Source organism: Tiliqua scincoides, chromosome 3 (assembly GCF_035046505.1).
Source record: "Tiliqua scincoides isolate rTilSci1 chromosome 3, rTilSci1.hap2, whole genome shotgun sequence".
NCBI classification, from domain to species: Eukaryota; Metazoa; Chordata; class Lepidosauria; order Squamata; family Scincidae; genus Tiliqua; species Tiliqua scincoides.
The window spans coordinates 140,441,459-140,502,406 of NC_089823.1; the positions used below are offsets into that span (position 1 = coordinate 140,441,459).

General features: G+C 43.4%; 2 protein-coding genes and 1 pseudogene across 2 annotated transcripts in view; 2 read left to right on the forward strand and 1 right to left on the reverse strand.

Moving 5' to 3' along the window:
- Positions 1-7,360, forward strand: part of EXOSC3 (exosome component 3) — an 8,913-nt gene extending 1,553 nt beyond the window's left edge. The window contains exons 2-4 of the mRNA XM_066622359.1: positions 1,396-1,545; positions 4,547-4,698; positions 5,716-7,360. Of these exons, the coding sequence (XP_066478456.1) occupies positions 1,396-1,545; positions 4,547-4,698; positions 5,716-5,917 (504 nt within the window). The 3' untranslated portion in view covers positions 5,918-7,360. The remainder of the gene's footprint in view (positions 1-1,395; positions 1,546-4,546; positions 4,699-5,715) is intronic.
- A 12,523-nt stretch (positions 7,361-19,883) lies between these two features.
- On the forward strand, positions 19,884-57,740 carry PRXL2A (peroxiredoxin like 2A). Its single transcript, XM_066621618.1, has 6 exons — positions 19,884-20,033; positions 45,869-46,045; positions 47,720-47,814; positions 50,317-50,457; positions 54,389-54,553; positions 57,300-57,740. Exons 2-6 carry the CDS (start codon positions 45,871-45,873, stop codon positions 57,393-57,395), a joined length of 672 nt encoding a protein of 223 aa, XP_066477715.1. The 5' UTR covers positions 19,884-20,033; positions 45,869-45,870; the 3' UTR covers positions 57,396-57,740.
- On the reverse strand, positions 27,591-27,707 carry LOC136647279 (5S ribosomal RNA; annotated as a pseudogene).
- Positions 57,741-60,948: the final 3,208 nt, after the last annotated feature.

Below are 60,948 nucleotides of genomic sequence, written 5' to 3' on the forward strand. Positions count from 1 at the left end.
CAATCACAGGTCTGCATGGTTTCTCACCTTTTTGAGAGTTTATTGAGTTTTTCATTTTTATCTTGGTTTTCTACACTGAAATGCACTAAAAAAAATTTTGTGCCTTACCTTGGAGAAACCTAGAACCTGATATCTTTGAAACACATCTTCATCTGGTATCTCAAAAGGCAGGGGTATGTAAAATTTAAGCCATCAGTTGTGGCAAGAACTGGGATAAAAGGTAGGTCCTTTGAGCATCAACTTCAGTGATGCCTAGGCTACCAGGTGCCTATTATTTTCCCAACCCTGAAAAAAAGGATTATGCCCTATATGTTGTGACTCTCCATTGTGATAATAGCAGGTGGTGATGTCACAGTGGGTATGATCCAACCATAAGTCCAATGGTTTCATTGGAAGAGATTTAAGCACAACCTTGAAGTGTTTAACAGTACTGTGAGGAAGTACTGGTGAGAACATGCCTATTTCTTTATGATAGCTTTTATGATGTGGAAAGAATCTTTCATACAGGTTGTGCCTCATTATCCACTGATTTGGCATCCACTGACTCACCAGTGATAGGGTCCACCTTTAAATGCCTTGTAATAAGGGAAAAAAATACCAAAATCCAATTTCCTACCTTCACGCTGTTAAACTGCACTGGTTGCAAGCTTCTTGGGGTTAAAGATAGCTTTAAAGACCCACTTTCAGAATTCTTGCTCATTCATCCACTGATTTTTTTAAATACATGGAGGGTTCCAGAGTGGAACCCTAGTGGGTAATGAGGCACAACCTGTACTTTCTTCATTTGGACCATTCATGTTGTGATAAACTTTTTGCTTTCATGTTTTGGATAGGACTGTTTTTCTCACAATTGGAATGTGAGAGAGATAAGAAAACCTTATCCGGTTTGTCCTGTTGGGTTTCTGGCACCTTCTTTTAAATAATAGTTCACAATCTTTTTTGTTTCTTGCATAATATCAGGATATCTGTATATCTTGTGTTCACCTCTTCAGCTTAAAATTTCCTTAAACCATTTTTAATTTAACTTAAAATGTCCAATAAAAACTACTTTAAAACTATTTACACATATCCCTATTACATTAATGTTCTCATTAATGTTTCACAAGATTTAATAATCTGCATTAGTTCATCCCTGACAGAGATTTACAGGTTGCTGTTGCTACAGGGCAAGTATTTTAGCCAAGAATTTTGGGTGTGTAGCTGTATAGACTGTAAAATTGAATTGTATGGTCTTCAGTTGTTAGGTTTAATGATGATGGGTGGATTGTAATTGAGAAAAGTGCTACATTATGCCAGTAGGGTGTGTTTTTTATTTTATTTTTTGAGTAGAAAGTAGTATGAATATGGTTTTTTTTAAAGTGTGTGTGTTTTTATTCTAATTCTCTTCATTACTAGTATGTCCCAGTCAAGGGAGATCATGTGATAGGGATAGTGACTGCCAAAGCTGGAGACATATTCAAAGTGGATGTTGGAGGAAGTGAGCAAGCTTCTCTGTCCTACTTGGCTTTTGAAGGTGCAACCAAAAGAAACAGACCAAATGTGCAGGTGAGGAGTCTAAAATATGACAGGCAGCAGTAATTCTTCCAAACTAAAGTTGATCAAATATTGTTGAGTAAACACTTATTCTTCTTATGTTGCAGCCCTAAACTCACTTACTACAGAGTAAGCCCTATTGAATACAATAGATCTTACTTCTGAGTAGACATGCCTAGGATTGTATGGTAAGTTACAATAGGCATGTATCCACTCACATACCCATTAGGCAAACAATTATAAATTCCCTTGTATCTTTCCAATCCCTGCTTTGTAAATCCTTGGCAGGAGATGTCATATTTTGTCAGACACATGAAAAGAAATGTTGTCATGCTTTAAGACAGAAGTAATAGGAATAAAATTCAGTTCTTCTGCCTTATTTTATGTATTTCCCTCATTTGTATGCTGGAGCTGATGCTCAAGGCAGCTGTTCTGCCAGATTCCCAGTCCAAGCTCTGCCTGGAGAATTATGCCCACTTTTAGCTAATTAGCTCCCCTTCTTTCCTCAAAAGTGACCCTGGTTCTGCCTTGCAGTACTGCTGGACCCCACCACCAGGATGGCTCACCTGTTGAACCTACAGAGGTCCTCCTTCCTGCCAGCAACCTCCCACCACTACAGCAGCCAAACACCAGTCTTAAGTCTCTCCAGTAGTTTCTGCTCCAGCAGCATCCAAAGTTCATTCACACATCAGTCCATTAATCAGGTCTGTCCTTCCTCAAGTTTTCCTCCTTCTGCTACCCACACCAAACTCTCCCTTCAGCAGGTACTTTTATGCCTGATGGCCTTATTGCCTTCAAGTGGCTGCAGCTGTGTAGCAACTCTGCTGGATGCCCAGGCCTTACCCTTAAAGGGGCTACTGCTGATACCACAGCTACCTCCTTGCCAGATCTTCCGTGATTCCAATACAGCAGCTTACAATTCAAGAACTAAAAATATATAATATATAAAACAATAAATAAAATCATGAGGGCAACAACAAATTGGAGGGCAACTAATTATCATTAAAGCACTGCTATGAAGACATTGATGTCTGATGTCTATTCTGGAGGGCCATTGCCTGCCAGCTGTGTCTCGGCAACAGTGATTCCCCAAAGCACCATCCCCAGGCTAAGCTTGGACTGGAGCAGATAGCCATGTCTGGGTCAGGACTGCTTCTCCATACAATCCCTCCCTCAAGCAATTGGCTAGCATGTCAAAGAAAAGCTTTGAGATTGGGTGGAATCTGAAAAATAGGCTCTTTGTAGTTTTATAAAATTCTGTGGCTTTACATTTCCCAGACTTCTGCACTTTAAATGACTGCCTCAATAATATATGCATCTAGACATTGTTGTACTTTGCTAAAATAAGAGCTAGAAAAGCTGCAGTGCAATCCTATACATGGTCTGTTTCAAAAGTAAGATCCAATGAGTTCAGTGAAACTTACTCCCAAGAAACAGTATATAGCAGAGCTATTCAAACTGAGGCGTTGTTTGAACAACGCCCAGCCTGAGGACCCTGGCCACTTTCCCCTTAAGGGGCGGGGGCAGTGGGAGGCAGCTATGCAATCCCCAGGATTGTGTCAATAGGGGGGCTGCAGGGACTGGTATGTACTCACCAGTCCCTGCAGTAGCCTCTCTGAAGTGTGGGGAGCCCTGTGCAAGTGTCTGTAGGGCTCCCTGCAGCCTAAAAAGTGAAAGCGCAGTGACTGTGCTCCACTTCCAGTTTTGCAGTCCTGGGGATCGAGTTACTGCCTTCCCCCCCCCCCCCCACGCTGCCTCTCCCCTGCAAGAACTTACTGCGGTCCTCAAACTCCCTTAGAGTTTGAGAACAACAGGTGTATAGGATTGCAGTCTAAGAGTAGTACGACTCATTTGTCCAGTGGAATGACATAGCCAACTACATAATTTGCAAAAACAATTTCCAGCTAAAATTATTCAGTTGTGATGTAACACACACTCCAAGATGTTAAATGAGACTTGTGTGCTCTTTTCATATGAAGTATCCTTGGCCTAAGAGCTGAGCTTTTCCTTCCCCATCCCATTTGTGCTATCTAACATTCCTGAAAGCACTGCAGTGGAATATCCTGCACTAGAACATAAAATGTTAGTATACTGCCCATGCAGTTTGTTGAAAAAAATATTTTCATTGGAAACTTAATCTTGCAATTGATCTGGTTTTGCTTATTGCAGAATAGCTCTTGCTCATCACTTCCAGCAGTCTCTGGATTTGTAGTTGTTGCAAGAAGAGTGAGCAGGAGGAAAGCTTGTACGCACACTAACAGAATTTGTTTTGGCATCAGTGAAGTATCCCCTCAAAGGAAAAATATAGACAGGCACTAGAAAATAGAGACCAGTGGAGTTTATGACATGGTTTTCTGAGCAGATAAAAATATTCCACCTTAACAGTAACATCCAAAATAAAATATGTGATGTAAAACTTCATAATGTGTTCTTCTGACTTACTGATTCTAAACAGCTAAACTCTTTGTAGTTTCCTAACACAAGAATGTGAACCTGAGTGTGTAACATTTGAACAGAGATAGGCAAATAGATGGCCAATGGCTCCGCAGCATATCTCAGCATTCTAAGAGCCCTAATATGCACATTTGTCAAGCTCTCCTGTGCAAGTCAAGATAGGGAAAAATGCTCTTTATCTCGCTCTTTCCCAGTGTAAACAGCTACAGAAGTTCTGGGGTGATTTTAGAAAATCTTGTGTCCCAGCTTTGTGTGTGTGTGTGCGTGCGTGGGTGGATGGGTGGGTGAGAGAGAGAGAATTGTTCTGAAAAGTGAATGTTGATGGTCCTGCAGTTCAAAATAGAACCCTTCATACACTAATTTCTGACAAGGGACTTAAAATGTCAACCAAGAATTAGTTGAATAGATCAGTCACCACTGAGACAAAGCTCATTAAAATATTCAAAGTGTTTTAAGAAAAGGTAATGAAATATTTAAGGCGCACCATTGGACAATTGTCATGGAAACATTCCAAAGTCAGTGGAAAAGTTTTGAATGCTCTTTCCCCCCCTCTCTTTAGGTGGGAGACCTTGTTTATGGCCAGTTCATTGTTGCCAACAAAGATATGGAGCCTGAGATGGTCTGTATAGACAGCAGTGGCCGAGCAAATGGAATGGGAGTCATTGGTCAAGATGGTTTTTTGTTTAAGGTGTCATTAGGGCTAATCAGGAAGTAAGTGTATAGAATTCTTACTGCTTAAGTTTGGAAATAATTGTGCATTTATTTGCTTCATATCCTTTTTTAACCTAGATGACGCAGAGTGCTTCCCTTCCCATACACTCTACACCGAGAAAGAAGTACAGTTATCTGTTCAAGCAGAATGAGGCATCCCTAGGCAGATGTTTTGACATACACTATATAAAGCTGTGGTTGTATGCCAGAATAGCAGTATGAAACATTTGGAACTGTAATATGCCCCAGATCCTCCTGAGGGTGTCGATCTACTAATGTTCTATTCTTTATGGACCATGTCCTTTACACTTTCAATCTCCTTGTGTCTCTTGCAGTCTCAATCCACAAAGAGACTGGACTGAGAGCCGTTTTCTCTAAGGAAGCTAATCATTAACTCATACTCTCTTAAGCATGACTAATTCTGGATTGTACCATGTTAGGTTTGAAGGCAGAGGGGAAGTTGCACATGAATGTTACTTCATGAGACAGTGGGATGACAACTCGCTGTATTGTACATTCATTTATTCTAGAAAGGTTATGTACTGTTTTTCTCCTGTAGGACTGAGAACTGTTTACAACAAAGAAATACAGAGAACACAATAATAACCTATAAAATCATTTAATTGTATCAAAGAGGGGGCTAAGCAAGAATTCCTCTCCCTTTTTTTCTGGTAGCCATGTGATATGCATTATATTGATTTATATCAAGAAATTTCCTCTCTTCCCCCTCTCCTCTTGCAGTCTAATGTCTAAATTGTTCAGAAACAAATTTTGCCACCTTCTCTGCCATTTGCATGAACTAACTTTGTGGTGCATGGGTAGGTTGTAAGCTTCTGAATTTTTGATTTCAGAATCAAAAGTAAGTAGTAGACTTGAAAGGTGGTAATAAAAAGGATTTCAGCTACCACATGAATTTAGCCAAGTCTCAAAGGATATAATCTAGATTTATAGGAATTATGAGAAGTTTATTGGAGCTATGGATTGACTTTTCTTCATTCTAACCATTTTTCATTTCAGACTCTTAGCTCCAGGCTGTGCAATTATCCAGGATTTGGGTCAACTGTACCCATTTGAGCTGGTGTTGGGAATGAATGGGAGAATATGGGTGAAAGCCAAAACAATCCAACAGACTTTAATTGTGGCAAATGTTTTAGAAGCCTGTGAACACTTGACTCCAGAACAACGGAAAGAAACTGTTGCCAAGCTGCTAGAGAGCTGATGGGAAAGGGAACATTTTTAAATGTTATGTTCTAGGTAGAAATAATAAAATGTTGTATTTACATTAATTCAACTTTTTAATAAAAAAAATTATTATTTAATAATAAATGTTTCAGTGTTAGTACATTTTTTCCTCTAGGCCTTGCCCTGTGACAGGTTGTGTGAACTAGCATTTTGAGCATCAAACTCCATGGCTTGTGTTAAGTACCTCCATTAATTAACCTCTGCAAATACCATTGATTTTACTATAAACAAAGGGGAGCTTTGTTTCCCTCATCATGTTTTGGTCTGCTGTTGGTCATTTTAATAATTTACAGCCTAATCCTACACATGAAGCAAGTTCATGAGTAAGATTTACACCCAACTACATACAGCGGACGTAGTTTGTGTTAAGAAATAAAGGTTTCTGTCAAAGAAAGAGATTGCTTGTATCCAAATATGTCCTCATGATAATTTTGTTCTACATCACAATAAAAATTAACCTTCAGTGAGACTATTGTTAACCATACTTGCTCTTATATAGACTGTAGGTGAAACCTCTGTTAGATTACCTGAAGTCACTTCCTCCCTATCCTGTTCTCAAATCCTAAAGCTTCTCTCTCTCATTCTCCTGTGTGTGTATTCTTTGTGTATTTATATATGGAAAAATGATAGCACACAATGCTAAATGGGGAGTGCTTTACAGAACTGCTTTGAGAACTACTTTAGCAACAATGCTACACTTGGATTAATGTGGAGAACCAAGTCATAAGGGAAAAAAATTCCTAAAGCCTGCCTTTATTATTTACGCAGACACAAAAACATACCTTTTCAATGCAATAGGTATTCTAATAATAAAGAAAATCCAACTAATTCAGTTCATCAGGAACTCATAACCTGTTTGTTTTAAGATCTGTAGAAGGAGGTAAAGGCAACATCCAACCCTTGTTGTTTGTCCTCAAGGCTCTTTAGCCTTGCTTCAGTCTTTGCTAGTATAAATAACTTTCGGGAAGCCCAGTCCTAATGTGTATTGGCACAGGCTGGAGGTTTCCAGGGGATATCTTTCCCCTCAGGCCAAATAATGCCCCAGCCTGCCCAAAGGGGCTCCTTGGATCTGTGGTAGTTTTTTAGTTGGCACAAGTCCAAGCAGCCCCCCCCCCCCCGTAAAATGTTCAGGCCCAGGAGGGAGGATAGGATATGGCAGAGGCCTCCTCTACTAATCCCACCCTCCTGGGTCTGATCCTTCCCCTTCCTGCCGCCATTCTACCATCTCACCACCCAGTGCTGCTTTCAGCTCTGCCGGCAACTGAGCTTCTGGATGTAGCGTTGGCAGGCCCAGCCCCTGTGACAGGGCTGCTTACAGGTGTCGCAACATGCTTTACAACATATTACTGACAACCTAGGCGGGTGTAGGGATTGCTGCACAGGTGTACCATCAGATTTGGATTACATTGTGAATCTTGAAACTGGTCTTTAATAAAATTTAATATATTGAATATTATTTTGCTTATTGTAATTTTTTTGTATTCAGTGCAAAATATTCCCAGCCAGAAGTTATAATATATTAGAACAGTGGTGGGTCACAATTCACCATTGGGGGACCAAAACCGAACCATTCAGCCTTAAGGGGAGTGGCCTAGTAATAGGTGTCCAACAGTGTCAAGGTGATCGTGGTGTTGTAGGAACCCAGGGACTTTCCCCTATACCTGGAGGTTCTCACTGGCCTTGGGAAGGGTCTGGGAGCCTTCAGGCTTCTCCACTGGCCTCCCTGATGCTGAAGGTTGCTGTGCCTGGGGATCAGAGCGCACTTCTAGTTTTTGCTGCAGCACTGTCAGGACCCCCCACCCTAGGCCCTGCCCTTGCAAACACTCACCTGTGGTCCCAAAGGCCAAGTAGGACTTTAAGAACCACTGCATTAGAACTAACAGCATAAAAGCCAGCAAAAATAAAAACTGTGACAGCAGTACAAATCATTGTTTTTACTCAGCCTTCTGGTAGCAAACTTGGCTGATATTTTAAAAGATTTTTGGCAAATTGAGGTGCTGAAAAACATGACAGTAGGTACATGAGCTGGGGGGCACTTTTTACAAGTGGAATGCCATGGCCAAAAATGGCCCTCTTTCTGGTTGCCACCCTCCTGTGTTTGGAAGATGGGGGTTCTGAGGAAGATGTTCATCATACAGTCAGATACACGATGGAAAATAAATACTTAATAAATACTATTAATAATCTTACTCACATTTTCCCAAAATATTTGAGTCTGAGTGCATCTTCACCAAACACAATGTCTGCATTATCAGAGTGGCAGTTCTAGAATGTAAAGCTACAAATTTATGCATGCTTAGCAATGAGTAATTCCCTCTGATTGTAGTGGCACTTATGAGTAAACATGCAGGGGCTTGTACTGTTTGTCTATTCTGTAGTGTTTCAAAACAGGGTGTATTTGAAGTTTCAAAAGTCTATATTGTTCAGCATAAATAGAATTTCATGCTCTGACTTGCTGAGGGTTAATTTTCCCCCTTGATAGCACCCTTTTAAAAAAAGAAGGAAAGCCTTAGGGGCTATATTTCAACAACAAAAGAAAACTCTGAATAAGGATGGGCAACTTTGCTGTTAGCAAAAGTACAATTTTTTCTCAAATTCAGAAGAAATTCTGTAGTGGCTATGAGTTACAATTATGTTATTTTGCAGACTGCATGGAACAGTAGACTGCTGAGAGGAAAAATAATTCCTTTCCTTTCCTCTTTCTATTTGGTACCATAGGATGGTACCACTGGTCAACCACTGCGCCCAGCCCATCTCCAACCGTCTCAACTTTTGTCCTGCCATTGGAGTAAGATGGAATCTGGGAAGAGAGAGTGAGGCTGACTATGTGCGCATCTCCCTCACTGTAATCCAATTCACACGCAAGTCTTGACATCCCCCCAACTTTTATAATCTGTTGTCAAGGTCTTCTTCAAAAAATCGATGGACGAACATCACTATAGGATGGTGACAGGGTCACCATACACAACACTGTGAAGAGATTCCTGCTGAGAGTGGAAATGTAATTAGGGAGGTTGTATTACTCCAAGATAGGATTATAGATGTTCAAAAGGCAGAAAAGTGCCCAATTGTGAAGTCTTGCAGTTAAAAGATCCTCTTGGCCAGTTTCCCAAGGCAAAGAACACCCAGCCCCAAAAGTACCGTATTTGCCGGCTTATAAGACGACTGGGTGTATAAGACGACCCCCCCACTTGGAGGCATGTTTTTCAGGGCAAAAAAGTCATCTTATACGCCGGCAAATACGGTAAATAAATCTTGTTGAACTGTTCTGAACCTCTAAGGTTAGAGGTAGTGTACTTCTGTTAACAGTTATGAATCCAACACATCCTCCTTTTAGGCTTCTGGAAGCAACATGAGGGCAGCTCTTCCACTCACTCTTAGTGCAGTATGCATGTGCCTTGGTACCATCTCATGCAGGCCATGTGAAGACTGCAGTATATGTTGAGTGCAAATGCATGAATGCTACTTGCGGCATGGACCTCTGTCTCTTAAGAGGTCCATGCTTGCCAAAATGACTGGTGCTATTTTGCAGGGTGTGTTCGGTGGTATCAATTGACCAGGAAAAAACAACAACACACAAATCCTTCCATGGATTTCCTCTGATGCCTTTAGGAGCTCAGTATGCAAATACCAGCAGGTTGCACTTTTTACAATGTGGAGAAAAACATTTCTTTCAGTCTGGGTCAGACTGGCTGTAGGGGCCAACAGAAAAGTTTGCACCTTCCCTGCATACCAGTATGTTGTGCAGATGAACCAGCCAACTAAATGGAGCCTAAGACTTCTCAGTTGAAGGATTGCATGAGAAATTGCCCGGTTAGGCTGATGGAGCAGGAGGCAACAGAAGTACAAACTGGATTCTGCAGAGAGGTGAAGAAACATGGCCTTCACAAAAGAGAAATATTCTGCATGTACTTAGGAGTGCTTTGTCCTTAATTAGTGCAGGATCAGAGGCACTTGCCTGGAGTGTTTGTAAGGATAAAGTAGCTGTTCTGGATTTACCCTAGATGGGACCTGGAAATCCCTGTTAATTTTATGTTCCCAAATGTGTTGACCAAATGAAAAGGATGATAGGATTCATGTAGAAGAGGAATGATTTTGCTGGTGCTGTTTTTTTCAAATGTATCATCAGAAAAGCTGCACCTTTTGAATTTACCACTTTCGTGAATCTATAGATGCAGGAGTCCTGTGCTTTTGGTCACTGCTCATCATTTTCTGCATGATTCCTTGTAAGTTTTAGGGTGCAATCCTAAGCAACTTTCCAGCACTAGCATACCTGTGCTAGTGGGGCATGTGCTGCATCCTGCAGTTGGGGCAGTCACAGAGACCTCCTCATGGTAAGACAATATTTGTTCCTTTACCTGGGAGTTGCATTGCACTTACCTCAGTGCTGGAAAGTTGCTTAGGATTGCTCCCTTAATGAAATGAGTGCAAATTATGAGTGTACATCATGTGCTTACTGACTGCAGTCTCAGATACTGCATTATGAAGACACAACCTTGCCAATTGTGTATAGAAGGATGACCAGATAAGACTTTTATTAGTCTAAAACAGGGGTGGGCAAACTTTCAACTTTAGGGATCCTGAATCTTTAACAATTGGGTAGGAGAGAGAATTTTAGCAGGTGCAGCTCTCATCTGTGAGATAACAAGCTGCACCTGCTGAAATTCTCTTTTCTAAACAATTATTAAAGGTCCAGGATCACTAAAGTTGAAAGTTTGCCAATACCTGGTATAAAAATCAAGTGGCAAGCCTTGCTTGGGAATGCATGACTTTGAGCTGCAGGTGGGAGCATGGGGAATTACATACATGAATGCTCACTCATACTTAAAATCTCTTTGTATGTAGAAAACTAGCATGTCAGGGAAAATATTAATGTTCTTCACATAGTTATCAACTCAATAGAAAGTTTGATGGTGAATGTTTATCTCCCTCCTACAACTTGTAGTCTAGACCTGGAAAGACAATGGACAGTTTTGGAAGAATATTTATTGAGTTTGCAAGGAAACTATCCCTAATTGGGGGATATTTTAATGCTAGAATTGGTGCAAGTAACAATCAATTATTATTGTCTAATTTCTGGAAAAAAGATTTTTTCTATTATAATGCCACAGAAGGATCATGCATTTCTAAGGATAAAATTATTAACAAGGCAGGAGCTAGATTGGTAAATATGACTTCTAAACTTTTACTAACCATTATAAATGGGAATACTTTAGTTGATCCATGTGGTGAATATACCTTCATCTCACCACAAGGAGCTAGCGTCATTGATTATATGTTGATCAATGATGTAAATTATCCTGAAGTACTGAACTTCACAGTGAATGACCAGGCAATAAGTGATCATCATCCTATTTCCATTAAGTTGAAGATGTGTTACACTCCAATATTGGTCAAACAGAAACTCAGATGCTGCTTTTAAGGCAGAAATGGACAACCAAAACAGCTGAAGCTGCCAAAGAAATTCCAGGGGAGGTTAGAAAACAACAAGACAAAGGCAGAGTAGGAGAAGAAATTGGGAATGGTAGCGTGATGGGATGTGATAGATAGTTTGGCACAGTGAGAGGATGCAGGGACAAAGGAGCTAATAAGCGGCCCATCCTGGGGGATTCCATGTACAAATGCTTTTATGCAAATGCCCGGAGTCTCGGAGCAAAGATGGGAGAACTGGAATGTCTGGTGACAAGGGAAAACATTGACATAGTGGGCATAACGGAAACCTGGTGGAATGTGGAGAATCAGTGGGATACCGCAATCCTGGGCTATAAACTCTACAGGAGGGACAGGCAGGGGTGTGTTGGAGGTGGGGTGGCCGTTTATGTTAAGGAAGGGATAGAATCCAGCAAAGCTGAGACTGAAGGTGGGTCCAACTCCATGGTAGAATCTCTGTGGGTTAAATTACCAGGCCTGTGGAGCAATGTAATACTGGGGGTGTACTATCGTCCTCCAGACCAGAAATTGGAAAGGACCTTGAAATGAGGAAACAGGTCAGGGAGGTGACAAGGAGGGACAGGGTTGTAATCATGGGGGACTTCAATTATCCTCATATTGACTGGGTCAATTTGTGTTCTGGTCATGAAAAGGAGACCGGATTCCTTTACAAGCTAAATGACTGTGCCTTAGAGCAGCTAGTCATGGAGCCCACCAGAGGACAGGTAACTCTGGATTTCATATTGTGCGGTACACAGGACCTGGTTAGAGATGTGAATGTTACGGAGCCATTGGGGAACAGTGATCATGCTGTGATCCGTTTCGACGTGCACGTCGGGGGAAGAATACCAGGAAAACCTCTCACAAAAACCCTTGACTTCCAACGGGCGGACTTCCCTCAAATGAGGAGGCTGGTTAGAAGGAGGTTGAAAGGGAAGGTAAAAAGAGTCCAATCTCTCCAGAGTGTATGGAGGCTGCTTAAAACAACAGTAATAGAGGCCCAGCAGAGGTATATACCACAAAGAAAGAAGGGTTCCACTAAATCCAGGAGGGTGCCCACATGGCTAACGAGCCAAGTTAGAGAGGCTGTAAAGGGCAAGGAAGCTTCCTTCCATAAATGGAAGTCTTGCCCTAATGAGGAGAATAAAAAGGAACATAAACTGTGGCAAAAGTGATGTAAGAAGGTGATACAGGAGGCCAAGCGAGACTATGAGGAACGCATGGCCAGCAACATTAAGGGGAATAATAAAAGCTTCTTCAAATACCTTAGAAGCAGGAAACCTGCCAGAGAAGTGGTTGGCCCTCTGGATGGTGAGGGAGGGAAAGGGGAGATAAAAGGAGACTTAGAGATGGCAGAGAAATTAAATGAGTTCTTTGCATTTGTCTTCACAGAAGACCTTGGGCAGATACCGCTGCCCGAACAGCCCCTCCTGACCAAGGAATTAAGTCAGATAGAGGTTAAAAGAGAAGATGTTTCAGACCTCATTGATAAATTAAAGATCAATAAGTCACCGGGCCCTAATAGCATCCACCCAAGAATTATTGAAGAATGAAGTTGCAGATCTCTTGACTAAGATATGCAACTTGTCCCTCAAAACGGAAACGGTGCCAGAAGATTGGAGGATAGCAAATGTCACGCCTATCTTTAAAAAGGGAAAGAGGGGGGACCCGGGAAACTATAGGCCAGTCAGCCTAACATCCATACCGGGTAAGATTGTGGAATGCCTCATCAAAGATAGAATCTCAAAACACATAGACGAACAGGCCTTGCTGAGGGCAAATCAGCATAGCGTCTGTAAGGGTAAGTCTTGCCTCACGAACCTTATAGAATTCTTTGAAAAGGTCAACTGGCACGTGGATGCAGGAGAACCCATAGACATTATATATCTGGACTTTCAGAAGGCGTTCGACACAGTCCCTCACCAAAGGCTACTAAAAAGCTCCACAGTCAGGGAATTAGAGGACAGGTCCTCTCATGGATTGAGAACTGGTTGAAGACCAGGAAACAGAGAGTGGGTGTCAATGGGCAATTTTCACAATGGAGAGAGGTGAAAAGCGGTGTGCCCCAAGGATCTGTCCTGGGATCAGTGCTTTTCAACCTCTTCATAAATGACCTGGAGACAGGGGTAAGCAGTGAGGTGGCAAAGTTTGCAGATGACACCAAACTTTTCCGAGTGGTGAAGACCAGAAGTGATTGTGAGGCACTCCAGAAGGATCTCTCCAGACTGGCAGAATAGGCAGCAAAATGGCAGATGCGCTTCAATGTCAGTAAGTGTAAGGTCATGCACATTGGGGCAAAAAATCAAAACTTTAGATATAGGCTGATGGGTTCTGAGCTGTCTGTGACAGATCAGGAGAGAGATCTTGGGATGGTGGTAGACAGGTCGATGAAAGTGTCAACCCAGTGTGCGGCAGCAGTAAAGAAGGCCAATTCTATGCTTGGGATCTTTAGAAAAGGTATTGAGAACAAAACGGCTAATATTATAATTGTATTGGCAACCTTCAGTCTCGAAAGACTATGGTATCGCGCTCTGAAAGGTGGTTCTGGCACAGCGTCTAGTGTGGCTGAAAAGGCCAATTCGGGAGTGACAATCTCTTCCACACCGGGAGCAAGTGCAGTCTGTCCCTGGTCTGTCTCTCTGGCTATGGGCCTTCCTTCTTTGCCTCTTAGCCTCAGACTGTTGGCAAAGTGTCTCTTCAAACTGGGAAAGGCCATGCTGCACAGGCTGCCTCCAAGCAGGCCGCTCAGAGGCCAGGGTTTCCCACTTGTTGAGGTCCATCCCTAAGGCCTTCAGATCCCTCTTGCAGATGTCCTTGTATCGCAGCTGTGGTCTACCTGTAGGGCGCTTTCCTTGCACGAGTTCTCCATAGAGGAGATCCTTTGGGATCCGGCCATCATCCATTCTCACGACATGACCAAGCCAACGCAGGCGTCTCTGTTTCAGCAGTGAATACATGCTAGGGATTCCAGCACGTTCCAGGACTGTGTTGTTTGGAACTTTGTCCTGCCAGGTGATGCCGAGGATGCGTCGGAGGCAGCGCATGTGGAAAGCACTCAGTTTCCTCTCCTGTTGTGAGCGAAGAGTCCATGACTCGCTGCACTACAGAAGTGTACTCAGGACGCAAGCTCTTAGACCTGGATCTTGGTATGTTCCGTCAGCTTCTTGTTGGACCAGACTCTCTTTGTGAGTCTGGAAAACGTGGTAGCTGCTTTACCGATGCGCTTGTTTAGCTCGGTATCGAGAGAATGAGTGTCGGAGATCGTTGAGCCAAGGTACACAAAGTCATGGACAACCTCCAGTTCATGCTCAGAGATTGTAATGCAGGGAGGTGAGTCCACATCCTGAACCATGACCTGTGTTTTCTTCAGGCTGATTGTCAGTCCAAAATCTTGGCAGGCCTTGCTAAAATGATCCATGAGCTGCTGGAGATCTTTGGCAGAGTGGGTAGTGACAGCTGCATCGTCGGCAAAGAGGAAGTCACGCAGACATTTCAGCTGGACTTTGGATTTTGCTCTCAGTCTGGAGAGGTTGAAGAGCTTTCCGTCTGATCTGGTCCGGAGATAGATGCCTTCTGTTGCAGTTCCAAAGGCCTGCTTCAGCAGGACAGCGAAGAAAATCCCAAACAAGGTTGGTGCAAGAACACAGCCCTGCTTCACTCCGCTTCGGATGTCAGAGGGGTCTGATGTGGAGCCATCGAAGACAACAGTGCCCTTCATGTCCTTGTGGAAAGATCTGATGATGCTGAGGAGCCTGGGTGGACATCCAATCTTGGGGAGAATCTTGAAGAGGCCGTCTCTGCTGACCAGGTCGAAAGCCTTTGTGAGATCTATGAAGGCTATAAAGAGTGGCTGTCGTTGTTCCCTGCATTTCTCCTGCAGTTGTCTAAGGGAGAATACCATATCAGTGGTGGACCTGTTGGCTCGGAATCCACACTACGATTCTGGATAGACGCTCTCTGCAAGTACCTGGAGCCTCTTTAGTACAACTCGGGCAAACAGCTTTCCTACAACGCTAAGGAGAGAGATGCCGCGGTAGTTGTTGCAGTCACCCCTGTCACCTTTGTTCTTGTACAGCGTGATGATGTTTGCATCCCTCATGTCTTGAGGTACTCCACCTTCTCTCCAGCAGAGACAGAGGATTTCATGCAGCTCAGTGACGATGATCTCTTTGCAGCATTTTAGGACTTCAGCAGGGATGCTGTCTTTTCCAGGTGCCTTGCCAAAGGCAAGGGAGTCCAGGGCCACGTGAAGTTCTTCTAGGGTTGGTTCACTGTCAAGCTCTTCCAGCACAGGCAGGCACTCAATGTTGTTCAGTGCTTCTTCGGTGACTACATTTTCTCTGGAATATAGCTCAGAGTAGTGCTGCACCCAGCGTTCCATCTGCTGCACCCGATCCTGGATGACCTCGCCTGTGGCAGACTTCAGAGGGGCAATTTTCCTCTGTGTTGGACCTAGGGCCTGCTTGATACCATCATACATCCCCTTGATGTTGCCCGTGTCAGCTGCTATCTGTATCTCGGAACAGAGCTGGAGCCAGTAGTCGTTAGCACATCTCCTGGCAGTCTGTTGGACTTTGCTGCGAGCAGTTCGGAGGACCTGCAGGTTGCGCTCACTGGGACAGGCCTTGTATGCTGCTTGAGCTCTCCTCTTTTCCTCAATGACTGGTGTCAACTCCTCAGAGTGGGCTTCAAACCAGTCTGCCGCCTTGTTGGTCTTTTTGCCGAATATGGACAAGGCGGTGTTGTAAACAGTATTCTTGAAATGTTCCCATCTGTTGGATGCGTTTGCGTCGGCCAGGCCTGGAAGAGATTCCTCAAGCGCTTGTGCAAATTCCTCCACTTTTCTCTGATCCCGGGTCTTGCCATTGTACAAATCAATGGTAAGGCCACACCTGGAGTATTGCATCCAGTTCTGGTCGCCGCATCTCAAAAAAGACATAGTGGAAATGGAAAAGGTGCAAAAGAGAGCGACTACGATGATTACTGGGCTGGGGCACCTTCGTTATGAGGAAAGGCTATAGCGTTTGGGCCTCTTCAGCCTATAAAAGAGATGCCTGAGGGGGAACATGATTGAGACATACAAAATTATGCAGGGGATGGACAGAGTGGATAGAAAGATGCTCTTTAGACTCTCACATAACACCAGAACCAGGGGACATCCACTAAAATTGAGTGTTGGGAGAGTTAGAACAGATAAAAGAAAATATTTCTTTACTCAGCGTGTGGTTGGTCTGTGGAATTCCTTGCCACAGGATGTGGTGATGGCGTCTGGCCTGGACGCCTTTAAAAGGGGATTGGACAAGTTTCTGGAGGAAAAATCCATTACAAGCCATGATAAGAACATAAGAACATAAGAACAGCCCCACTGGATCAGGCCATAGGCCCATCTAGTCCAGCTTCCTGTATCTCACAGCGGCCCACCAAATGCCCCAGGGAGCACACCAGATAACAAGAGACCTCGTCCTGGTGCTCTCCCCTACATCTGGCATTCTGACTTAACCCATTCCTAAAATCAGGAGGTTGCGCATACACATCATGGCTTGTACCCCATAATGGATTTTTCCTCCAGAAACTCGTCCAATCCCCTTTTAAAGGCGTCTAGGCTAGACGCCAGCACCACATCCTGTGGCAAGGAGTTCCACAGACTGACCACACGCTGAGTAAAGAAATATTTTCTTTTGTCTGTCCTAACCCGCCCAACACTCAATTTTAGTGGATGTCCCCTGGTTCTGGTATTATGTGAGAGTGTAAAGAGCATCTCCCTATCTACTCTGTCCATCCCCTGCATAATTTTGTATGTCTCAATCATGTCCCCCCTCAAGCGTCTCTTTTCTAGGCTGAAGAGGCCCAAACGCCGTAGCCTTTCCTCATAAGGAAGGTGCCCCAGCCCCGTAATCAGCTTAGTCGCTCTCTTTTGCACCTTTTCCATTTCCACTATGTCTTTTTTGAGATGCGGCGACCAGAACTGGACACAATACTCTAGGTGTGGCCTTACCATCGATTTGTACAACGGCATTATAATATTAGCCGTTTTGTTCTCAATACCCTTCCTAATGATCCCAAGCATAGAATTGGCCTTCTTCACTGCCGCCGCACATTGGGTCGACACTTTCATCGACCTGTCCACCACCACCCCAAGATCTCTCTCCTGATCTGTCACAGACAGCTCAGAACCCATCAGCCTATATCTAAAGTTTTGATTTTTTGCCCCAATGTGCATGACTTTACACTTACTGACATTGAAGCGCATCTGCCATTTTGCTGCCCATTCTGCCAGTCTGGAGAGATCCTTCTGGAGCTCCTCACAATCACTTCTGGTCTTTACCACTCGGAAAAGTTTGGTGTCGTCTGCAAACTTAGCCACTTCACTGCTCAACCCTGTCTCCAGGTCATTTATGAAGAGGTTGAAAAGCACCGGTCCCAGGACAGATCCTTGGGGCACACCGCTTTTCACCTCTCTCCATTGTGAAAATTGCCCATTGACACCCACTCTCTGCTTCCTGGCCTCCAACCAGTTCTCAATCCACGAGAGGACCTGTCCTCTAATTCCCTGACTGTGGAGTTTTTTCAGTAGCCTTTGGTGAGGGACCGTGTCAAATGCCTTCTGAAAGTCCAGATATATAATGTCCACGGGTTCTCCCGCATCCACATGCCTGTTGACCTTTTCAAAGAATTCTATAAGGTTTGTGAGGCAAGACTTACCCTTACAGAAGCCATGCTGACTCTCCCTCAGCAAGGCCTGTTCATCTATGTGTTTTGAGATCCTATCTTTGATGAGGCATTCCACCATCTTACCCGGTATGGATGTTAGGCTGACCGGCCTATAGTTTCCCGGGTCCCCCCTCTTTCCCTTTTTAAAAATAGGCGTGACATTTGCTATCCTCCAATCTTCTGGTACCGTGGCCGTTTTGAGGGACAAGTTGCATACCTTAGTCAAGAGATCTGCAACTTCATTCTTCAATTCCTTAATAACCCTTGGGTGTATGCCATCAGGGCCCGGTGACTTATTGATCTTTAATTTATCAATGAGGTCTGAAACATCTTCTCTTTTAACCTCTATCTGACTTAACTCCTCGGTTAGGAGGGGCCGTTCGGGCAGCGGTATCTGCCCGAGGTCTTCTGCCGTGAAGACAGATGCAAAGAACTCATTTAATTTCTCTGCCATCTCTAAGTCTCCTTTTATCTCCCCTTTCCCTCCCTCACCATCCAGAGGGCCAACCGCTTCTCTGGCGGGTTTCCTGCTTCTAACATATTTGAAGAAGCTTTTATTATTCCCCTTAATGTTGCTGGCCATGCGTTCCTCATAGTCTCGCTTGGCCTCCCCTATCACCTTCTTACATTTCTTTTGCCACAGTTTATGTTCCTTTTTATTCTCTTCATCAGGGCAAGACTTCCATTTACGGAAGGAAGCTTCCTTGCCCTTCACAGCCTCTCTAACTTGGCTGGTTAGCCATGCGGGCACTCTCCTGGATTTAGTGGAACCCTTCTTTCTTTGCGGTATACACCTCTGCTGGGCCTCTATTACTGTTGTTTTAAGCAGCCTCCATGCACCATGATATGTGTGTGCAACCTCCTGATTTTAGAAATGGGCTATGTCAGAATGCCAGATGCAAGGAAGGGCACCAGAATGAGGTCTCTTGTTATCTGGTGTGCTCTCTGGGGCATTTGGTAGGCCACTGTGAGATACAGGAAGTTGGACTAGATGGGCCTATGGCCTGATCCAATGGGGCTGTTCTTATGTTCTTATGAAAATTGGACAGGATTGAACCCTTATGCTGCATGCCTATATACAGTTGGGAGCAAGTCCCATTGAACACAACAAGACTTACTTTTGAGTAGACATGCTGTAGGACCCATAAAAACCACAGGCAGCTGGGACAGGATTTTTTTATTTGAAGAAAAATAAATCCAAAGGCCACAGCAGAACAATACTTTTAATAGAAGCAACTCAAACGTAACTAAGGGTACAACTTGATACAAACTTACCTTGGAGCAGTCCCACAATGGGACTTCTCAGTAGATGCGCATCAGATGGCTCTGAAAGTCATGATGACTTCAGCTTTGGAATTCTTCAGCACTGGCAATCAAAACAACACACAAGTCAAAGCAGGGGAGAGAGAAAACACGGGGCCTGATGGAAGGACTGACTAAACTGCACTTTTAAAGATGGAGAGCAGGAGGTTCTGCAGACTTAATTAGATCTGTCCTTAGGCATAAACAAATTCATACAGCCAACAACTTCAGATCAGGTTGACTAAGGCTGCAATCCTATCTACACTTTCCTGGCAGTAAGCCCCACTGACTCTAATGGGACTTACTTCTGAGTAGACATGCATAGGTTTGGGTTGCAATGGATCCATTTATACACTGATTCAGAGGGGAGAGGAAAACTTGTCCCTGGCGCTTGGACTGTGTTCCAGGCAGTGCCCGGAAGGGGAGCCACTCAGCATCGAGTGGATCGATTAGTCGACCTGAGGGGGTCGAGTTTTTTTTAAATTCCGCTTTCTGGGGGAGAGGCTGATTCAGGCGTGCGGTCTGCGGAGGGTGCAGGCGGGGCTGGGGGGAGAGGAGAAGTCCTGCCGCTGCAGGTAGGAGCAGAGCAGGCTCGCGCCGGGTCTGATGCAGTCGCTGCGGGAGGACGAGCCACCAGCAGCTCCTCCAGTGTGAGTATCGCATCGCTCGCCCTCCCTCCCTCCCTCCCTCCCTCTGCAGTGGTGCAGGCACAGTGCTGGGTGGGGGCAGAAACCCAGCTGCACTTGCACGCCTTGCAGGCGACGATGCCTGCCTGCTCAGAAGTAAGTCCCATTAAAGTCTATGGGGCTTACTCCCCGGGAACTGTGGATGGGATTGCAGCCCGAGTCAGGTGCAGCTCCCTCTTCCTTGGGGCAGCTGTGCTGTGGGGGTGTCCCAAGATGACTCTGTGTTAGGGGTACCAATCAGTCTGGTCTAGGAGAAAAGTGCGCACCTTGCGCATAGGTGATGATGCCCAAGACAAGGGGCCCTCCTGGCAAGACCTGGCTCTCCCCTTACTATGCTCTCTTGAAGGGAAAGCACTTTTCACATGCTCAAAGTGTGTTTCTTTATTATCAGAAATGTAATAAACTTTAATAATAAACTTTATTTATATCCCGCCCTTCTCCCTAAAAGGGAGCGTGTGTGTATATATATATAGTGTGTATCTATGTGTGTATATATACACGTGTGTGTGTGTGTGTGTGTGTGTATATATATATATATATATATATATATATATATATATATAATAAGGGTTAATATTGTATATGAACATTTCCCATAGACTCATTTCTAATTATGTTTAGAATAGAAGTGTCAACTACAAAACATGCTATTCATGCGAATCCAAAGTGTAGTCAAGGCTTGCTCCCGTAAAATGTACTTTGCCCCTTTGGTTTTCCTTGTTTTTTATCCTGGCACCACCACTGATCTGTTGATAGTGTGCATTTTCAGGCACAGCTCTTCTTCCTCTCCCCAGCATGCTCTCTGCAAACAATTTAAATCCATGCTGTTTAATGAGATCATTTTTTTTAGTTCTTGTTGAGAGTTCAGTGATGATCCTAAGTGTGCTGACTTGAAAGCAAGCCCCATTGAAATCAGTGGGGCAGGCTGTCAACAAACTAGAAAACTTTACCTTCAAGAACAGATGTAGATTCCCCCCTCACTCTCTATAAAGAAAGAAGAGAGGCTGTAAAACATGTGTACTTGCTGTCTTGGAATGCATAAATCATTGCCTGTCTTTATTGTTATGAATGCAATTTTGTTTGCAGCCATGGTTATTTAAAAAAATAGAAAAGCAGTTCATATGTGGAATAAATAGGTTTACTATTAACCCATTTCTGCCCAGCCCACAGGTGTACAGATTCAGTCCCAATCATTGGGCAGAAATGGCTTAAGTAGCAAGCAGAATTCAATTGAAATATTCCATTTTTAACTGACTTGTGGATAAAGATGTAAACATAATAGGGGTCACCATTTCAGGAGTTGGTTTTGTGTTGCAAGATTCGGCAAAATCCAAAGGACCATTCTTGCAGCATAATATGCTACATGCTTACTCAGTTCAGTAGAATTTACTCCAAGGTAAGTATAGAACATGCCAAGGATTTAGCCCATTTCTGCCCAGCCCACACGTGTACCCATTTGATCTCTGTGGCGTATATGCAATGTTGGGCAGAAATGGCTCAAAAACTGTATATACATTTCACATTCTCAAGAAGCAGTGTGTTTTAAGAGGTGTGCTGCCAATAGACCTGGAAAGGCTCTGTCTAATCTGCTGTTGTGTCTTTAATAGCAGCTTGATGTTCAGGTGTGTATTATGTTTCATTGCATGGATATAAATAATGTATTATCTAATATCTGAACTGATGAGCACTGCTTTAGGGCCCAATCCTAAAGAGGCCCAGAGCCAGCACTGAGTCTTACTGCTGGCACTGGGTGCTGTAAACGTGCCATAAAGCATGTTTATGGTACCTGGTGAATAAGGAGCACCGGCAGGAAGATGACAAGATGCTGCCAGGGGGTAAGTTGAATTGCTGGGCAGCGGTGCAGCTTCTAGAGGGTGAAATGAGGGCAGCATGGGGGAGGAATTGGGGCAGGATTGGTGGAGCTCTTCTCTGCCATATCCTGTACTCTGTGTCAGGCTTTCTGGCCCTACAATGGAGTCTCTCAACTCTGCTCTGGCAAAATAGCCAGCGCAGACGTGAGAAGCCCTATTTCTGGGGTTTGGGGCTTTCCCCAGGGGAAAGGGATGAAAGTCCCCTTCCTCTAAGGAGACTTCCGACGGCTTCCTGACGCCTGCTGGATATAGCGGTAGCCACTTTGGTGCCGCTGCTGCAGTGGACTCTGGGAAGCTTAAGATTGGGCTGCCTGTAACAGGTTGAAAAGTTGATGACCCCATTTAAAAGTTGTTGTGATTTTCTCATTTTATAACATGAATAATTATAATCATTGTGAGGTATCAACACAGGTCAAATTGTCTTTATTCTGAAGCACAGTATGTTTGCCTGCCTAACACAAAGGCCCATTTCATAGCATAAAAAATGGTGCTGGCCAAAGATATGGCTGCTGTTGTGAAATAAGTGGTCTGAAATGCACACCTGCCTAGTTAAATTTTACTTCTGACTTGCCTTATGGCATCAAGATCACTATAAATCCCAACTGGGTTTAATGATGCAAAGAAGACTTACTTCAGGTATCTCATTTCTGTTGAGCTGTGTGGATTATTGGTTTTTTCTCACAGAACCTGAGTACAAACAACTCCAGACCATTCCAGGATGGTATTGTGGTTTGTGCAGGTGGATGTCAGTTGGTGGGATTTAAACCTGCATGCATGTGCAGGTGCACATCCCCCTGTAATTGGCCAGTTCAAAATCTATACCTTTTGTACAAGAGGAGTAATTAGATTTTTGATTTCTTTTTCCCCCCCCTTTGCTTGATTTTATCTTGTTTGGAAACAAGAAGAGCAGAACTTGAGCTTAATTTGCTTGGAAGCAAGAGGAGCAGAGCTTAGAATTAAGCAAATCTTTTGTGACCTGAATATTGTTGACAGGGAGTGTAAATCCATATGTGTGAGGGGCAGCCTGTTAAAAATAATCCGTCCTGCTCCCTTTACAGTGAATCTAATGTTTTGTAACTAGCACAGCAAGAATAAGACCTTGAGCTCCTGTTTCCTGTTACTTGGGAGAAAGATCTGCAAGGCAAACTGAAGCTTTAGTGTTTGTGAAAAGGTGGTGCTTTTTAGAAAATAACTGCAGATGTTTTGGATTTTAGTTCTGGTTTTTTAAAAAGTGCACAGTTATCTCATTACCTCAAAATTTTAGTGTGTAAAAAAAAATTGATATGAGCATGTGTGAGGAAAAAGGTTGTGGTCCACAACTAATATTTCTGGAGGATGTAATCTAAGAAGAGATTAATAGTTCAGGATCCTATCCCACCAGAGTAGCCTGCTAGAACAGTGATGTTCAACCACTTTGCCACAGCGCATTGGTGTGCCACCCATGGTCCACAGGGGTGCCGCAGGAGTTTAGGGAAGATCATTTATTAGCAGGGCCATTGGTGGATGTGAGCTGCTGTCAGCTGCCTGTGCCTTGTAAATTGTCAAAAAAAAACCAACAACTGATGGCATGCCTTGACAATTTCAGTGTCTTATAAGTGTGCTGTGAGAGTAAAAAAAAAAAAAAAGCTGAAGCTACCTGTGTTAGAAAATCTTATTATAGCAACTGCCACTCCTGCACTCATCTTTCAACCCTGGATGGCAATTGAGGATGGGTAAATCACCTTTAATTTTTCCAGCACTGTCTGGGTCTCCCTTGGTCCTCTTTGTCACAAAATGTATATTCTGACCTTCCCAGTAGTTCCAAATTTACATGCAAGTCAGATGGGGCTGTTTTCTATATAAAAATATAATACTTAAATTTCAGTGCATTTGAAGGCTTTTGGAAACTGATAGTTTTGCTGCCAGAAGTGTACTGTGTATGAAACTGTTTAATTTGGCCTTGGATCATTGGTGTTGCAAATCCATGGCAGCTGCAGGGTTTAGGCATGGGGGGGGGGGATAAACAGGAAGGAATTGCAAGAGCAGTTGAATTAATAGTGATTGTGATCCTCTGAATCATCCTAGGGAGCTGAGCTGTTGATGGCTAATAGAATTGCTTCAGTTGTTCTCAGCAAGGATTAAGTGACTGAACAAAGGAAAGAACAGTGAAGGAGGTGATCTTTGCATTCTCTCTTAGTGAGTAATCTATCAGGTACAGAGAATGGGCTGGCATGCAGATAAAATAGGTGCAGTAGATTTGAAGTGCTTCTACACATTCTGTTTCTAAAGGAAGAGAGGCATATAGATGAAGGAATGGATGCTGGTTTGCAATTGAATTCTGCCATGTTTCCCAGGAGCAAAGTTCAGTGACTTCCAAACCACAATAAATATACTTGACAAGGGGTATGTTAAGAAATAGTTTTTTTATTTAAAACATTTGTAGCTTAACTTCCTATCATTGAAATCAATGCAGCTAAAGCAATGGTTTAAAAATCTCATAAGGTCTAGTGTGAATTAGGAAGTATATGCAGTCTAAGAAACTGCTCTTTTTTGACTTGGTCAACAACACAATTGCATTACTCAGCACATTTGGGCACTGTGCAGAGAAGCCTTCAGCCATGTGATACAGTGGAGTGATCCTGCAGCCTTTGTCATACAAGCCATTATGTCTGGAGGACACTAAAGCTGAAGCTTCATTTCACCAAAATATAGTTGGGGGTTGGGGGAGCATCTGTATCCTGCACTCCATCATTGGCATCCTTCAATCTCGGAAGACTATGGTATCGTGCTCTGAATGGTGGTTCTGGAACAGAATGTCCTCTCCAGAGCGCGAAGCCTGGGTAAAGTAGGTATGGAGGATAGACTGTTACCCATGCAGCAAATCCCCCCTCTCCATGTCGCTGAAATGGTCCAATGGAAAGGCAGAAGCCAATACGGTTGGTTCCAGCAGCGTCGCAGGAGTTGCCAGAACGTGACTGTGTTCAGCCATGAACTGCCTCAGGGACTCCGGCTCTGGATTTTGCCTCAAGGTTGACTCCTGAAGCCTTTTCCATAACTGGATGTAGCCACAAGGCAGTGGAGGTTTGGGATCAGAGTTTTCCTTCTCTCAGATGAGCTGCCTTCCCAGGCTATCGAGTTCCATCTACCCGGTGTTTAGTCGCCTCTTACGACAAGTACAGCCAAACTGAGGGCCTATTCTTATCCCCCAGCCCCCAGGGGTGACATCTGGGATGTCAAGACTTGCGCGTGAATTGGATTAAAGTGAAGGAGAGGTGCGCATAGTCAGCCTCATTCTCTCCTCCCAGATTCCATCTTGCTGCAATGGCAGGACAAAAGTCGAGACGGTTGGAGATGGGCTGGGTGCAGTGGTTGACCAGGGCATCTTTTGTGTCTTGCCATGCTCCTAGCGTACCACGTCGCTTGCAGAAACTGCCTTCATGACCGTTGGTCCTATTCTAGTAGGTCTCACCCACTCAATCCGCCAGAGCCTGTCTTCACATGCTCGGGATAGACCTCGCCAAAGGTCAATGACCCGACGGCTACCCTCAACCTGGTTCGGCCAGCCTGTCGAAGCTGTTGCCCGGGGTGTGGCGCTGCGCATGCTATAGCCACTGGGAGCCACAGGTGAGAGCTGAGTGACAGGTGGGGACCAAAGGTGGATGAGCTGCCGTAAAAGGACACGACATGCCCCTACACCAGAGGTACTACCCCTCCCCATACACCCCTGCACTATATATCCTGCACTATTATATGCCATACTACAGGCTGGATAGATTATGACATGTTTAATGCAGGATAAAACTGGTCTAGAATGTACATTCAATCTGTATTTTTACACTTGGAAGGCAGTAAATGACCTTTAATTGTCCTTCAGGAAAAGGCATTCGAGCTCATCCAAATGCTTCCTATTTCAGAGATCTCAAGTGCTGTCTTCTCTACTCTGACCAACCTAGACTGAGTAGGTGCTATTCAACCAACTTGGTCTGCATAACTGTCACAGGCTGCTGTGGGGCCCACTTGGGGAGCAAGTACAATGGAAGGGACTAGGCAGAACTCTCCTTCTCCAGTGCCTATTATATGATTCATTGAGTCTGATGCTGTTGCGCCATACTTCAGAACAAGATCAGGACATTCATCTTTGGCCTATGCTGAAATGGAAGGGACATGAATTGTTATTGGGGGACCCCATATTTCTGAAGCCTTTGCTGAACTCTTATCAGGTGCCTGTGTTCAAATAAGCTTACAGAAATCTAGACCTTTCACCTGCCTTGAACAGTTTAAGACTGGTTCTCATACATTTAGCCCTGGGACCCACTTTTGAGAATGAGAATCTGTCAGGACCCACTGGAAGAGATGTCATGACCGGAAGTGACATCAACAAGCAGGAAAATTTTTAGCAATCCTAGGCTGCAATCCTACCCATACTTACCCAGGAGTAAGTCCCATTGACTGTCATTGTTAAAAGAATATACATAGTAGCTTGAATGAATGGGGACCCACCAGAAATTGGCTTGCGATCCACCTATTGGAACCTGACCCACAGTTTGAGAAACACTGATCAAAGATAAATGCACACTTACTGGTAGTAGCATGAGTGCTCTTCCCTTTGGCTACTACCCACAGCGTCTTGGTAAATTGTGCACGTTATGAGGAAGCTATCTGGATGGGGCCAATGATGTTCCACACACACCTCAGCTGGGTGAGGTTCATGTGGGAAGGAACTATGTAATTGACCCTTTCCATAAAGACTTCTTCATGCATGTATTCCTAACGTGGAATGAGAAATGGCAATAAGAGAGCAGGACTTGTCACAGGGTGGGGCAAGTGCCTTTCCCCTTAAGATGGATTAAGTTGGGTGTTGGTTACCCAGGTGTAGTGCATTAGTAATTTAAAGAATAAAACCTGGGCATGGTTGCCTGAAAAGACACAGCAGGAGAAAGGGAGCTGGGGGTTAACAGCTTTTATACTGAAAGAAATGCTTAGAGACCTGTAAGATGGTAATTTTAGCCTCTTTTAGTTACTGTAATTCATGTAAATATGTTTTTTTGGAGCAATTGAAGCTCCCTTAAAGTTATAATAAAAATCTTATACATGAAAATTGAGTGCAGTAATTGACCAAGGAAATGCATGTTAATAGGACCTGGGGCTTGAAGTAAGCAAAATAGAAAACATTGTCCTGTTGCTGTGTGTGTGTGTGTGTGTGTGTGTGTGTGTGTGTGTGTGTAGAATGGTGTAGGGGAGGAGGATTAAATTCTGCTTGACTTGGGAATCTCGCCTGGTCCTTCCCTACCCCAAGGGTGATGTTTGTGACAGGACTTGTATCACTACTGATGTATGAATAGGCTTGCACGTTATTAGAATAATTCTCCACTGGCTAGCAGCATTCTTGAAGTCTTGTAAACTAGGCTATGGCTATTCTATAATGGGCAGATAGCATTTACATTGAAACATTAAGGCTGCAATCCTAAACACACTTCCCTGGGAGTAAGTTCCATTGAACCTAATGAGGCTTAATGCTGAGTGGACTTGCATAGGATTGTGCTGTTAATGAACCTGGGACAGAGTGAAGAGCATAGAGCCACGCTCAGTTCATACAAGAACAAACAAAAAACTGGGTGGCAAGTGTGTCTGCTGTGGTTGGCAACCTTCAGTCTCGAAAGACTATGCTATAAGCCTACAGCACCCGGTATTCCCAGGTGGTCTCCCATCCAAGTACTAACCAGGCCTGACCCTGCTTAGCTTCTGAGATCAGATGAGATCAAGCATGCACAGGGTAACAGTTGCATTTGTTACACCATAAAGAAAGTTTGTAGCTCTGGCACTATGCCTAGCTTGCAACTTGATCCATGCCTACTGTGCAACAGCCAACCAACTCTTGGCAACTTTGCACTGACCTTGAAAATATGAATATGGAGGGACTTGCAGAGGTGGAAGTCCATCATCGTAGGAAAGATGGTGTTCCACTGGTTCCTTTCTGCCCACTCACCATTATAAATTGGAAGTTTGGTGTCGACAGCTGCCGTATAGGTTGAACAATCACAGGGGCTCTGTTGCAATTTTTGGGGTACATGCATCATATGTGCATTCCAATGTGCCAGTGTTAAGACAGACAAGCAAAAGACAGTCCCCCAATACTGTACTCTTAATAGCTGTCTCAAAGAGAGAACTTTGGTAGGTAAGTTTGTTGTTTATGGGCAAGAGAGGTTGTCCTTACTTAATTCCCTGCTCTGTTTAGCTTTTAAATGTTGAGAAACCTGCTCAGGTCATCCTAACAGATAACGCTTTTGTAAAATATTTGGGTTACTCAGTTAATAAGAAATCCAGCCTTGTGTCTGACTGTCATGAGTTCCTGTCATTGTGATGTTATCCGATGTGGATGGCCACCTCATGATGCTGACTTGACACTGGATTGTTTCACTCTTTCACCGGTTTTGAATAACTGGCTGTATTTTCTGTGCACTTCTTAGGCTTGGCCATGAAGCTAGATTAAAATTATTTCAATTTTTCTTCAATGTCATTTTTTTTAACTGTATATGGGCACAATGGTTTTGCTCTTGCAGAGATGGTAACTATTTTTTTAATATGGAGAAGCATTCCATAGTGTGAACCTCACCTTCGCTTGGAGTGCATTTCTTCAGATTGCAGGTTTACCTTTTCAGAGTGGACCTAACATGATATCCCCTTGCTGCCCTTGGGCAATGACTAAACATTAAGGGCCCAATCCTATCCAACTTTCCAGCACTGATGCAGCTGCAGTGCAGCCTCAAAGTAAGGGAACAAATGTTCTCTTCTTTGAGGAGTACTCTGGACCTCAGGATGTAGTGCATGACCTGTTGGCATGCTGTATTGGCGCTGGAAATTTGGGCCCTAAGGCCCCATACCAGTGTTTCTCAAGGTTTGTCCTTCGCCATCCCACTTCCCATGGTCCACCTATTTGAAGTACCACTGGAAGTAACTGGTGATGACATCATCACCAGCATTTTTTGGGTTTGGAGGCCAGATGCAACTCAATAAACTCCAGTAAGAGGCTCAGGGCAGAAGGGAGGGCTTTTTCAAGCATGGAAAAGCATGCTTTGGAGCTCTGCCTGCTGAGCTGAACCTTCTACTGCTATTTATTGTGTCATGCTCCTGATCTCACTGCCAGGTGGCAGGTTACAGGGGTCCTGCAAGTACCACCAGACACCACCTCAAGTATCACTGGTGGTACCTGTACCACTGATTGAGAAACACTGCCCTACACGCATACTGGTTAGGTTTCAGAGACCTATACATAAGTTGTATGTAGCTTGAAACATCCGTCTTCTGCCAGCCCAATGCTATCATGCCTGTATGAAAGCAGTTCAAAGGACGTACTATGCAAAAGCGCAGACAGAGCCATCTATAACTTGGACATCTGTAAATTGGGATGCATTCTTCATGGTAGTAGTTAGTGTATAAAACTGAAACAAATGTAACCGGAACCTAGCATTCAAAGCTAGGTTCATATTTCAAATTTAATGAACATGCTCAGACAGGTTAAACTTGATCTAGTTTCTGGTGATCATGTCTTCACAAAAACAATTTCTTTCATGAACTTTGACCTTCAGTTTTACACGGGGGGGGGTAAATTCCAAACTGAGTGAGTTTTTATATACCATATGATATACCATAAACCTTTATTGGCATTAAAACAATAAATAACGATAACAGTAACCAACTGAGAAAATCGCAACAGGGGACTGGAGAGGGAGGCAGAGGGGGGACTGAGTGAGTTAAAAGCAGAAAACCTCTGAGGAATGAAGCACATTTGTCTCTGACCTTTATCTCAGTTAAAAAAAATTACCATAATCTATTGCAGCAATTTTCAACCTTTTTCATCTCAATGCACACTGATAAGGTGCTAAAATTGTCAAGACACACCATCAGTTTGTTGACAATTGACAAGGCACAACACACTGCTGGCCAGGGGTTCACATCCCCCAATGGACCTACTAATATATGACCCACCCCTAAACTCCTACAGCACACCTTCGAACCATTCACGGCACACCAGTGTCCCACAGCACAATGGTTGAAAATTGCTGATGTACTGTATGGTCAGTTTGAGGGCTTGACAAAATTTTCAGATACTGTTATCTCTCCTGGTTCTGTGCAAGCTGGACTATACCATTTCAGAGAGGGGAATTGCATGTTTGAATGTTTCATGCCTGATGTGCTATGTATTTATTACAGAGTTTTATTAGTCATGCTTTCAGTCCCAAGGGACCCCCCAAGGTGGCTTATAAAGATTATCACTGCATAAAGTAATCATAATAATAATAAAATACAGTGACAGTCTATCACATCTAGCCTCTTTGGTCAAAAAGAAATGGCACACCCAGACCTAAAATTACTTTTCCCTTCCTGCCGTAGACCCATAATCACCCACCTCTGACTTTGCACAGGTTAGGTGCCTTGGAGGAGATTTTTTATCATGCATTACCTTACATGCAGACTTGAAGTAGCATGTTTAACAAACTAATTGAATGTAGGGAGAAGGTTAAGACTCCCCTCCCCCTTCTTGTCATGTCTTTTCCAGAGTGCAGTGTCTTTGAAAAAAGAGAGAGTTGGATGGGGGAGGGAAAGAAGAGACGGGAATTCCATGTCACATCTCGTTTAGCTTTTAAGAAGGCATTATTTTGTAACATTTCCAAACCAATTCTTGAGAGAACGTGATGTTCCTATGCTTTAAATATCTTAGTTCAAGATGGTGATGTTATGGATGAAATACTGTATTCCAACAGTGTTAATGATCCAAGGTGGGAATGCTAATGCAGAATGCAATTAATTTAAATAGCTCTGTATTTATAATTGAGTAAGTAAAATCTAAATATTTCAGTATTGCTGTTCTCTTTTGGCGGATCACTTTTGGCAGATCTGTACTTGTAGATCTTTTGTGATTTGTTGATATGTGTGATCATTGATTTATCTCCAGTAGCAAACATCTGAACATACAAATGTCTGTTGTAAAGTTTCCTGGGTACACAGCTCAAAATTTATAGTATGATACAAGGGGTCAGAACAATATCAACGATTACGAGCACGATCAGTTATATCAGATAATTATTTTTGCCATGTACTCTGTGAGAAATGTAAATAGTCTCCCAGTAGCCCTTTTCAAGCGTTTCTGATGCTAAGGCATAAATAGCCTTCATCTACCAAAAGTCTTCTGTCACTATTAGTCTGCTGCATTTTATACCACAGTCTTTTCCTAGGTGTTCTGCAGCTAAATCTACAAACCTAAATAATCAATAACTGGAATACCATCTAAATACTGTCTAAAAAGCAATAACTGGAATACCATTTAAATACTGTCTAAAAAGCAAGTAAAGTTTATAAATACTTTACTTGCTTTTGCCCAGTCCTCCACTTGACCAGTAAAACTTTTCCATACAGTTTTGCTCTGGTATATAATGAACGGATGACCCAGTAATTAACTAGTCATTGCTTAACTCCTTGAAAATTGATATCATAGGCTTCCAGCCTTGTGATTTTACTCCCTGCAGTGCTGATTTCAGAGTTGGGGTTTTTAGAAGGTTCTGGGTACTTCATAGTAGAAGCATGGGTTGGCACCGGTTCAAGGAGAAGGGAGCAAGGAGGGACCAGTCAGTCAGAGTAAGTCAGGCTGCAGGTCTTCGTCTGCAACCTTGGGGTCTCAGAACAGGCTCTCCTAACATTAATGTGTCAGACTATCCCAAAAGTCAGGGGTGTGGCAAGGGTGTTGCCCTGACCCCCCATGTCTTTTTCTGTCCAAAATACAATTTAGCCTCCTCCCTCCTTAGGTTAAGCATCTCTTTTGTTGTCAGGACCTTCAAGCTGTCTCCCTAAAGAGCCTTTTCTACGGCTCTTTGAGTGCAAGCGCCTGTTGCAGGCGCTGTAAACACCCCAGAAGCCCCTACCATCTGAGGTGCCAGAAGTCCCAAAGCAAGTTCCCCAAAAAGTTTTTAAAGTTACACAAGCACCAAAAATGAAGCATCAACACATTCCTTGTTGAAGCCCTCATCCCCCCCCCAAACGTTTTAAAAAAGTTACAGTACACAAGCACCATAAGGAGCGTTTTTAAATAGCAGAACAAAATTCTGCATACAGTAGGGTACAGGTTCAGATGCAGCCTGCACTCCTATTCACTTTCCTGGGAGTAAGCACTATTGAATAAAATGGCATTTACTTCTGAGTAGACATGCATGGTTCCCAAACACTAAGGTGGAGGCAGTTTGGTAAACAGACAAAGCTTCGCCCACCAATTCACAACTCTTCTGTCTTGTGCTGGTGATTTTGCACCTGCCTGCAGTCCTCTTCCTTTGTCCTGGGTGGTTTCTATTTAAATGTAAATTTCTATAGGCTGCATATAAATTGGTTTAGGCTGCAGCACTATTTGCATGACTTAATTTTCTTATCCAAAGTTATTTGCGTAACTTACAAATGTACTTACGCAATTTGCGTAAAATTACAAAAAAAAGTCATTTCCATTTTAGATCTACGTGAATTTTTTTAATCACGGAGGTCTAAGGAATGGAACCATCGCGAATGAGTCTCAACCTGTATACTCTTTCAACAATGATAGTAAATGGGACTTACTCCTGGATAAGTGTGGGTAGGATGGCAGCCTCAGATTGTTAAATATTTTCCTGCTTGATAATGTCACTTCCGGTCATGTCATGACATCATTTCCGGCTGGGCCTGACAGATTCTCATTCTTAAAAGTGGGCCCCGGTGCTAAATGTGTGAGAACCACTGCTCTAGATTCTACAGCAGGGGTATCCAAAGTTTTTGGCAGGAGGGCCACATCATCTCTCTGACACTGTGTCGGGGGCCGGGGGAAAAAAGAATTAATTTACATTTAAAATTTGAATAAATTTACATACGTTTACATAAATGACTATATTAAAGATGAACTTACATGAACGAATGAAGGTCTTGCAATAGCTCAAGGCCTATAAAAGGCCTTGCACAAAGCAAGGCTGGCCTTTCCTTTTCTGCAACTACTGCATCACAGATGTGAAACAGCAAGCAGTGGAGGGAGCCCTCATCCACAGCTCATGTGAGAGGTTAAACAGTCACCCTCACGCTGACAGCAGTTGCATTGGGCCAGTGTGGGCTCCAACAATTCCCCGGAGGGCCAGAGGCTCACTGGAGACTGGGGGCTCCCCGAGGGCCGCATTGAGAGGCCTCGAGGGCCGCAAGTGGCCCCAGGGCCGGGGTTTGGTCACCCCTGTTCTACAGTATAGTACACCACACTAGAACCTTTTGATGACATATATACACAAGTGAACAAAACCACCTAGATCATCTTAACCTGCTTCAGTTGAAACCTTCAAGGTTTCATGAAAACTAATGGGTTGTTTTTCCCCCATTTATATCAGCATTACTGGGTTGTTGTGATATTGTTCATCTAGTCATTTTCTAGGTCTCTTCAGGAGAATATGGTGAATCAATGGGTGTTACATGTATTTATATATAAAAAAGGATTTCTATGACTTGGTTTCAGGGTAATTACAATCATGAAAATGGATATATGTTTACTGTTGAGATTAAAATGGCATTCCTATCAAGAGTGTTGTTGCCAACTGCAAATTGTAAAAGTCATAAAATTAAATGCATTTGTCACTTTCAAGAAGCCATGTCTCCTGCAAGCATATCGAATCAAATTTAACAAATTCTGGATCCCTCAGTCCATTATTGAACCCTCTAGTGTTTTAAAGTAATATCCTTGTAGAAGATAAACCATAACTGCCTGAGGCATATAGAGGTTTTCTTATGGCCCCAGGTTTTCAGTTTCCATGTCTCTATGGAAACACACTGTGCAAACCTATGCATGTCTACTTAGAGGTAAGCCCCACTGAGTTGAATGGGACTTATTTTCAGGTAAGTGTGTATAGGATTGCAACTTTAACAATTTTAAATTTCTGGGGAATTGCCCGACTGATAGGGTTTATTTCTGCTGTAATTACACTCAGTTAAGAGGAGGAGAAATTAACAATGTTAAATTCTTATTTTCTGTAGTGTGGCCCTTAGGAGGTTGTACCATGTAATATTTCTGAACATGTTTAGCTCTTGGGAAAGTAGGGAGTTCATAACTCATGTAAATTCAATTACACAATCTGAACACTCCAAATTTCAAACACTCCAAACACAATCTCATTAGAATATTAACATGCCTGTTATTGAGACTGTGTTTCATCTTAAGCACATTGGGTTATCTTGTCAGTGTGAACAGATTCAAGAGAGCAATACTGGTTTTGTTTGCCATTAATTAAATACCTCAGTACTGGCATTGAGTAATACAGTATTACCAAATAAATATTTCAGTATTGCTATTTGTTCTCTTTTGGCTTGGTGATTCAGTGCTTATGGGCTCACCAGTTGGTCAGTGGGATATGTTGTAATCTTGCTTTACTGGTAGATCATGCATAAAAATTTAACAAAACACAATATTCTGTGTGACACAGAAATTTTAATTGTGTGAATTTCTGTCTTCCCAATATATATTTAAAAAACAAACATTGACCTTCTCTTTCCTGCTTGCAGTGAAGGATGCAGCAGGAAGGAAGATGGCATGGCTCAGCCAATGGCAGATTGTGTAGGATTATCCTGATGTCTTTTGGGAGAATTTATCTACACTAGAGTAACAGCAGGTGCAGCATCATCAGGCCCTGGTTGAAACCTTTCCCATCTGGCACGCATTGTGCCATAAAGCTTGAGTGGAGTCTGTCAGCAGAAATGCATGGGTTACCCCATCCACATTTTATCCATGAGTGTGACACTCTTGTATTCCAACTGTCTGTCTGTACCAGGATCAGTCCTTTATTTCCTAGCACCTGTCCCTGGTAAATAACTGTCCCTAGTTTTGCCTCTAGATTTTAGAGTTGTCTTTTAAAACTTGTCATTAATGTGTGCTACAGTTGCCATTTTTGGTGCTTCAGTCCCTTCCCCTGAGTCCCTAAAAGTTACTGCTAAATCGCAGGGTAAAGTGTGTGCCCCATGATTTTGATGCTCATGTATGCAGTGTCACACCCATGAGCGCTAAGGGCCAAGTGAAACATGATGATGGAAATCCAGGACTGAATCTTCCATTCTTTACATTTTGGCCCTGATTCAGATCAGGATTGAGATGCACTTTTTCCATGCCGTTTCCCCTGAAGCTGCTGTTTGCCTCATTAGGGAAAACATCTGTGTACACTTAAATGGTCCCTATCTGGCAAGTATCAGATCTAGGCGGATGATTTTCATCAGGAAAAATGATGCTGGGGAAAAGGGTTGACCCTCCCCCCTCCTACTCTGTGGTTCCAAACCAGATTACACCCCTGGCTATATATTTGCCAAAACTTAAAGTCTGGCACTCCCATCATAGCTCCTCTGTTGTCTCAAGTTTGGCCCTGAGGCAACACGCTAAGGCGCAGCCTGCTGTTTCACATGTTGCAGCAGGTGAATTTTGGTTTTGAACTGTGTCCTGATGCAGCACCGTCTCCACCAGGCTCGGGTTTGCCACCACCACCTCTGTCATGGCTGCCGAGCCCACTGTGGGGTCGCCTATGCCACCAAGCAGCCGACTCCAACAACTCCGCAGCAGCTGAAGTCGCCTCCCCCCACACACACTGTAGCCATAGAACAAGCTGCAGTCAGATCCTGCCAAGGCCAGAACTGCTGATGCCTCCCCGGAGGATTGTTATACAGGCTCCTTTGTTGTTGCCTTGGCAACCAGAGACCAGAAGCCAAGCTCCAGTTTACCGCGCTTCAGCCAGTGTGGTGAGGAGGCTGAGGGCTCGATCTCTACATTGCTCTGAGTAGCCCAGGGAAGCTGTTCCTGAGGAGGAAGTGGGTGCCTTATAAACCTCTCATACCAGCACAGGGGAAGGCTTCTCAGGTCAGGTAAGTGACACCTTAAGAGAGGGACAATGGCAGCACCCAGCAGGGGCAGTTCTGTGACTACAGCTGGGGCCACCCCCTTTTCAGACACCCTCTTTTTCCAGGACATGTCCTCTTTTTTTTTTTAGCCTTACGTCCTGGAAAAGAACTTAAATGTCCTCCTTTTCCCTGTAAGCAACCCCTGCAGGCAGCGCATAGCCTTCTTGTAATTAATAAATTCTATGTAATGTAGTTTTAAATGTCATAATAAGCAATATAGTGTTTGAGAGCCCGATCCTATGCCTGTCTACTCAGAAGTAAATCCCATTATAGTCAATGGAGCTTCCTCCCAGAAAAGTGTGGATGGGATTGCAGCCTAAATTAACCACATGAAACTCATAGTTTGTCATGTCCTACATTTTTCTCAGCCTACATTTTGGGGTGCCTTTTGTGGTTAAGACATCTGGTCACCCTACCCCTTTCTAGCCTGGGCTAGCAGACATGGACACCCCCACAAACTGTTAATATTACAGATCAACTTTGTTCTTAGTGTCTCAGTTTTCAGTATCTCAGTGACCTCTTTGTTTTTAGATGTGATTGTGAAGGCACAATTGCACTTTAGATGTTGTGTCCAGGGAACAGTTTACACTGCTTTAGATGTGCCCAGGCAAGTTAAACCAATTCTTGGTGGTTCAAGTGCAAGTGCCAACACACTTTCCCCTATTCTGCTCAGCTTGTTACTGTTTATCCGGGCAGCTACAACTGAGATTTACTCTTCTGTTGGTTAGAAAACGGAGAGATTTGGATTTCCCGGTGAATCCCCCTTCTTGGTGTTCTCCATGGCAGGGTCAGTCCTTGACATCTGGGAAGCTTTTCCTTCTCAGGCAGGTGGGTCAGGTTACAAAGTCTTCCTAAGGGGAGGGGCTCCCTTGATTCCCCAGAATACAAAAGCCTCGGTGGCCCCTCCCCAGATCAGTTCCATCTTGGACTTGCTGGGGTAGATGTCCCATCACCTGTCCAAGTATGGAGAGGGTCAGGGACTTTAAAATCAGCTGCTTCTGTCTTCCCAACAGAACTGAGAAGGAGATGTTGCCAGTGGAAGCTCAGAAACAGATAATCTAGAGCAGGGGTGTCAAACGCATTTCATATAGTGGGCCGAACTGCATTCATGATGCTTGCTGAGGGGCGGAAGTGATGCCATTAAGCAGGAAGTGATGTCATTAAGTTGATCATGACCAGAAATAAGCACTTTTTAGAAATTCATTAGCTGCAAACAACAGAAGAGAAAATATGCAAATCTTGAGCATATTTTTAAGATACGGGAAAGCCCAATTATCAACCAGGTTGCCTTTTCAGCAGTGGTACCTCAGCACAGCTCAGGAACTGAGAGCTACTGCTGGTGGTGCTAGGAGAGCACAAGGGCTAGATAAAGAGCTTTTGCAAGCCGCATCTGGCCCCTGGATCTTATGGTCTAGAGGGTATATACAGGGTGTATTTTTCGCTTTCTACTCCCCTAAGAAGAATCCTCTCAGACCCCTGTACTAAATCAGTGTATGGGGGAGAGGGTACAGAAGTACGAAAGGGTTAAGGTGGTTCTTGCCTGAAACAGTTGACATGCAAATTAACACCTGGACCAGCAGACAGTGTGTGTGCCATGATTGGTTAAGCAGCCAGAAGCTTCTGGGCATTTACCAAATTCCGTGGTGCACTTCCTGAGAGCTGTGTATAAAAGGCATTACACAGCTCAGTTAACACAGCTATTATATTTGCATCCATATAATTTTATTATAACACAGCTTGTTATAATATCTGTCCTGCTCATACTGATGGCTGTGTTATTTCCAGAGTCCTCTTTTTGAAGAGTGGGATGACAGTAGCCCCTTTCCAGCCTTGGGGCACCTGTCCTCCAGGATTTCTCAAAGATAATTGACAGAGGTTCTGAAAGTTCTTTTAGTACTCTATGATGCAGCTCATCCACTCCAAATGACTTCAATTCATTTAGCTAGTTTGTTTTTAACCAGCTCTCTGCAAGTTTCCATTTTCACTCTTGTGGTGCCACACACATTTCCTTCCCCTTCCCAACAAAAGAGCCATCATAAACATTTGTATAATTCTCTTTTTGAGAGAAGATGGATGCAAAGTAGGTGTTAAGCAGTTTGGCCATCTCTTTGTCACCAGATAACAATTCACCATCTTTAAGCAGCGATCCTGCCTTTTCATTCCTCTTTCTCTTTGAACATATTTAAAAAAAACCCTTTTTGTTGTTCTTTGTATCCCTAACCAGCCTCCAGTCATATCAGTGGCATCGCTAGAGGGGTGCGGGCCTCACCAGGTGACGCGCAAGGGGTGGTGACGCTCACTGGGGGTTGACATGCTAAAATTGCAGGCTACCAGAATGGTCCTGATCCTATGCACCTGCAGCTAAACAAGTGCTGCAGAAGGCAGCCTTCCCCCCCCCCCCTAAAAAGGATCAAAACAGAGGCTTCAGCTGATAAGGTGAACTTTTTTGTGACTTGCAAAGCCAGGTGGATCCTGACAATGATCTGGTTTAAACAGAAGTTCTTCAATTGAACTGGGCACTGGGTAGGGCTGAAAACCTTACTGGTTTTGGAGGAGGGGGGTGTTATTGCAGGCAGGCTGCAGAGGAAATGCACTTGGTGGAACAGGGCTGGCTTCTGCTTATTTAATTATTTATACTTATTTATTTTAATTTGCCTGATGATGTCACTTCCACCATGACATCACTTCTGGTGGGTCTTGGACAGATTGTCATTCTAAAAAGTGGGTCCCAGTGCAAAAGGTTTGAGGACTGCTTCAATAAGGTGTTAGTAAGTTGACACCCTGGGGGTTTTGACCAAAATCACAAAAATCATAATTTGGAGGAATAATACGATCATGTTATATATCAATCAATGCGTAATTTCATGCAGAATGTGTTCTATCTTTGTTCTATCAAAAGGTACAGCCAAAAAAACCAGTGGGGGTGGAGTGATAGTACATCACCACGCCCACCACCCAGGGTGTTGCCCCGCCCACTGCATGGGGGGTGACGCGCTGGCATCCCGCACCGGGTGACACGAACCCTAGTGTTGCCACTGACTCATATTACTTTGTCTTCATTTAAAACTAGCCAGTGAGAATTAAAAATGTTAGACCATTGCCACTTTGAGAGGAACAAATGGCAAGGTATTAAAAATAGCTGTGTAAAATAATGTCATAAATGTCCAATTATCTGGAAAAAATCTACAGCCATGTCTGCATTTCATTGCTTCACCCAGACTGAAGCAATTGTATCATGCAATACCAGTCTAGTGTGTTCTCTCAAGTGACTAGAGCTGTGCTTGCCCGCATAAACCAAGCCATTGTCAGCAAAAATCCCACTCACAAAGCACCCATACCGCTTAGTATTTGGGTGGAATACAATTCTGGAATTTAGGAATGCAATTCTGGCACCAAGAATCATGGCCTCAGTACCCCCCCTCCCACTATCACCACCACTGAACACTATTGAAGACTCTTCTTCATGCCTGAATGCTGCATTAATAAAAATAGAATAATTCTTCTTAAGAATCTTAAGTGTCTAATCTGTCGGTGGATCTGGTTGGATTTTTTAAAAACATGTTGGAGAAATCTCCTCTGGGACCCTTAGATCATCTGGCTGACTCAAAGCAGTCCTACCAATGAGGACCATTGTCACTTGATCATGATTCGTAATACGCACAGATTCACAAAACAACACAGGGACATCAGGGTGCGCTCGAATAAGAAAACAAGGGTTTTATGAAGGTAAAGCTTAATACGTGTAAAGAAGATATAATACCCCAGAACTTATACCTAGATGGTAAAATGATTCACCTTTACAAAACCTCAGCTAGGGCAGGCTATTGGAAGTCAAGGGTGAGTGAAGATTTCCCCTTCTCTGGGAGCCAGCTGGCTGGAAATGTTGGGATCGCTGGGCACAAAAGTCTCTGGAGCTGGAGCAATAGAGAAGAGAATGAGGATCTCCTCTTGTGTGAGAATTAGCACTGGAACTCAAGCAGATAATCAAGACCTGAGAGGTCTCCCTGTGAGCCCTTCTCCTCTGAAGACTTCCTCCTTGTGAATCCAGGACCAACAAAGAACTGCCAGCTTTGAGCCCAAAGCTTCCAAGAACAACAAAGGGAAATTGTCCTATTGAATGTTTTGGTGGTGACAGCAAAACCTGCCCTCTAATGCTGATTTTCATCAAAACTGGAAGTGGAGTGTGATCACTCTGCTTTCACTTTTAGAATTCTGGGGAGCCCTGCAGACCCTCGCGCAGGGCTCCCTGCACCCCTGACAGGCTGCTTCAGAGACTGGTGAATACATCCCAGTCCCTGCAGACCCCCTTAGCGGCGCAATCCTGGGGATCATGTCGCTGCCTTCCCCCCACCCCTGCTGCCTCCCCTCCTCTCTCCTGTAAGGACTTACTGCGGTCTTCAAGCTCCCTGAGAGTTTGAAAACAGCAGCCTTAGATGAGTACAAGAACCTCTATTCCTGAGATCTGAGGTGTTTAGTCCTTCACGTCAGAACAGAGGTCATACTTGCTTATCATTGGTTCATTAAATAGCCATCTGTGATTCAGCTGCTTCTGCCTCCTGTGTTTGATTCCAAGCCTTGGGAGAAAATTTTAGATGCAAGTTGAACCAATATATCAAACTAACAGTATGTAGCCAGTATGTTCTTGGGGCAGCAGCAACATTTTTGTTGCTAGATTGGCACAACATATTTGGACAATTCTGAAAGAAAGACTTTTAGTCAAGGCTGCATAAGGGTACAGAAGTTAATATTGGGTGCAAAACTGAACATCCAAAAGCTTAGAGCTTTCATTTACAAAACAAAGCAAAGTTTTCTATCCAGTAAGTTTTCAAGAAGAAGCTTTGACGTGTAATGGGTAGCATCTAGTCGAATCTTCAGACCTGGAGATGGTGTATATTGTTCTTAATAAGCAGATCTGTGTGCATAATTAAAGTAGGTGGTGGATATAAAATAGGGGCTACTATCAAAAGAAGGTTCCTAACTGCTGGAATACCTTTTCTAGGGAAATCCAACTTTGTTCATCTTTTTCACGCCATCTTATAAGGCATTTGCAACCCAATCCTATGCATGTCTACTCAGAAGCAAGACCCATTAGAGTCAATGGGGCTTACTCCCAGGAAAGTGTGGATAGGATTGGGCTGCCAGTTGGCATTTCAGCATCTTGTAATTTGATGTCAGGATTTTAATAGCTATTGCAGCCTCTGCTGTGTTGGTTTTATTAATATGACTGAACTTGTGAGGTTTTGTGTTTGCATATTTAAAAGTTGGGATTACCCCAGTTTCCCCAACAAATTCTGCAGTCGTGTTTGTACATGCTTTTCTTGCACTGCTGAACTAAATGGGATGGCTTTCCAGGACTGTGTGTAACTTTGGATACCCAGATGGTGCAACCAAAATAATTTCTAACCATCTCAAAGGAAACAGTGTCTCTTGCACGCTATCTGTGATGATCCACCCCCGATTTCAACATCTGTGTTGTATAATGATGTTTAGAGATAAATGCTGGGATAAATGCCAAAGCTTTCCATGCTGGCGCAGTGCCTGATCCTGCCCCCTTTGCCCTTTTGGAGGACAAGTCAAAAGCTGCCTCCCTTTGAGCTGCTGCACACAGCAGCTGCCAGACTGCCGGTCTAGGTAGCTTTTGTCTTTCTTCAGATCGTGATGGAATTCATGACTTAAAACAGCTTGTATCTATGAGCTTATTGACTGCCTGGGTGTCAGTAAGTATATTCTCCTAACTATCCTATCTTGAAGTCACAACTGTTCCAATGGAATATGAAGATACAAATTGTAGCAAAAACTTTACCCTCTAATCTGTACCACTTCATACTCTTAAATCTTCTGTAGGAAAGGAATAGAGTGTTCTGTGGTGTATTATCCTCTACGTTGCAAAAGCTGCTTTGGTTTGATGTAGCCATTTGAATAAGGAGGTCTTAAACTTTTAGTATATGTTTTATTCCTACCTCTGCGATGCTTTCAGTAGAAGGGACTATTGTATGAGTAAAGTATTATGGGTTGGAAGACCCTCATGCGCAATGGTGATTGTTACAGATCCCAGATGCCACTCTTGTATAATTGTTTCCCCTGTACTATAAACTATAACCCTTAGTAAATTTTATATTTTACATGAAATTAGAACCATTGTCTAGTATATTCTATTTTAATTAGATCAGTTTAATTATTGTTAATTAGAACGCATAGGAGCATTAACCTGCCCAAAGCTCTTGTGGAATGAGCATTCTCAAACTGAAGATGACTGGTGATTTTTTTTTTTGTTCCACACAGCTTTGCTTTTTCTTTCTTTTTCCCATTACTTAATGGGGAGGCATTATGTACAAATGTCTACAAAATTTAGGTGAAGGGTTATTTATATTTAACTGGTGGTTGGAGCAGATGTTATAGGGCTAGGTCTGCCACACCTCTTGTTCCACGTAATTTTGTAAAAGAAGGATCTTGCTATAGTAAAACAGCATGATATGTAGTGGATAGTGTGTTCTGTTTGGATTGGGAAGACCCAGGTTCAAATCTCAACTCTGCCCTGGTTAATTCAGTGCGCATGCTCAGTCACACCAATCTTGCAGGATAAAAGGGGAACACCTATGTATTCTGCCCTGAGCTCTTTGGAAGGACAGGATAGAAAAATGAAAATTAAATGGAAAGCTCATTTTCTTAGTGGCCTTTGAAAGACAGAAGTTTTTTTTTCAATTGCATGATTTCTAATCACCCACAGAAAATAAAGATAATACTTCTTCTGAATTGTTAATATATTAGTTGTCCTCACAATAAGCCTGAAAAAGAGGCAAGAATTACCTTGGTTTACCAGATGCACAGTAAGACTAAGGCTGCAGTCTTGTATATACTTACCTGGGAGTAAGTTCCATTGAACTCAATGAGGCTAACTTCTGAGTAGACATGTATAGGATTAGGCTGTAGGAGAAATAGTGGCTTGTCAAAGGCCACCAGTTAATGTATGAGCTGAGATTTGAATCAGGGATTTCCTGATTTGCAGTGCATTTTCATAACCACTGTGCCATGTATAATTCTTCTATAAACTCCCAGATAGGAGGGAACCTGAAGGTACCCCAGCTATACATCAGGGTAGGAGTCTCTTGACTGATTACTCCTGATGATTTGGCCAGGGTCATCCAGATTTTTGTGTCCCCCAAGAAGGGAACAGAAAATTCATTAGGGAAAGGTTTAGCGATAATGATTTAATGAGTTTTGGATTTGAAGATTAGTCATAAGAGAGGCTGTAGGAGATATAGCTTTTGTAGGGATGGAAATTTAGATCGTTAATTTAGAAGAATTAGAATTGGAATTAAAGTGTTTGAGATTGCTTTGGATGTTGCTTTTATATGTTGCTTTCAGATCACTTGCCCAGCCTTAGAATAGTGTAGAGAGCCAAGTTACTCAAGTTCTTTCAAAGGAAGATATCGGGAACTGATCCTGGGACCAACTGCATGCAAGGCATAGCTGTGCTTTCTGAATCCCTCACTGCAAAATATTACAAAAATCACAAGAAACCAAGCTACAGATTTTTCAGTGAATTTCTATACAAAATGAAATAATCCATTGCATTCTCAAATTTGGGAAATTCAGGCCATTTTAAATATGCATCATTTGTTAGTTTAACAACAGTACTGCTAAAACTGGAATTGTGACCCAAATAATCCCGTTTAAGATATGCCGCCATCTCTGCCCCCCTCCCTGGCCTACTCTTCCCCTTCTCCTGCCAAGTTCTGCCCCCTTCCCACCCTCCCCTAGCCCCGAAAAGCCCTGCTGCCGGCCAGCGGCCATCCTTACCACCAGGAGCTCTCGGCCCCCATCTTCGGGTACTGAGGCCCAGTGCCAGCTAATGGTGGGCTCAGCACCAGTGGTGCATCAGTACCGCTGGCGCAAAAGTGCCATATGGCATCATGGAGCACTGGCATCACGGAACATAGGATTGGGCCCTCAGTCCCATCTCTTTGAGAGTGTGTTATATATATATAGGTTAAACAGAGTTCAATTCTGCAGAGTCCCTGTTCTGTGCAAGAAATGCTCATTCTATTAATCACTACATGCATCTTCCCACAAAATGCTGCTACTGATATCTCTGCCACTGAAGCCCTGACTTGAAGGAAGACATCTAGACATTTTGAGACATGCATGCGCATCTCTCAGTTTCTACTACATTGGATGACTGGAGCTGAAAAGTGTAATATTTTGGGTGATATGAGAAAATTCCTATGCAAGTATTCTCATATGCATTGTACGATATTATGGTTATTGCTTGACGAAGATATGTATGTGAACTCGTTTGCGGATCCTGTAGAATAACAAGTAAAAACCGGTGCACTGATTGTGCTGTTGGATGAGAGTCCTCAGCAAGTTTTGTGGTGCTGCAGGAGTGCCAGGAACCTTTTGTTTCCCTCTGCTATTCTGTACCTCTCTGTTCCCCTTGAGGATCACCCACCAGTGGGAATCCCTACATTCACTTCAGGTGCAAAGCATGCTTTACATGAAAGATTAGAAAAATAAAACATGTTGATTTTTTTTATTGAGACTGCCTGAAATATTCAAATTCTGTTTCAAGAGTTGCAAGATAGGTTGCAGAATTCAGTTTCTTGGACAGGAGGAGATACATGGTAATGGGACTCTGCTCCCCCCCCCCCCCGCCATCAAACTATTGAATATTTTACGCACTTTTACATAAACATGCATGTCTAGGGGTTATGTAGTCTTTGGTCATGCTGTCAAATCCCACATATGGTCACTTTAAGAACAGAAGGGGAATAGGATGCAATGGAGAGTTCTCTCAGTTACAAACAATGAATGTTGAGAGTAACTTATATAATGACTAAAAGCAGTGATATCAAAGACACAGCATACAAAAGATGAATGTTAGATATACTGATGAAAGTTCTACCAAGAAAAGCAAGAGGCTCCTGGCACAGGCAGCACTTACCAGGAAGGAGATGTTACCTGTTCTTGGAAGTTAAAGAGTAATTTTGTTCCAAAGGAAAGAGAAGTTAATTGAAGTGATTCTCCCCTCTCTCTTCCAGGCATGCATACACACACAACCACACCCACCAACCCCCTTTAAATTCTGGCTTACATTCTTCACTCACATTCTCTTCCCCCTTGGAAGAGAAAGGGTATCTTGGGAAAGGGTATTCCTTATGAGGGTGGGGGGGGGGGTCAAACCCCATAATAGGCTTAAATGAGGGCCTGCAATTACAACTTCACTAACTGAAAAGAAAGTAATTCTTGTTTAACCTCTAATGGGTGGATGAGTGGGGGGGGCAATCAAAAGTATATTTTTGATTGCCCCCTCCCCCACCCATAGATGTCTTGTCTCCTTCCTCAAGGATGGTGCTGCAGTTATTTCTACTATTTATCAAATACCAGATAATGAACTAACTCTTGCTTGGAACATCTATCAGACAAGTGCCACTTGCCCAATTTTGAGGTCATGCAAATCTCATTATAGTTGGCACCTGGCTGTTTTTAGCAGAAAAAAGCCTTTGAAAGGGCCATAAGAGTGCCGGTTCTCAGAGAACAGAGGACCTGCTTTCACAAGAACGTCCAAATCTCTGGAGTTTTGAAGTATAAAGAGAGCTAGGTTTTCCTACTAACAAAAGGTATGCTTTGCATGTGACACTGCCAAAGGAAAAAGAGAGAGAACCCAATCCTATTCAGCTTTACAGCACTGATGCAGTTGTGCCAACAGGGCATGCACTGCATCCCGTTGTGGTGGTGGTGGTGCAGTCACAGAGGCTTCTTCAAGGTAAGGGAATAAATGTGTTATTATCTGTGACTGCACCACCATGGGCTGCATTGCAACTGCTTCAGCACTGGAAAGAAGGACAAGAGTGGGCCTGAAGTTTGGTTCAAGGGTTCCAGCAAGCTTCCTTTGGTTTAGTCTCTTTATAACAAGATCATAACCACTGATTAGCACATTAGTACTTGGGGGGGGGGGTAGATTCTCATTTTTTTTTAAACCTGGTTAGTTGTTGGAGTAATGGTTCTTCTTTCCTTTATTTGTAGATATGTTTTTACAGTTGGACCCAGAGTATACCATGGCAATGTGGACCCTTAGCTTAGGAGCCATTGGTGCCGCTGTGACAGGGTTAATCCTTGCCAATACGAATTTATTTCTATCAAAATGTGAAAAGGCATCATTGGAATTTCTAGAGAATATAGATCTGAAGACTGCGGGAGAAGGTAAAACCCAAAGTTCTGGCACTTATTGAGAGTGATGAGCCGTATGTCATGCATGAATTTGTCTTAATTTTTGCAACTTAGTTGACAGCTAAATGGTCTAATAAAAAATACAGTATATTTTGGAAATTGTATTGGGCTACACAATTTTTTTTTTCCCCCAAGCATGGAAAGAGGACAAATGCAAAAAGTTCAGACCACCTTCCTGAGGGAGATTTCTGGTCCAGTGCTTATGGAAGCTACTTGTGGAACAAAGATGACAATTCCCCTTGTGTTTAACAGAAATCATTGTCCTCTTTCCAGTAAAAAGCTGACCAACAGGCTTCTCTTAATTTGAAATTTGGTTATGTGTTTAATGGATTTGTTCTGTGTTTTTTAATTTTATTGTGAGCTGCTTTGAGGTCCCAGAAGTAAAAAGTGGCTTATAAATTTGAAACATCAAAGAAATGCATAACAGCAACAGTTCAACTATCCTGTGCTAACAGGATTTGTGAACCTGTGATATATCAACTTATATCATGCAGTTCAGAGAGGTTGCTCATGGCCCTTGTAATGAAGATTGTCTCCATAGCGTACTTAAGCCCTCAGTAAATTGAATTAACACAACCTACAGTGCAATCCAACCCCTCCCCCCCAAGGCCAGGACAATTCCCTTTGCCAGCTCCCGCGTGTTCACGGCTCATGTTCACGGCTGCTCAGAAGGAAGCTGAGCCATGCACTGGCTCAGCAGCATTAGAGCCGCACCAGTGGATGGTTGGTCTGCGCAGGCTGGCACAAGGAGAGGGTGATGAGAGGGCAGAATGGAGGCTTTCTGGGGAGTGGGGAGGGTGGTCTGGGAGGCAGAGGGGAGTGGAACCAACCTGGACAATATAGGCTGGATCCTAATGCCAGTGCCCAGCCTGATCAATGATACACAGGCCGCCCAGATTTGTGTTCCAGGGTAGGGTGAGGGTAGTACGTGAGGGGGAGAGACCAGCCTGGGCAACCTCGGCTGGATTCTAACTCCAGTCCCCGGCCCAATCAGCATTACATGGGCTGCTCAGATTTGCACCTGCAAAATCGCATGAATAATAATAATAATAATAATAATAATAATAATAATAGGTATTTATATACCGCCTTTCTTGATCTTTATTCAAGACTTTATTCAAGGCGGTTTACATAGGCAGGCTTATTTAAATCCCTTACTAAATAGGGATTTTTACAATTGAAAGAAGGTTCTTTCTTTCAAGAACCACTACATTCAGGTGTTTCATTCCGATCTGGCTTCACATTCTGGCCTCCATCCTCTCACACTCAGAGCAGATGGAATAGCTCGGCTTCAGCTTGTCAGCTGCTTCAAGGTCGCAGGGTGCCGGTGGCCTTGAACTGGCAACCTTGTGGATGTTATCTTCAGGCAGACGGAGGCTCTACCCTCTAGACCAGACCTCCTGCCCTCAAATGAACAGATTTGAGGAAGTGCCATAGGGCTGGCTGGTGCATGACTCAGGATAAGGGGACATAAATTCCCTTACTTTGAGTTGTGCGCAAGCCTGCTCCTATCCTGCGTTGGAAACAGTGCAGGCAGGGGGCCCTGCCTGTTCCAGTGGCATGTGAAATTGTTCATCTCAATTCCTGTTTAAGTGAGCAAGAGTCAAAGAGTATCATAACCAATACTATGTATTTCTTTTCCATTAGCTGTGCAAAGAACATTCAAAGCAGAAGAGCTATGGAAGAAGAATGGTGCTGTAATCATGGCTGTGCGGCGACCTGGATGATTTTTGTGCAGAGAGGTACTATGGGTGGCGTTTTCATAGGGGTTTCTGAAGAATAGGTGATGGGTCATAACCATCTATCACTTCAGGAAGCTTGTGGATGAGCTATAGAGATGAGAGCCTAGTCCTTATGGAAATGGTTAACCCATATCGGGGGCCATACCTCTGGGAGCTGCAGGTGGGCACTGTCATGATGGAAAGCATCTCCATGCAGAAAAATTATTCCCTACACTTAGAAAACTAGCATGAAGAGGAAGGCTAGGCGAGAACCCTGGACAAATAAGCTAACAGTGCTTGAAGAGCAAAGAGCACTTTATCCAGGACTAAAAAAATCCTCATCTACAGGAAACTTAAATGAGACACCAGACAGGCAAATATTGCTTGCCCATGCAGCATTCCACATGACTGCCTGAATGTTTCCATTGATCTTTCTGTGTGTATAGCACTAGCATGCCAGGGCTCTGTGGCCTCAGCAGGTGTTACACCAGTGTGATTAACATACATGTGTAGCAGCTGAAATCTCAGGTTAATCATTGCTGAGTGAAGTGCTATATGGGTGAGTGCCTCTTCAGTCTGAATGGTATTGCCTTTAAAACATCCCACCGTTATTGAAGGCTGACTGGAGAGAAGCCATTTGAAAGGGCTTTATCCAATGCAAAATCAACTTGGGAAGCATTTAAATCTGTATGTTGGCTGTGGTTACAAATATCCGCTGCAGGCAGTTTTGCTGATAGTTATTACTCAATTTTTGTTTTAATTTTAAAAAGCAATATGGCAACTGGTTGATTTCCAGGAGCTGCTCCTTAATGGATCTGCAGAACAGTTGAGGCAGTGTTATTCAAACTGTGAGGCACGGCTCCCTGGGGAGGCACCACAAACACACAGGGGAGGCGCGGGATGTCCTCTCACAGAGATACAGTCATACCACCTTTCCTGGGCAGAATGCGAGCCCCTCCGTCCCCAAATAAAACGCTTCCTATTTTACCAGTCACCAGGGCTCTTAAAGTTGTTTCCATGCAGTTGGCAAAGTGGGAGGGGAGGAGGGGGGAGAGGCAAGCACACACTTTACTTGGCCAAGAGCAAAAAAAGGGAACAGTTTTTAAAGTGATTTATAAATCTTGTTGTTTGACTGAAGAGGAGAGGCTGTATTTTTAAAGTGATGAATCTTGCTATTTGAAGGGAATACTTATCAGCCATTGATGAAGTGATTGCCAGCCCAATCCTATTCCTGGGAGTAAGCCTCATTGACTGTAATGGGACTTCTGAGTAGACATTCATAGGATTGAGCTGTGCATCTCCTAGTATAGGAGACAAATCAGCCTCCTAACCAAACCCTTATCAGCTCTGATATATTTTCATGGTCTATTTTTATTTTCCCCACCAGCTGCTGGAAAAATTTAATGTAATTTAATTAATAAAGGGTTCAATCCTATCCAAGGAGAATGGGAGAAATTACTAGTTGGATTGGGGTCCACAGGGGTGTGTGTGTGTAATGTTGGTCAGACTGGGTGTTCACAAAGTTCATTTGATAAAACAGTTCAATTGGTATGCTTACAAAGTTAAAAAAAAAAAAAAAAAGAGTCCTCCTGGACCAGACAAAATCTACCTACTCCAGCATCCTGTCTCCAACAGTGATCAGCAGCTGATCATTTATAAAGCATGTATATTGCTGTGTATTAATAATATATTTTTATGTGCTGTCCTTGGATTTATGGTGTTGCTGTTTGTGTTGTTGCTCACCATTGAACTACTTTGAGCTGCTTTGATAATTCTTTAAGGGGAAGTGGAATATAACTATTTTTAATAAATAAGCAGTCTGGGAGATGGCTGGGACCTTCATGTAGGATTAAAGCATATGTATAATAAGCATTTCCAAAAATCTGGTATTCTAGTCTAAAAATATCATGCTGACCTCATTCTTCTAGAGCAGGGGTGTCCAAAGTTATTGACTGGAGGGCCACATCATCTCTCTGACACTGTGTCGGGGGCCAGGGAAAAAAATAATTAATTTACATTTAAAATTTGAAAAAATTTACATAAGTTTACATAAATGACTATATTAAAGATGAACTTATATGAATGATTGAAGTTCTTGAAATAGCTCAAGGCCTGTAAAAGGCCTTGCACAAAGCAAGGCTGGCCTTTCCTTTGCTGCCGCTACTGCATCACAGAGTGAAACAGCAAGCAGTGGAGGAAGCCCACACCTCATGCGAGAGGTCAAACAGCCGCCCTCACGCTGAGAGCAGATGCATCGGGCCAGTGCGGGCTCCAACAAATCTCCAGAGGGCCAGAGGCTCATTGGAGACTGGGGGCTCCCTGAGGGCTGCATTGAGAGGCCTCGAGGGCTGCAAGTGGCCCCAGGGCTGGGGTTTGGGCACCCCTGTTCTAGAGTGTCAACTTAATGTGAATTCATCTTTTAAATTCTGCATCAGATCTTGCTGGAGTGGTGGGTTTGCATGAACTAAACAGGACTGAAAACCCTCCCGGGCCATAACCATTTAACTCAGCTCTCATTTTTAGGAGGCTGCTGAGCTGTCCTCTCTGAAGCCTGAGCTTGACAAGCTGGGCATCCCGCTGTATGCTGTCGTGAAAGAGAACATCAAGACCGAGGTGCAGAATTTTCAGCCATATTTCAAAGGGGAAATATTTCTGGATGAAAAGGTAAACATGATCTGCATTTGAAGCTTTTAGCCACCCTGTCTAAATGCATTTTTTGTATGTAGAGCTTAAACAACTATTCTTGCTTGAAAACTTCATGAGGGGTAGGTGTGTTAGTCTGTTGCCGCAAAAAGTGGACTGTCACCCCTGGAGGCTTATGCTTAAATGAGCTCATCCTTAAAATTTGACCTTTAAGCACAAGACTTCTGTGTTTGTTTGTTTGAAGACTTTTGTGTTTGTTTGTGTGAAATTCAGACATAAAAACCTGCTCTAACTAGAATGCTAATTCGTTCACAAGATAAATGTGTTTCTTGTAGAACAAGGATCACCTGATAGAGGCTAAAAGAGGATTTAAAGTTTCTTTTTTTAAATTCAGTGTAACAAAAAAAAAACAAAACATAGCTCTTCTTAGAACCTCTCCTGTGCTGGATGTCTGAGTGACTGGAATGGTTCCTGGAATACATTTGTGTTGCAAATTAACCTTCTGGCCAACATTTGCGTTAGAAAGTGATTTTAGGTGTTTAAATGTGCATTGAGCATCATCTGTGAAAATGCCAAGGGTATGGACCTCAGATCTTTTACTGGTTTCCTCTTGGAGGCTTTCACTGGGATTGCCTTCCAATATGACTGTGACAAGCTTCAGAAATTGGTTTCTGATCCCAGTACTTGTTGAGCCCATATCTACATGGAGTCCCAGCAGAGTTCTATGTTCTGTAAGAGACCCAAAAGTCACAGTAAAGGCAATAACTTTTATTGAGATCAGCGAAAATGTTGCAAAGTAGGAAGCCAGCTTTCAAGTTCTTTTACTCTCTGCTTCTGAACATAGGAAGCCACCTTATCCCGAATTAGACTACTGGTCCATCTCAGTCAGTACTGTCTGCAGTGACTGGTGGCAACTCTCTGGGGTTTCAGTCAAGGGCCTTCTCTTACCCCTGCTTGGAGTTGTCTGGGATTTGACCTGCATATAAAGCAGATGTGCTCCTCCCCCTGAGCTGTGACCCATCCCCAGACATTCTGGCTGGATGCTAAATAAATTGGGGGGTGGGTGAGGAGAGAAAAATGGGTATGATACAGAGGCTCCAGAATCTGCACTTTAGAACAGCCTTAAAAGTGCAGGAGGAAGCATTATGCAGACTCTGTTAGATGCAAAACAGATTTTGGGTTGAACCAAACAACAAGCAACAATGTTTGTTTGTTTGTTGAGACAAACAACAGTCTTTATGTCTGTGTCTCCCCCCATCATTGTATTAAATAAAGTCTAGCTGTTACTGCAGCATGAAGTGTCACTTTCTAACAAAGGTTAGGGCCCTTCTGTTGCTTCTAGATCTTTTTCTAATGGACTAACACAGCTACTTACAATGAATTTTGTGGCATGAGATGTATGGTTAAGTTGAATTTTCACCCTTTCACAAGTCTTTTCAAGCCGCTCATGGTGTATTAGAAAGATCCGAAGGGAAATTAGTGGTACAAAGATTAGCTTAGCAGTGCTGCTACTTAAGAGGTTAATGAGCTTTTGCTTTTCTATTTATATATTGGTAATTAATGTATGCAGCAAATGGATTCACTTTGAAGTATTGCCATGTTCTTTCACGATTTCCCTATAAGCATGCACAGATAGCAGGAATGATTGGGGTAGCTATTTCTTCCCCTCATAATTTATAGAAATTGGGTTATGCGCCTCTATTAGGCTCCCTAGAAGCAGGAGCTAAAAATATTTTTAAAAGACTTATAGCAAGCAAATAACTGAGATGCCCACAGGGATTATGAAGAAATCACAAATGGGAGGTTGCTTTGTGATGCTAGATGGCACTATTGAGCACAGTATGTGCTTCTTTCCCCTTGGGGGATACTCTTTTACCAGAAACATAAAGGACTCCAAATTCTAAAGTGCCGTCTTTGGATCCCCTTTGACATGCTCAGCACTCTCCCCCAGTGTTTTTGCTTTGCTTAACATACAGCCTAAGGAGACGTTCTGGAAAACTTTTCTTAAGACCTTGTGTTATGGTGGTTGGTTGTGATAAAGGTATAGCTAGATGTGACGTTTGGGTTTTTCTGATGGGGCAATGTAGCTATGTATGTTTTTTTAGGTTTCTGAGTTGGAAATGGATCACATTTTTGGTGGCAATTCCTATCTTCCTCCTTGCCCTAACCCTGTATTCCATAACTTATGAGATTGCCTTGTCTTCCCATTCAGTCACATTCCCTACATATGATGACATTTCTTTTGCCCATCCCCAACTTCCTCTCCTACACAGTTATATTCCATCCCTCATTACTGAAAGAAACTCTGTGATAAGAATCAATATTATTATTCTTATATACTGTTTTTCAACAAAAGTTCACAAAGCAATTTACAGAGAAAATCAAACAACTAAATGGCTCCCTATCCCGAAAGGGCTCACAATCTAAAATGAGGTGCAGAAGAGATACCAGCAACAGCCACTAGAAAATACCCTGTGTTGGGGTGAAGAAGGACAGTTATTTTCTTCCTGCTTAATATAAGAGGAGCACCAATTGAAAAAGTGCCTCTTTGCCCAGTTAACAATATTGCATATGTACGTAGATTGAGGTAGGCTTAATTATATTGGATTGTGGCCTTGTAGCTATAAAAAATTCGCCAACAGTCATTACGACAAGCCCCTCCATGCAAACCCTGTCTATAACAACCCTTGAACAAAGTCAGGCCATTGCTCTGTCTCTGGAAAACATCCTCCTCCGGTGTCCTTGCAGTTTCAGTTCTGGGTCTGCCTCAGGACTGACTGAGCAATACAGGTGATAGGTTTTTGTTCCATTCAAAATTCTGATGTACTTGCTGAACATTGAATCGGAACTGTAAACATTACTGCTTGTATTGTGCTTGTGGCTCACACATGCATCGTTGTGTGGATGGGGAATGACGGAGAGATCCACTTTGAGTATATTTGTTATGGAAAAGTGGCTTATAAAAATACAAAATAAAAATAAGAAACAGATGAGTGAGCTGATGATGATGAGACAGAGAGAGAGGGATGGGTAAGAAGGCATGGTTCATATCAATTTCTCCAGAAGATCTAGGGCACAATCCTAACTTGTGCTGGGACAGGCAGGCCGACTGGCTTACTCTGAAGCTAGGGCAAGGTAGGTGAGGGCTGGAGCACAACTCAGAGTAAGGGGATTTTATTCCCCTTGCCCTGTGTCATGCACTAGCCAGTCCTATGGGGCTACTCTGCGCCTGCGATTTTGTGGGCACAAATCCGAGCAGCCCATGTAAAGCTGCTTGGACTGGGACCAGTGGTTAGAATCCGGTCTGTGCTGCTGCAGTCAGTACCATCCTAGTCCCGGGCCCACTCCATCTCCTGGGCCACCCCCCCCCCCCGTGCTGGCCTGCCCAGTCTATTATAAACTTACCCTGTCTGAACTCAGTTCCAGCTCTACTAAGCCAGCTCACATCTGTAGATTGGCCTAGCCTGCTCCTGAGCAGCCGTGGACATTTATGTTTGCAGTAGGAGGGGGTGATACTTTGTGCTAGAAATAAATTAAAATTCTGCAATTAGAGAATCCAGATTCTGGGCTAAAAAAAGTTGGATTCAATGATCTGTATAAATTATGCAAATTAAGGCCATACCTCCACCCCACTGACTGTCTTATTCAGCTGCCCCTCTGTCTTCTGAGATGTCAGCAGTTATTGCCTGCCTTGCTTCGCAATCACAACAGTTGAAAAATTTTTTCTTCCTTTTTTGAGTGAAGCCAACATTCTCAAAGCACTGAATGCTGTGCTCAGTACCATGTGCTTTTTTGGCATTCCTCCAGAGCTGTAGCTTCCCCTGCCTATAATGAGCTGAATCTTTTTTTACAGAGTACAGTTGCCTTCATCATAGCTCTTGGTAGATAGCACTATAGTTCTTTGGGGAAGACCTCTCTCTATTGGTTGACCATTTTTAATCTCTGTCTGCAGAAACGATTCTATGGACCTCACAAAAGAACCATGCTGTTCTTGGGCCTTTTTCGCTGGAGTGTATGGAGGAATTTCTTCCGTGCATGGAGTAGTGGCTACACTGGTAACCTGGATGGAGAAGGCTTGATCTTGGGAGGAGTTTTTGTAGTTGGTCCAGGGAAACAGGTATTTGTGTGTGTGTGTGTGTGTGTGCATATTCGCGCATCTGCATATACATGTGCAAACAGAAAATAAAATAGTTTGTTGTTTCCAAAAGACTGTTTGCTGCTTTCAACCCATAGAAAGGTCTTGGAGCTTCATCATCTAGTTGAGCCTTCTGTAACAGGGCTGGTTTAGTACTTGTTAAATACATTTTAGAGTAGGGTCATTCATATAATGTTCTGGATACAATGCAAAATAATGTTATTCTTGCTCTATATGATCACCCCTCCCACCACAGTTAGTTCTAACCTCCTAAGCCCAGAAGATCCAAATGAGTTAGCTGCCTGTTCACACACTTCTGGGTCATATAAATTACACATGTGATGGGGGTATGGGAGTGAGCCTCTAGCTCTCACAACCTTACCTTGGCATGTGTCATGGGAATTGGGGCTCTGTGCTCCCATGTCTCATCACTAGAGGTGTTCGAAAATTTGAAAAGTTACTTTGCGCAGCTGTAACTCCTTTGTGTCCAGTAAGGCTGTAAACCTTTCTCACCAGAAACAAACACTTCTACTCGTCACATATGTAATCCTCTCCTTAAGGCCACATGTGAACCAGTCCAGTATCTTCAACAAATGGCAGAAGTGACCGTGTGTTTGTAAGGCTGGGAATATATTTCTATTAAAGAAAGCCCAAATAACACTAATAGCTCTTTTATGAACTGTGCAGTGCGGGCTGTTTTGCTTGACTTCACAATGACCTTTGCTAGAGGTCTAACAAAGTTATGAAGGAATTGGTTGTGAACCTGGCCCCTGTACATCCTTGGGACACAGGAGCGCAACACACCATCCCTGCTCCCGAAATACTTACCCAGCGGTAACAGAGCTTCACATGATGTTCCTGAGCACGCCAAAAGCCTTCTGAGGCCTCCAGTGCACCCTTAAACTGTACTTCTGGTTTCCTGACCTCAGAAGGCTTTTGGAGCACCTGTGGACACAGCGGAGAGCTTTGCCTGCCCACAGAACGGCACCTCCCCAGGGCCCACAGGTATGGTGCCTGGGGCTTTTGCCCCCTCTAACCCGCCCCAGGAAGAAATAAATTTTTTTTTTTTTAAGTTCAGTATTGGAAAATGGTCTAGACCAGTTTTTTCCCAAACTCCTACAAGGGGGTTGGGAGCAGTGTAAGTGCCTGCAAGGGAGGGGATATGGCAGCAGTATGATCCCCAGGATTGAGCTGCTGCTGGAATGGGAAGGGGGGAGTTTATATACTTACCTGGATGAGTGCTGGCCTCCAAGGGGAGTTCGGGGAGCCCTGCAGACACTTCTGCAGGGCTTCCCAAGTGTCTGCAATAGTGAAAGAAGCAATCGAAAATCACTTTCTGTTTCCCATCAAAAACCAGTAGTTTTCAGTTGCTTTTTGCACTCTAGCAGAGGCTTGGGGGCCCCTGCAGAAGTGTCTCCCACCTGGTAGCAGTGCTGTCCTTGGGATTGCATTGCTGCCATAGCTTCCCCCCTGGCAGCAACGTGATCCTGGGGATTGCGTTACTGCCTTCCCCCCTCCCAGTCCTTCAAAGGGCAGGGACAAGTGCTTCCGTGGCTGGTGGATAGCAACCCACCAGTTTGGGAACCACTGATCTAAAAACTAGTAGGAATGTTGGAAGAATGTAGCTGGTTCCCTTCTATTTGTTTTATATTTTCCTTGTAAGAAGAGAACAGTGCCCATACTTAATCATGAGATTAAATTTAATCTTGTGGACCAGTTGTTCCCAAACTGTGGAAGGAGCTGGAATCCCAAGCATGTATGCACTGCTGAAACAGAGACGCGTGCGTTGGCTCGGTCATGTTGTGAGAATGGATGATGGCAGGATCCCAAAGGATCTCCTCTATGGAGAACTCGTGCAAGGAAAGCGCCCTACAGGTAGACCACAGCTGCGATACATCTGCAAGAGGGATCTGAAGGCCTTAGGAGTGGACCTCAACAGGTGGGAAACCCTGGCCTCTGAGCGGCCCGCTGGGAGGCAGGCTGTGCAGCATGGCCTTTCCCAGTTTGAAGAGACACTTGGCCAACAGTCTGAGGCTAAGAGGCAAAGAAGGAAGGCCCATAGCCAGGGAGACAGACCAGGGACAGACTGTACTTGCTCCCGGTATGGAAGGGATTGTCACTCCCGAACTGGCCTTTTCAGCCACACTAGACGCTGTTCCAGAACCACCATTCAGAGCACGATACCATAGTCTTTCGAGACTGAAGGTTGCCAACAGATAGAAAGATCAGATAACTAATTGCCTCAAGTCTTGAGGCTATTCAAAAATTAGATACTGTAGTTGCTAATTGCCCTGCAAAGAGCTCAGCTCCTGCAGTTTGCAAGCATGTAATATAGGGAGATAAATGTTTGAGGGTCTCTCTTTCTGGTTATTATTACAGTACTTAGAAATAAATATTTTTTTCTGTATTGTTTTTCTAAGTCTGATAATCCTAGGTGGATCCTGATAATGAAAGATAGATGCTAAACAGTTTCAGAACCACAGCTGTAGATGTTAATTGTGTTCCCTTTACTTCGATGCCTTGCAAGAGGGACCCTTGAATGTGGAGGAATCTGTTTGTTGAGGGCTTGATGCTTTAGTTTCAAAATAAAGGAAGGTTGGGAATCTATTTCTTGGATTCTTCGAGGGCACAGAGTCTGATAGCTTGGGGAGTAACCGAAGTTTAGTAGGCTTAAAACAGCTTTGTGCAAAAAGTGCATCCCTGACCCATCTTTCCATTTCTGTTTCAGGGTATTCTCTTAGAGCATCGTGAGAGAGAATTTGGAGACAAAGTGAGCCTTGCTGCTGTCCGTGATGCAGTTAAAGCCATAACTTTCAAAGCGTAACCTTCAGTTCACAAAAAAAAAAATAGTTCATATACTGACCGCCTAACAACAAAATCTAGAATGTTGGGGGAAATACATATTGTTTCTCTGTTAGGCCGATATTCTTTCCAGGTGAATACAGTATAATGTGTTCTTTGGGTTGGTTGTGTTACTGTTGACTTCAGATGCCCAGTGATTTTTGTCTGTCCTTGTCTTTCTGGATTAATGAAAGGTTGGGTCTGAAATCTTAAGAGTCAGCCTGGATAGTTTCCAGTTAGAACAAATCTGATAGGTATATTGGGATATCTGTATGGCGACATAATGGTGGAAAACTAATAAAAGATGCATTTAAAGTTGTTATAAAAGTTGAAACTGATTTTTCTTGTATGCCCACCTTGCCTGACTGCTTCCCACTTGGTCCCTGTTTCCTCACAGTTCCTGCTCTGTTTAATTTTCTTTTTTCTTTCATTCTGATGGTCAAAATAGATATGACATGAGAGATCTGTAATCGGGATGCCCTGTGTTTTTTTTAAAAAGTTGATAATCACCATAAATCAGATTGTGACTAGGGGGCAGGGACATTTCATTCTTTCCCACTGTGTAATTTTCTTGATTAAAATAGCCCTCAAAGCTGCCCTGGGAGAGAAACATACAGGTCCATGTAGCTGCAGTTTAAAATGCTCAACAGCACAGAATCTCCCTATCAGATTTCTCCAGTGCCATGCCTAGTTTGACCTTTGGCCAAAGGACCTTTTGACTGGTGAATCTACATTTGAGTTTCTCTTACTTCATTTTTCATCAAGAAGATAAAACAGAACTGAAGAATTTGTAATCCAAATGAGCATTCTGGCCAAGGCAGACATTGCAGTTGCATTGCAAACTGCTTGAAGGAAAAGTCGCTTCATCTCTTACTGAGAAAACACCTTTTGTTTCTTCTCTCATTAGGATTCTTACTATTGCCATGTCTCCTACAGCTATTCCTTTGGAGAAAAGGACCACTGATGGGATGTTTAACCTTCTTCCCCTCCTTCCCACCCCCGTAGCAGCCATCAGGGTTTTGCTACAAGCATTTGAGTGAACCATAAAGTTCTGCATTCAGCATGAGTAGGGAAATGCCTAGCTAAGGTCTTGCTTTGAGGCAAGCCCCTCTCCCACCCCATCTGTCATATGCAGAAAATTCAGGGTGGTTGCAGAGTATAATGGCATAATAAACTAGTTGCTCCATTCCAGATGCTTTCTAGCTCTTGCGGACAGGCACTGAATCCTTCCAAATAGCAGATGTCAGCTACTCATCCCTTGGCAACAAACCAAGATGCCTCCACGTCTCACCCCCAGATTCTCCAGTTCCTAAGTTTTATATAAAAAGGCAAACAGCCCTGTACAGAACTCCTGGCCTGAACTTTGTCCAGTTGTAAGGGTCCAGATGATCACTTTGTCTTCCCTCATGGAATAATGTTACTTCTCTTATTATGAAGGATCATAGTTCTATTTATTGTCTGAGAAGAGCCAATCAAGTTGTATTCCTTGGGGGAGAGGATGTGTTGAGTCCCAGGAGTTTTACAGCCCAATCCTGAGTTGTCCAGAGCGCAGGGCTGCTGCGGCAAAAACGGCTGCCACCACATTCTGTGTGCCCCGGGCAGTTGCCATCAGCTCCTCAGGAGGACTTTTGTCCCCTTCCCCCGAGTAAGGGAAGTAGCCCCACAATGGGGCTACTTGATTCTGCAGCGACTCCAGGGCTGTCGCAGAATCAGGGAGTCTCCTGTTGGGCCACATGGCCTGACACGGGGCTCAGGATCCAATGGAGCCCCGCTCCCTCCCCCACCATGCCTTTTCCCCACCCTCCCCCTATCCTGAAACGCTTCCCCCCCATGGGAGTAGAGTTATTGCTTACTATCTGGTGGCTGCTAGTTCAGAATGACATAATTGGGGTAACTTGCTGCTGTCTGTGCTGCATAGTGGGGGGGGGAACACAAAATCACTAACCTGAGATTGCAATAAATTAAACTGAAGATGTATGTTTCAATTTAAAAAAAATTATCAGAAGTGTGAAGTACGATTCAGTAGTTTAGGATTAGTTTAGTACAATTTTGAAAAGCTCTGTTCTGATTCTGCTCCAAGGAAACATGATCAGCCAGGGGTGAGTTATGTTGTAAGAGTGACCTCTGCTGGCCAGCTGCTTAGTGTACTTTCAGAAGGACAGGAGAGATGGGGAGGCAGAACTGCAGATTCCTAGCCCACATAACTGTACTGCAAGCACCCCTGAAAACCCCTCATGGCTGTGTGTATGTGTGCTGTGGTTCAGGAAGACGTTGAGTACCCATACTTCATGTAGATGTTTTTGTCTCAAGTGTGAAAACACTTTTTATATCCAATACTCTTAAGACATCTCATTGAGAATTGCCATTTAAAAACAAAAAAAACAAAACAAAAAAACCCCCCAAAAAACCTGATTCTACTTCTGAGGCTTTAACAGTAACTTCACCCATGTAAATTATGCAGATGAAATATGTCTTCATCACTTTTCTCCAGTTCAGGAAAAGCTCCACCTGTTAATTTTCTGCATGTAAGACTGGCACAAGACCAGAGTCAATTAACAGGGCAAGCCCATCAATGAGGCCAACTGAATCAAATGCCTTAGGCAGCAAACTGGCACTGGGTGCCCATTTTAATCCACCCACTTGCCTCCACTGATCCTCGTCCCCATACCCCATGGATTGGAAAGGAAAAGGAGGATGAAACAGAAGTATGGTGAGAGGACAGCAGTGGAGTTAGAGTGTTGGAATTCAGGCTGGCACATAAACAGGTGAGAGGGATAGCATTTGACACACCACCACAGGCACCAAGTGGTCATGGGTCAGCCCTAACTAGCAGTAACAAAAAGGGATGGTTCTGGATATAAGCCTGTTACCAGAGCTCTGGAAGAAACAACTCATTCACAACAGTGCTGAACTACACAAAGCATTTTTGCATGCTTTGCAAAAAGCATTTTAAGGGTAAGAGAAGCAACTGATCATGGCAGCTTAGGTAGGGAGACATTCACAAGACAGGAAAAAGAAGCTAATGCGAAGTCTAATCAGAGTTGTCACAAGGGTTTGTGTCACCCAGTGCAAGAGCTCATTGTGTCACCCCCATGACAGACTTCTTCCCATATCAGACCAAACGGAATAAATTGCAATATCATATATACAGCCTAAATGCAGTGGCATCACAAGGGTTAGTGTAATTCCCATCAACTTTATTTTAATATATAACAGTGCAGGTCACTCAACAAATCAGTAACCAACAAAAACCGACTACCCACCTTGATGACACTCGCACAGTTGAAATTGGAAGTGAGAGCTGATTCATACTAACACATTATTGGTTCCCTGCTGTGTCATAACACTGGAACAACTGGTCTCATTGGTCAGTTTTGAGTCAGGGCCGGGATGTCAAACTCATTTCACACAGAGGGCTGAAGTTAGCATTCATGATTCCTGCTAGGGGCCAGAAGGGACATTATTGAGCAGCAAGTGACATCAGTATGCAGATGATGGCCAGAAATAAGCACTTCTCACATAGAAGCTCGTTAGCT